The 72,089-nt window shown below is 35.1% G+C and overlaps 1 protein-coding gene across 1 annotated transcript; it reads right to left on the reverse strand.

The window, feature by feature from the left end:
* Positions 1-19,006: 19,006 nt before the first annotated feature.
* Positions 19,007-55,097, reverse strand: LOC149551671 (vacuolar-sorting receptor 1-like). The gene is made up of 6 exons (XM_089789725.1): positions 54,836-55,097; positions 52,716-53,052; positions 20,445-21,107; positions 19,949-20,037; positions 19,746-19,815; positions 19,007-19,659 (listed from the first exon to the last, which is right to left on the reverse strand). Exons 2-6 carry the CDS (start codon positions 53,023-53,025, stop codon positions 19,556-19,558), a joined length of 1,236 nt encoding a protein of 411 aa, XP_089645851.1. The 5' UTR covers positions 53,026-53,052; positions 54,836-55,097; the 3' UTR covers positions 19,007-19,555.
* Positions 55,098-72,089: the final 16,992 nt, after the last annotated feature.

Consider the following 72,089-nt stretch of genomic DNA (forward strand, 5'->3'; position numbering starts at 1 on the left):
ATGGGTCAAAGGGGGTCATTGGTAAACCTATGACCCCTTTCGACCCATATGAACAATTTTAATATGTCCCAAAGGATCCTAGGACCCTTGGGGACATATGTCATCATGTAATGGGTCGAACGGGGTCATAGGTCAATATATGACCCCCTTTAACCCATATGAATGATTCTAATATGTCCCTAAGGATCCTAGGACCCCTGGGGACATATGTTGTCATGTAATGGGTCGAAGATTCTAATATGTCCCTAGGGGTCCTAGGACCCCTAAGGATATATGTTGTCATTTAATGGGTCGAAGGGGGTCATAGGTCAACCTATGACCCCCTTTGACCCATATGAAACATTCTAATATGTCCCTAGGGTTCCTAGGACCCCTAGGTACATATGTTGTCATGTAATGGGTTAGAGGGGGTTATAGGTCAACCTATGACCCCCTTTTACCCATAAGAACAATTGTAATATGTCCCTAGGGGTCCTAGGACCCCTAGCTCTATATGTCATCATTTAATGGGTCGAAAGGGGGGTCATAGGTCAACCTATGACACCGTTTGACCCATATGAAGCATTATAATATGTCCCTAGGTGTCCTAGGACCCCTATGGACATATGTCATCATGTAATGTGTCAAAGAGGGTCATAAGTCAACCTATGACCCCCTTTGACCCATAAGAATGATTCTAATATATATGTCATTATCTAATGGTTCAAAGGGGGTCATAGGTCACCATATGAGCCCCATATGAGCCCCTTTGACTCATAAGAATAATTCTAATATGTCCCTAGAGGTCCTAGGACCCTTAGAGACATACATCATCATTTAATGGGTCAAAGGGGGTCATAGGTCAACCTATGACCCCCTTATATGAAGCATTCTAATATGTCCCTAGGTGTCCTAGGATCCCTAGGGACATATGTCATCATGTAATGTGTCGAAGGGGGTCATAGTTCACCCTATGACCCCCTTCAAACCATATGAAAGATTCTAATATGTTCCTAGGGGTCTTTGGACCCTTAAGGACATATGTCATCGTGGAATGTGTCGAAGGGGGTCATATGTCACCCTATGATCCCCTTCGACACATATGAATGTTTCTAATATGTCCCTAAGATTCTGAGGACCCCTAAGGACATATTTCATCATGGAATGTGTCGAAAGTGGTCATTGGTCACCCTATGACCCCCTTCGACCCATATGAATGATTCTAATATGTCCCTAAGGGTCCTAGGACCCCTAGGGACAAATGTCATCTTGTAATATGTCAACAGTGTTCATAGATCATCTTGTGACCCCCTTCGACCGATATAAACTATTCTAATATGTCTCTAGGGGTCCTAGGATCCCTTAGGGACATATGTCGTCATGGAATGTGTCGAAAGGGGTCATCGGTCATCTTGTGAGCCCTTTTGACCCATCTAAATTACTCCGCTAGAAATAATATAGTAAAAATAATAATAATATAGTATAACAATCATATATATATATATATATATAATTTATAGATTATAATAATAATAACATAATATATTATATGTTATAATTTACATATGATAATAATAATAATAATTTATTATAGATTATAATTTATATGTGATAATAATAATAATATGTATTAATAACATATATATAATATATTACGTTATTATATTTAATAAAAATATAGTAAAAATAATAATAATATATTATGATAATATATATTATATTTATAGATAATAATAATAATAATAACATAATATATTATTATATATTAATAGATTATATATTAAATCTTTAAATTACATTATATATATATATATATAATATAATATAATATTATTATATAATACATAGATTATATATTATTTTATATATAATAGTTATGTTATTATATTATATATTATATCTTTACATATTTCATAACTCAAATTAGTTATATCACTTACAATTTTTTTTTTTCTTCTAATTTTTGTGCCTTTCCCTCCAATTTTTATGTTGCTGATATCAGATATCGGATCTCATATCGGATATCCGATCTCAAATCAGATATCCGATAAGGCTTGGGCCTTACTTTCCAGGTTTGGTACCTGGATAGGTGAAAAATAGTCGAAGTGGATTTTGAAGCGCTTTTAGACATGTTCAAACTCTATTTTTTCACATTGCCACTTTTTGGCACACCATGATCCTGCACATACCCTACATTGGTTCATTGTTAAGGTATTCCACATGCAATTATTTATCCATGATGTAGCTATTATTATATCCTTATTTAATTAAAGAAATATGTTAGATTATGTTTATGCCTTGTTCCTCAGGATTTCCTTCCAGGGAATTACATTATCCATTTTAAGTCTTTCCTATGATCTCATTTGTTCTCTTTCATACCTCTTTCTTCTATTTTAGTGAGAGTGTGAATGTGGACTCACATCCATATTTGTGCATTCCCCATTTTAATGTGTATCCATTCTTTTATGCATTATAGGACTTTTCCTATCCATTTAATTTTGTACTCCTAATTTAATTGATATAAGCCCTTAAATATAGATTTGTCTTCTTTAATTATTTTGTTCAAGCATTATCTCTTGTGTACTTTTTCCCTATTATTAAGTGTAGCCTATTTCACATATTCCTCACTTATTATACCATAATTTAATGTACATTATTGGAATCCCCATAGACCATATTCACTCCTACTTAAAATTTGATCATTTTTTGCCTCATAAAGGGCAAATAAAACATATGCGATGACCCAAGTTGCCTCATACATTAGGAGGTATGCCTCATAGGCTAATTTGGGCTGCAACTTGAAGTGGAGAAAGATATTATTATTTTGGGTGGCCCAAAATTTTGAATCTTTGTTGGCCTCCTTTAGTTTTTGTTCCCCAAAATGGCCTTGAGAGGTATAAAAGAAATGTTGCCTTTCAAATTTTTGAGTTCCGTAAATCAATGAAGCCAAGAAACCCTATCAAGCATCCAAAGAATTGGAGAGTCAAGGACCATTATAACATGTCCAAGAATTCATCTATTCATGGAATTCTTATAAATGATCATGCCAGCATATCTTTTATGATGTCCTTTTAAGTCCTTTGTGTAGTCATGCCATGGCATCAACACTTGTGATCTAATTTCAAGAAGCACTTGCATTGTCATGGTATACAAAACTTATCAAGCTTTTTCCATTGACAATGTTCATCCTTTCCTTTTATGAAATTTCCATTCAATTTAAAATTAAATTATTATATAGGGGTTTCACTAAGGAAACCCATTTCTCCAAAAATTACCTATTTTGTGTGCATGTGATAGGAGATAGAATTCCAATTTTAGCTACAAGAAGGTCTAACAAGCTGTTATAAATCCTTGGTGTTTTTCATCAATTTTTGGAAGTAGAAGGGTGAATCCCACAAGCACAAATGACTCTAGTCATCCCCTACACTCTAGCTCATCTTTGACAGACATTTCAAGGTACAATTTTATGTACATATTAATATTTGTGTTAGATATTCAAATTTGGTTTTAGAACTCATTCATTCGGTCTATTATTTCCTCAACCATCATTTCTTCTTTGAATCTACCTGTCTCCATTTTATAGAATCAACAATCTTTATAGGGAAGGAAACCCCTCACACTCACTCAATGCTCAAGTCTTGATCTTAAGCCTGACAAGTTATTTTCCTTCCTAATTATTGATTGGGAAATAGGTCTAAGTTTCCTAGACTCTCCATACAAGCTAGTGGGCCTTAATTTTCAGCTTACAACAACATATTTACTTTGTCTCTATCTAAACATATATTCTGAATCACCTTTTAGCTTTTCAATTTTCTGTTCTATCTAGAAAATGGGGTTTATTGTTACAAATGGTTTGTCTAGGTACATTTGGAAATTGGAGATGAAGGATCTTATCACAAAAATAAACAACTTTGCAAACTATACCTATTAAGTCACAAGAAACTTTATCATACTGTACTCTTATACTACGAGAATTCTCTCAAGAAGCTTACATCTTCATGAGGTACAACTATGACAAAATATACACAATATCACTCTAATACCATGATAAATTAAATAAGAATGAACAAAAAGATAAAAATAACATTCAAAATAAACTTGCAATCTACTTAACAAAAGATTATAAACTATATAACTACAACAAAACAACATACTCATAATCATAAAATTGACTAAAATATAGAATTGGGTCTTATTTGATATCTAACTAGGATATTTATATTTCACAACAAGCTTTATCATTTCCTACTCCTATACTACAAGAATTGACTCAAAAAAAGCTTTCATGCTCTCACATCGAATCCTACTCTTAATATTATTATTGATAAAAGTAAATGAAAATAAATAGAAGCAAAATATCATTCAACAAAAAAATTACATTCTATTGAACAAAAACAAATGATTATATTATATGAACTTCAAAGAAACACCACTTTTATTGAATAAACAAAAAGCCAAGACTTATTTAATATCTATCTAAGATACCTATAAGATTCATATAGTAAACTTTATAGTTAATTACGCATGCATGTTTAATCTAGTTTTTCACTTCAACTAACATTGTTTAAATTTAATGAAATCACACTAGCACATACAGATATCCAATGTCATCTCCAACATAAAATCAATCTCTAATCCAATGAAACACCAGAATGACTTTTCTTATCTACAACTCCCAAAATTAACTCTCAAACAAACAAATTGGAGGCACCACTCTAGCACACATAAATATAGAATGAGTAATTATCTTCAACATTAATTAAACTTCTAACCCAATTCCAACTAGACACTTGAATGACCTTGTTTATTCAGATAGAATGAGTAATTTTTTTTGACATTAATTAAACTTCTGACCCAATTCCAACTATACACTTGAATGACCTTATTATTCACAGATAGTAAGCTTAACGTTTGAACTCCAAAACTGGAAACATCACAGTAGGTACAACCATCTCTCTGTAATTGAACACCTTCAACCAAAGGACACTTACAAACCCTTCCTTAGGAAGTATCCTACAAAAATGAAAGCTCATGTCCTTTAGCATGGATCTAAAAAAATAATAGAGCGCATTTGCAGAGGGAGGAAAAAAAATTCGCTTTTATCTAAGCAAAACAAAAGTCTTCTATACCTCACAGGCTGTTAGATCCACCATTGTTTAACAAACATTCATCTGTCTTCATGTCTGATTTCAAAAAACATTAAGATTACTTGACATAGTCAATAATTCATATCCTGTTGGAAGTATCAGGGTTCTGAGAGGGGGGGTGAATCAGAACACTATTAAATTATCCCAAAATTTGACTTCAATCATTTTTAATTCACAATTTACACCAGTGGAGAATCAAATTGTACTAAAACGTAAACATAATATCAACTCATAGAAAGAAGAGACATCAATTTTGTGCCGAGTGGAAAACCCTCGAAAATCCTCACAGTTTCGTCATAGGGAGAAAAACCACTCCATGAACTTGTATTCTTTATTGAATTCCAACTCTTTTACAATCAGCAGCTCCTACTACTCACGGTATTTAACCCTTTTATCAGTGTTGTAATTATAGCCTTATACACACATATAAATGCATATATATGACATTTATACATGCATACAAGTTTATAATAAGACTTTTAGTCTTTACAATCTGTTCTGAAATATATATCTTCTTTCTTCCTTTTTTCAACTCATTTTTTAAATTTACAAATGATCTCTATATTTATAGAGATGAAATTCGAAATTGATAAGTTACATAAACCTAATTGAACCAGTTAGGGTTGTTCAAAAACTTCTTTTGAAAATGTTGTTTAAGAAACTAACTTCAAAATAGTTTAGTTTCGAATTTGTCCAGTTTCACAAACTAACAGCCATTATAAGTTTCCAAACTGTGCATGAGTTATTTCCAGATTTGAAGACCCTCAAGAATTAAAAAAATTCTTTGCAAAAAACCATTTTAGAATCCAAAATGACCCCATTATAACCTACAACTATCAGTCGTATTCTTTTCAAAACTGAACAAGTAATATTTTGGTTTTGAAACCTTCAAGTGACTTCAAAAACTTTGAAGAATACCATTTTAAGATCAAAGAAAAACCCATTGTAAAAAAAATGAAAATATTTTTGCCTTTTAGCAATCAGAGTTTATCCAAAAAAATTATTCCTTTGAAACCCTTGTTCACAAATTGCTATCTTTAAGAGAGATGCCTGATTGTGCTTTTGTTTTGAAGTCATTTGCCAAACTTAAGACTGAAGACATTTCTTTATAACCCAGCCTTAAAAAAAATTTCATGCATTTCATTTTAAAACTTTTAAACCCCTGTCTAAACTGAAACTCATATCTTTGCCCCTTTTTAAGAATGACTGTATTCAAGAAGTCTCAAACCGAAATAGGAATAAATGACAAGAACTATATTGCAGCATACCTTTGCAGCAACATACCTAAAGTTGCTCATTTTATTACCTTTGTTATTTTGAAACCCTCATGCAGTTGAAGATATCTGTTTTACCTTAAGAATGCCTCTTTTGAAGATGAACCCATTTTTATCTCATTTTGTGCATGCACAGGAGAAGAAGAAATAATAAGACTTTATCAGCAAATACTTCACAATACAAAATCTGTGCTTTTTCAAGTTGAAAACCTTGAAGTTCCTAAACAAAAATCCATCATAGTCAAGAAGAATGTATCCAGTTCATAGCAGCAAACCTTTCTTTTACACAGTGGCAATCATTTCATAGTCGATGTCAAAGCATCACGCTAAAGTCAAGAAAAACATTTGCATTCAAAGACATGGATATACCCAGTTAGCAGAGATGGTATCAGTTTGTTAGAAAAAATCTTCACAAAGGAATCCACAGAGACTTTCACAAAAAACACCCACAACCAAAAATGCTTTTGATAAATGTTTCAAGTCTGCTTAACACTTGGCGGAAACATGCACAATATTATTAATGCCTTATACTGACTCATGTCAGTAATATATGACCTGTTGCCGCCAAAATAATGTTATTTTGTTTTACGTATATGCCATGTGATATGTTATGACTTACCACCTTTTGAATGTCGTCATGGTCAACAATCTCCCCCATTTTTGATGCAAAATTTTTCACCATCTCATATATATACAAGATGACTTTGAAAAAATAATTCCAACCTATATATACAAGATAATGAACAGAAATATAATTGATTTACCATGAAATGTTGATCCATATCATTGAAACCAACTAACCTGAATCAACCACAAACTGAGAAATCAAATCTGAAACCAAATCTATCAAATCTAAAACCAAATCTATGAAACCAAACCTCTGAACCAGCTAAAATCAATCTATGTGAAACCAAACCAATCAAACCAAATCTGAAACCAGAAACCAATCTGTGAAACCAAACCTCTGAACCAACTATGAACCAACTAAAAAATCCACCTGTGTGAAATGCTGATTAGATTACTCCCCCAAAATTTTTGTGTCAAAAATTAACCACCTGCATTTCATGAATGCTTTCTGTGAGAGGAGTAGAAACCTATCACAAAGTAGTGATTAGGAAGAGTGTTTATGCAAGAAGTGATTGAGAGAAAACTCCCAATCGTGTTCTCCACTATTCAAACAGTTCTCTTGGTAGTGCCTTTGTAAAAATATCAACCACCTATCCTTGAGTAGGCACATAAACCAATTTGAATTCATTATTTTGAACTTTATCTCTCAAGAAATGAAGTTTGATGGCTACGTGTTTTGTACGGGGGTGCATAACAGGGTTTTTGCTTAATTGAATAGCACTCATGTTATCACACATTATTGAAATAGGTTTTGAAACCTGAATGCCCAAATCAAATAACTGATAATCCATCCAAATTAATTGAGTACAACATGCTGTAGTTGCAACGTATTCAGATTCACAAGTGGATAGGGTTACACAATCCTGTTTCTTACTATGCCAAGCAACTAGACACTCACCAAGAAAGAAAGCTGCACCATTGGTGCTCTTTTTATCATCAGATCCACCCCAATCTGCATCAGTATAACCAACAAGAGTAAAGTCATTGCTGTGAGGATACCATAAACCATAATCAAGAGTGCCTTGAATGTATTTTAGTATTCTATGCACTGCGTTAAGATGTGATTGCTTTGAATCAGATTGAAATCTTGACACCATACATACAACTTGCATTATATTAGGTCTAGATGCAGTTAGATATAGCAAACTTCCAATCATAGATCTGTAAAGAGTCTGATTAACTGAAGGTGAATCATCATTCTTCATTAATTTACAACTAGTTTCCATAGGAGTGCTAACAGGTTTGCATTCTAACATATTGAATGTCTTCAACATTTCTTTGGCATATTTTGTTTGGGAAAGAAATAATCCACGTTCTAGTTGTGAGACTTGCAGACCAAGGAAAAAAGTGAGCACACCTAGCATTGACATCTCAAATTCAGATTCCATGATTTTAGAAAAATGTTTTGCTGAATCATCATTAGTAGACCCAAAAATGATGTCATCTACATAGATTTCTATAGCCAGAATGTCATCATTAATCACCTTGATATATAAAGTGTTGTTTGCCTTCCCACGAGAAAAAATATTTGAAATTAAATGCTTATCCAACCTAGAGTACCAAGCCCTAGGAGCTTGTTTTAAGCCATACAAAGCCTTTTTCAGTCGATAAACATAATCAGGATTGTCAGCTGATTCAAAACCTTCTGGCTGTTCCATATATACCTCCTCTTCAAGATACCCATTTAAGAAAGCTGTTTTAACATCCATCTGATAAACATTAAACTTTTTATGACTAGCATAAGCAAGAAATATTCTTATTGATTCCATCCTTGCAACTGGCACAAATGTTTCACCGAAATCAATGCCTTCTTGTTGAGCATAGCCTTTACAAACAAATCTAGCTTTATTTCTGATCACTTTACCTTCTTCATTCAGTTTATTATGAAATATCCACTTTCCACCTATGACATTTTTGTCACTAGGTCTGGGAACAAGTTCCCAAGTCTTATTTTTCTCTATTTGATTTATCTCTTCCTGCATAGCATTTTGCCAACAAGAATCTGATAAGGCTTCAACAACATTCTTTGGTTCAAAGTCAACTACTAAGCAAAATTATTCAGCAATATGTGCCCGTTCTCCTATTTTGGCTTTTCTTCTAATTAGAATTTCATTCTCTACATCTCCAATAACTTGAGACTCAGCTAGTTCATTTTCATCAGTTAGTTCATGTTTATCATTTTCAGTATGTTCATTATGTACTATTTCTGATTTCTGAAAAGATGAATCTTCATGGTCTTCTTGATCATTACAGCACACATAATTTTCATCAAATATGACATTGATAGCTTCCACTATTTTGTTTAGCCTTTTATTAAAGCATTTATATGCTTTGCTATGCGTGGAATACTCAAGAAAGATCCCTTCATCAGACCTTGAGTTAAAATTTTCTAAAGAATCATCGTTCTTTTTGATAAAGCATTTGTAGCCAAAAATCTTAAAATTCTTGACATTTGCTGTTTTACCATTCCATAATTAATATGGAGTGTAAGTAGTTCTAACTCTAATTTGTGCTCTGTTTAGAATGTAAACAACTATATGAACAGCTTCTTTCCAGAATTTATCAGGTAGTTTAGCTTCGTTTAACATGGTTCTGGCCATTTCCTTTACTGTTCTATTCTTTCTTTCAACAACACCATTTTGTTGTGGTGTCCTAGCAGTAGAGTATTTCCTTTTTATTCCATGCTTCTCACAATACTCAATGAATTCTTGAGAGATGAATTATCCTCCCCTATCTGATCTCAAACATTTTAATTTTTAATCAATTTCCCTTTCTATCATTTTCCTGAAAAGTTTGAAGCGTTCAAAAGCTTCTGATTTATGTTTCAAAAATGTTACCCAAACCATTCTTGAATAATTTTCTATAAATAGCATGAAATATTTTTCACCATTTAGAGAGGTTGTTTTAGTTGGACCACACAAATCAGTGTGCACTAATTCAAGTGGTCTATTTGACAAGTATTCTTTTGTTTTAAAAGAAACTCTTGTTTGTTTGCCTTTAACACACTCTTCACAAATATTTTCTGGTTTGATAATCTATGGTAGACCTCTAACCTTTTTATTCTTGCTGATTCTGGCAAGATTATCAAAGTTTTAATGTCCCAGTCTTTTGTGCCATAACCAATTTTCTTCTACTTGACTCATTAGACAAGTATTAACTAATGAAGTTTCTTGGACAGTTGAATCTATTAGGTTATAAAGATTACCATTTGTTCTCAACCCGCTGGCAATGACTCTATTCTTTCCATTTTTTATATAACAACCTTTTACATCAAAAGAAATAGAATATCCATTGTCACAGATCTGACTTACACTTAGTAAGTTATGTTTTAAATCTTCAACAAAGTACACATCATGAATTGGTGTATCTTTATTCAGAATTATTGAGCCTTTTCCAGTAATGTGAGCTCCTAAGTTATCACCAAATCGAACAAAACCTCCAACAAAGTTTTCTAGGATTTTAAATTTGTTCTTACACCCAGTCATGTGGTGTGAACAGCCACTATCCAATACCCACGTTGCAAGTTTTTGAGAGAATAGAGTTGTTTCAACAATTAAAGACTTTTCTATTGTCTTTAGTTGCTTCCATACTTGTTTTGGTCTCATATTCAGTTTACATTGATTTGCATAATGACCATAATGAAAGCATTTAAATCATCTAACCACCTTTCCTTTTCTTTGATTTATGCTATTTTCACAAAAGATAGCCTTGTGCCCAAAAATATTACAATTAAAACAATAACCATTGAACAAGAACTTTGTTTTCTGACTAGTAGATTCTTCTGATGAACTCTACAAGACTTTTAATTTTTTGTCTTTTTCCTCAAGCAAGAGTTTTTGATTTTCTATAATCAAATTTGCTTCCTTTAACTCTTCTTGAATTTTTTGATTTTCAATTTCTTGATTAGAAATCAAATTCTTTAGTCTTTTAAGTTCTTGCAATGATTTTAGAAGTTCTTCTTCTAGATCTACTTCTACATCTGAATCATATGATGATTCAGATTCACTGGGTTCATGTTTAGGGGTATGAACTATTTCAGCCATGAATAGCCTTTCCCCTTCTTCATCAGCATCACTGGAATATTATTTTGAATCTTCTTTAGAAAGAAGACTTTTCTTCTTATAATCCTTGAATCTTTTACTCTGATTCCAAGGCTTCTTTTTAGAAAACTTCTCAGTTTTCTCGTCACAATCATCAAGTTTGGCATTTGGGCACTTTGCAGCAAAGTGTCCTAATTGACCACAGTTGAAGCATTTTGGTTTGCCTTTATATTTATTTCTCATTCTTCTAACTAGTAATGCTTCTAAAGCATCTGTTAGATCTGATTCACTTTCATCATGTTTTTCAGCTTTAAAAGCTGATTCTTTTGATGAGGAACTAGCTTGATGGCTAATCCTCATTTCATATGCTGTTAATGTGCCTTGAAGTTGATGCAAGGTCATTTTTGAAAAACTCTTCTTTTCTTCTAAAGTGGATATTTTTGTTTCAAATTTAGGTAACACTGACCTAATGACCTTTGAGACTACATCATATTCTTCTATTTCTTCTCCTAGAACTTTTCTGGCATTTACGACTTCATCTACTCTTAAAAAGTAAGCAGCAATAGTTTCATCTTCATTCATTTTTAGATTGTCGAACTATGTTTTAAGAGTAATCAATTTAGATTCTTTTACTTTATCATCTCCTTGATATATTGTAGTGCCTACCCTCGTTCACATCTTCTCTGGACATATTATTGCTATTGTTATCAGACTTTGATGGACTAGTTTTATGTAGATGGATTAGTGGTATTGTTTTGACACTATCAGACATTATATTATGGATTCAGTTATCATGTGATGAGATCATTTAAACTTCACATTTCATGTATGTATGATGATCACTATATTGTTTTCAGTTAGTGCTAATGATTAGTTAGATGGTTGATTATCTTATGTGCTTTATTATGGATACTTACCCCATACTTGCATGTGTATGGTGTGCGTGTTTTCTTATTGTATGGCATTTTTGATGTGGTTAAGGAAGGGAGTCGTAGTCACCTGCTTAGTTGGGATCTACATGATGCACCACTTCCTGCCATTGCCTATTTAGCTTAGCACTATATATTTTGTATGTAGATGGATGGCTTTTCTGCAGGTTGCAGGTACCGGGTATCGACTTCCCTGAATTGCCAGGATGAGCGTACCCTATTATACTATCTCAATGATAAGAGAGGGGAGATAAATTCTCAAGTCCAAATCCCAAACCCTAAAACCATTTCTCCTAGTGAGTTAGGACAAGTATCTGAGTTGAGTACCCACTGAATGTATCAGATGACATATTTTGTAATTTTTAATCTTTTAGACTAATTTGGTATGAGTTGTTCTATGATGGGTTTTCATATTTTAACTAAGTTTTAATAAATAGATTTAATTAACAAATTAATTATTTGAGAGATTAAATATCATGATTTTGATATTTTGATTAAAGGAGAATTAATTGAGAGAAAAGAATTAAATTAAAAGAAAATTAGAAATTAAAATAAATAATAATTATAAAATATTAATTAATTAATAAACAAATATTAATAATAAAAGTTATAAAAATTAAAATAAAAGTTATGAAGATTAAAGTGGGAGTTATAAATATTTAAATGAAAATTAATTTAAAAGTTATTGGAGTTATAAGTTTGCATAGGAAATTATGCAGTTCCCTATTTTTCATGTGTCAACAACACGAGGGTTAGTGCATCAATTAAGCACATGGTGTCTACAACCCTAGGGCTTATCTAAAAGGTTGGAAATAGGTCCATGCTTAGTTGGCGATATCTTCCAGCTGATTCTAGAAGCATTCTAGGGTTATCTGAAAGCTCTTTATATTTGGGCATTCCTTAATAGCTTGGGATATAGCGGGGACATAGCGTGGAGAATAGTTGAGGCATTGGAGGATTCAGAAAAATTTTGAAGAAGGGAAGCTTGCTCTGCAGGTTGTCTAAGGATAAGCGAGTTTAGCATCAAAATTCGGGTAGATTCTTGTGATTTCATTAGGATACTTCTGCATCTTGCTTTCCCCTGTCTTCTTCATATTTTCCATATGTCTTCATGGTGCATTTTCAATTTGGGGCAATTAAGTTTTATTTAAGGATTCTATATGTTTAAATCTGAAAATAATATGGACTAGGGTTGCAATTTCATGGACAAACCCATTAGAATTAGTCATCAGAGAATTTTTAAAAGAACAAGATTCATAGAGAGGTTCTGAAAATGAAAGCTTGTATTTTTATAAACATACTGTGATTCTATATATTATATATATATATATATATATACATATATATATATATACATATATATATATATACATAACCCTTAATTATATATATATATACACACACATATGTATATATATAATATATATTCATATATATTCATAACCTTACTGTGGCAGAAATGTTTTAATAAACGATTCCACAACTTATGAAATCGCGTTGTGATTTTATGTTAAAATATATTAATGCATGCTTGGGTGGAGGCGGAATCGCACCCCGTACTCGTGTATTTAAGGGGCATGTGGTACCTACTGCGCAGTGTACCCGCGACTGCAATGGTCGCAGGGTACCCGCGGCAATAGTCACCACAGTGACAGCGGACGGCATAATCGATTCGGCTTTGTTCTATGGAAACTTTGTTAATCGATTTCTTTTATGAATCGAAATTAATAAAATTCGGTTCCGTTTTTTATAAAATGCAAAAATATTAAATATTATATTATATATGTACATATGTATATGTTTAAATATAAATATATATATATATATATATATATATGTATATATGTAATATATATATTAAAAGATTTATAAATTCATCTCTTTTTAATGATGAATAGTTTTGTAATTTTATAGTTTTAACTATTATGAATTAATAGTTTAAGATTATAAGATAAATGAAGCATATGAAAGTTAAGTTAGTGGATACGTCTTTTAAATGTTATGATTGGAAACTGAAGTTTAGAGGGAATTTTTAATCCATCCAAAAAAAAATTATACATGGAAAAACATAGGAAAATGTTCTTTCTCTAAACTTGGGATACAAAAACTGAGATTTTGCATATGAATTCAAATTTGAAAACTTAGCAAACCAAAACATGTGTTTACTTTGTGTATTAATTATGCTAATGTTTTAGGTTTTGGGTTGACTAGTGTTGACCGGTATAGGACGTCTACCAGAGGCTTGGGGGTTATGTGAATGTGATGTCTTGATGATGTTTTAATCTCGATCTTTATAATCCCAACCATGATTATGTGATGGAATGCTCTATGAATTGGTTGTGAATACTGATTGTTATAGTTAAGATTCTTATGTCGGGAACCCTTGACTTAACCATTATTTTGGTCATCGATCAGTTATCCTTGGATGTATTCTAGTCGCCATGATGGGACTAATATGTGGATTTATTATTGATGATGTCAGGATGTGACATGTTTTGACTCAACCATTTTGGAGTCTTCGATCAAGTATGATTTTGAGATATATTTTGGTTATTGAGAACCAATGGATATTTTGATTATCAGTGATACTTCAGTTGCCAATAGAGAGCTGTTGTGTTCATGATTTTCTATGGATGTTGCTCATGGTGATTTGATGCTTTTATGCATATTTAATGATTTTTAATCATGGATATTTGTTGATCCTTATTATGGTGATTTTGTGGACTTTCTTTATGTTTATGATACCATGAGCATTAGGGTAGGATATTTGCATGTAGTGACGGGAAGTGGCTTGCAATGGGGGCCGGGGCCCTAAGAGGCTGCCAGGGTAACTCATTGTAGGTTGCTTAATAAGTGATAACATTCACACACTTAATACTAACTGAATGAACCTAAAAAGATAAGAGTTTTGGTTCTCGCCCATGCCTTGAGTGCTTGTATAGGCTAGGATGGGAGTAGAGAGAACGCATGGTTGCGACCTTGCATTCCATAGTATGCCTTGTCAGTATGAAAGGATACTAGTGGCCACATGAGATCTGTATGGACCCGTGGAGTTTAGCTAACTGCCAGGGTAACTTGTACAAGATAAATGCGATGAAACTTTCCCGCTTGCATAGTAGGTTCCTACATGTCATTGTGTGCCTTTGGGAAGTAGATGTTTGTTTCGTGATTGGAACCTTTGAGTTAGTATACTTTTAGGATTCTTGGACTTTAGAGTCGTGTGCTATGTGGTTTTGATAACCTGTTTGGGACTTGAGATTATCTCCTCAGCACGGTGGGAGTGGACCACTTAGGTACCACGCGGTCAGGTGGTAGTGTATTTTCCACTCTTATCATTTGAGATTCATTGAGACTTTGTGGTTAATGCATCCTTCGTTATGGTGGATATGTATCCTTTCATTGATGATTAGCATATGTTAGATGATGATATCTTATGCTTTACTTTTTATGCTAGTAGGATGTTTAGGAGTGACATTCCTACTATGATAATACCGATGACCTCTTCGGTGCTTGGAATGTTACGCACGGAGGGATGGCTAGGATCCACGATGGTCTAATGATGCTATTAACGGTTGGGAGGAACCGTGCACTTAGTTTATTTATTTGATCTTTCTGATAGATGTAAATGGCTTTTATGATGATGTAAATGGCTCGAGTTTCTACATTGGGAACTCTGGGTATTTCGGAACAACTAGAACTTGAACTATTAGGTGTATTTCTTCAACTTGAAACTAGGTAAACTAAAAATGGAACTTGATCTGTGCTGGTATGTTTTCATACTTCAACACTTAGTTGTCAAAACTGAACTTAGTCTATTGTAACATGTGACTCTTGATTGTAATAGTACTCTGTACTGTTGCAGGATGGTATCTAGGACTAGGTCTTCTGTTAGAGGCCGAGGTAGGGGCCATGGAAGAGGCCGTGGTCGTGGCAGAATTGTCAACGCCCATGAGTCTGTCCATGAGGGATCGGTTCATATAGAGAGCAGGGAAGAGCACTCTAATAGGCAGTAGGAAGAGAGCCGTAGAGAGGACCAAGCTAAATCTGAAGAGGTTGGTTTGAGATAGTTGATGTAGACTATTCTAGAACATCTACCTCCTGTTCAAGAACAGCCTAAAGTGCATCAGACAGAACAAGAGCATAGACCCAGATCTAGAAGCCCTCGAAAGGATCATCGAAAGTCCATTGTGTCCACTCAGATGAAGGATCTTTCAAGATCCAAGGTTAAGCCTTTCAATGGGCAAGGGTCTGGTTATGTGGCCGAGCAGTGGCTTATTTCTCTCGACAGGATTTTTGCTATGCAAGACTTTGACAGCAATGTTAAGGCAAGATTTGCGATCACCAATTTAGAGAACTTTGGAGCCACTTGGTGGACAATTGAGGAGAAGAAACTAGGGATCGATATGAGCAGTGTCACTTGGGAACTATTTTTGGAGAGTTTTCAAGAATGATTCCTACCAGAGGAATGGAAATAGCAAAGGGCAGATGAATTTCATAATCTCAAGCAGTGCACTATGTCAGTGACTGAGTATGAGCATAAGTTTTATGAGCTCATGTCTTTTTCAGGATTCAGTGAAAATTCAGCTCAGTTGACACAACATTTTATTAGGGGTTTGAACAATCGTATTATTGGGGGTGTTAAAGTATTTGAGCCAAAAACCCTCAAAGATGCGGTACATCAAGAAATCCTTGTTGAGCAAAGCGTCAACCTTGGTCAAGGTGGTTTTGTAGGAGCGCCAGCAGTGTCAGGATCTAAAAGAAACTTTAATTCAGATGGCAACAAGAAGCCTTTCTCTTCTAAGGGAAAACAGTTTCACCAGCAGTCTCGGCAGATGCAACAACAGAAGGGATTTAATTCTTAGGCTCAAGGTGGTGGCAAAGGTTCTAACTTTAAGAACAATCGCAATGCTCAACGCAATAAACAAAATCAACCCAATCAGCCAGCTCAGAGTAGTCAGTCGTTTGTTAGCAAGAACAACCGACAACAATCAAATGTACCACCTATGGGTAGAGGGTCTGGCAGGAATACAAAATGTTTTTCATGTGGACAGATTGGTCATTATGCAGCTCAGTGTCCACAGCGAGCGCCTCAATTTTCTGGACCTAGGCCTACAGCATCAGAGTCTACAGTAGGTGATGCAGGCAGAGCTCATAGAGTGTTTGCAGCAGTTGATCACCATTAGGCGGATCATCAGGGTATAGTGGTTGAGACCACAGGTGCTATTCGAGGTATATCTCTTTCAGTATTATTTGATTCAGGAGCTACAGATTCATTTATTTCACCATCTATAGTTTCTAAGTGTAAGCTGGATGCGGTGAAGCAAGATCATGGTTGGCAAGTGGAACTAGCCTCAGGTATCAAGGTCTCCACGAATTCTGTAGATCATAAGTGTGGGCTTAGCTTAAGAAGCTTTGTTTTGGTAGTGGATCTTCAAGTCATACCCCTTGGTTCCTATGATGTGGTTTTAGGTATGAATTGGCTTGGAACTCATAAAGCCAGTATAGATTGTAGGAAGAAGATAATTATGTGCCAAGATGACCAAGGGAATGATGTAAGGATAGTTGGGGTACCAAGGCCTATATCTCTGCGGATGATTTCTGCTATGCAAATGAAGCGAAGTTTTCGTAAAGGATGTTAAATATTTTCTGTTATGGTAAATGATCTTGATGAGGAAGATCCTGTGAGGAAGACTTTAGATCACCCGATTTTGGAAGAGTACGCAGATGTTTTTCCAAGTGAGATTCCAGGCATGCCTCCAAAGAGGGATATCGACTTTAGCATTGATTTAGTTCTTGGAGCGGAACCTATTTCTAAAGCTCCTTACTGCATGACTACCCAGGAACTGAGAGAGTTACATCTCCAGTTAGAGGAACTTCTGGCCAAAGGGAGCATTCGACCTAGTGTATCACCATGGGGAGCTCCAGTGCTCTTTGTGAAGAAGAAAGACGGTTCTTTGCGCCTTTGTATCGATTATAGACAGTTGAACAAGGTGACTATTAAGAACAGGTATCCTTTGCCTAGGATTAATGATCTATTCGATCAGATCAAGGGGGCTACAGTTTTCTCCAAGATTGACCTTAAGTCAAGATACCACCAGCTTCGCATTAAGGAAGCTGACATTTACAAGACCGCTTTTCGAACTCGCTATGGCCATTATGAGTTCACAGTGGTACCTTTTGGGTTGACTAACGCTCCATCAGTATTCATGAGTTTGATGAATGGTGTATTTCGATCATATCTTGACAGATTCATAATTGTGTTTCTTGATGATATATTGATATATTCCAAGAATCAGAAGGAGCATGAGGAACACTTGCGGTTGGTATTGCAGTGTTTGAGAGACAACCAGCTTTATGGTAATGCAACCAAGTACGAATTCTTCAAATCAGAGATTCAATATTTAGGGTATGTTATCTCAGGTGATGGTATATCAGTGGATACTACAAAGATTCAGGCGATAATAGATTGGCCAACACTGACTAACGTGTCAGAGATTCGTAGTTTCATGGGTTTAGCTGGTTATTATCGTAGATTTGTCCAGAACTTCTCTAGGATAGCACATCCTATCACTTCTCTTTAGAGGAAAGGTAAGAAGTTTGTGTGGACAGAGAAATGTGAGGAAACATTTCAGAAGCTCAAGGAACTCTTAACGAGTGCACCCATTTTAGCAGTACCTGATCCAGAGGGAGATTTCATGGTGTGTACAGATGCTTCTCTTGAAGGTATTGGGGCAGTGTTGATGCAGAATGGACGAGTGATAGCGTATGAATCACGCAAGCTCAAGGATCATGAGTTAAATTATCCTACGCATGATCTTGAGTTAGCGGCAGTAGTTCATCTATTTTACCTTAAGAATGCCTCTTTTGAAGATGAACCAATTTTTATCTCATTTTGTGCATGCACAGGAGAAGAAGAAATAATAAGACTTTATCAGAAAATACTTCACAATACAAAATCTGTGCTTTTTCAAGTTGAAAACCTTGAAGTTCCAAAACAAAAATCCATCATAGTCAAGAAGAATGTATCCAGTTCATAGCAGCAAACCTTTCTTTTACACAGTGGCAATCATTTCATAGTCGATGTCAAAGCATCACGCTAAAGTCAAGAAAAACATTTGCATTCAAAGACATGGATATACCCAGTTAGCAGAGATGGTATCAGTTTGTTAGAAAAAATCTTCACAAAGGAATCCACAGAGACTTTCACAAAAAACACCCACAACCAAAAATGCTTTTGATAAATGTTTCAAGTCTGCTTAACACTTGGCGGAAACATGCACAATATTATTAATGCCTTATACTGACTCATGTCAGTAATATACGACCTGCTGCAGCCAAAACAATGTTATTTTGTTTTGCGTATATGCCATGTGATATGTTATGACTTACCACCTTTTAAATGTCGTCGTAATCAACATATCCATCTACCTACTTCATTCAAAAATTGTCTAGGCTATGCCACAAATATATAATTGCACTATGAAGTATCTCATCTTAGCCCAAACAGAGACTTTCAGACATTTGGAATTGCATAATCTCTACAGCCTTTCTCTACCCAGCTAATTAAACTGAATCTCACCATCATTGGAGCAGATTGCAAGTTTATTGGTTTCCTCAAAACCAGAACAAATTGCTTTCAAGACACTTCCTCTGTCAAGTGTTCCTGCAGTGAGAACATGTGAGCATCTCACAATTATACTTGTGTATATCCAAGAACAGAAATAGCATACTTAAAATAATAATTTCAACCTCTATATTGCTTGTCATTGATAAAAAGGCTGGGTATTATTGTGACAGCACCACGAGATCCCCATCCAATCTAAGAAATCCACAAAAAAAAGAGAAATTAGGAAAATAATTAATAGCCAATTTTGACAAATATTTCACAAATAATTGTACTCTTGCAACTGAATAGAACTTTTCACAACAAATAGATTAACTTGTAAACTAACCTGTGCATCTTGCTCAGCTTCCAGAACAAAGTTTTCTACATCTGCATTTGGATCTCCCATGCATTTTTCAATCTTCTTGCCATCCAAACCTGCCAAAAACCAGTTTATAACAATGAAGAGAACATCATCTAACCATTTTCTTAACACCTATTTCTATTAACGCCTATTTCTATTAAAACATTACTAGTAAGTTTACACGATCTATAAGAATTTTTCAGTTGTGTATCTGAAATCGATTGTGTAAAGATTTTTCATCAACATTTTTTATTATACTATATGATATATCATTAGAATGAAAGAGAAAAATAGAGTGAATATTGCATCTGATATCTTGAATGTGTCTCTTTCATCCTAATGATGAATCAAAAGTGTGATCCAAAACATTGATATAAGAATCTTTACACAATGATTTCAGAAGCACAACTGAAAATTCCATTAAAACAGTCATTCAAGACCTTCAGCTGATACAAATTGAAGGAAAACAGAAAATGGGTACCTAAAGATTTGATGATACTATCAGCAAAGTCTCTGATATATTTCTCCCCCGTCATATGACATCTAGTATTGAGATCAGTGACATAGTCCCACCAAACCCATGGTCTGTTATCTTCTTTTGCAACATGAAAGACACACAATTGTCTCAGATTTTCAATCACCACATCTTTCCCAGCAAAATCAGGTGCACAATATCTTCCATGATTAATACATTGAGCTTCGCACTGCCTGCTCAAAGTAAAGGCCTCAGGGCACCGCAAAGTGATATAGTGTGGGGTGAACTGTGTGTACCCATTTTTCTCAAGAATTTGAGCAACTCCTTTGAAATTCGTTAAGAACTTCATCTGCATTTCAGACGTCAATCCCCAGTTATGATTGTCATTTATCCACAACTCATACTCCACACGTTCATCTGTGGGTGGAACAAAATCTCTCCAGTACAAATTAATATTGACCATATTCCCCTTACCAATAGCATTTTTCAGTTTGTCACCTAAATACTTCTCGATGAATACAGAGGGAATAGTGATATACTGTTCATAAGCTGAACCACCTTCATGAGGCGAATCCATAGTTATCAAAGGTTCTTCCTTGTCATCAGCAACAAGGACAGCGGCTGCCCCAGCTTCCTGAGCATTCCAGGCTTTCAAAGCAAAATAGCAATCTGCAATGGAAGTGCAGAAGGCTCAATTCAGATAAAATAAATAGAATATTCAGTCTTAAAATCAAACAAAGAGAATAAAATGTAGCAGTTTACCATTTAAAATCAAACAAAAAGCATAAAATGCAGTGTCACATGATCAAGCATGTCAAAAGCATTGAAGATAGGGCTAAAAATACTTTCATACATCCAACAAATCTGTCTTTAAAGCAGTTTACGAGAATGCACCTTTAATGCACTTAGACTATTAACTATTAACACTATATATATATGAGATGTTAGTTTTTGTCCATTCCTAAATCTTATAGTGGACAAACTAACAAAACAAGAAAGAAAGAAAAAAGTTCTAGGTCTATTCATATGATGGGTACTTTATCTCATTTAATAATATCTATAAACATTTTACAATAAAAGAAAGTGGTACAATGTGTTAAATTTAATACTTATTTTTATCTTATATTTAATAACCATTTTTTTTTATCACCCAAGATCTCTCACATGAGAAACTCACAAGTTACGTTGTGTTGTAGGCTCTCGCCTAAAATAATATATAATATTTGATAATACACATAAATTTTATTTAAAATAGACATTTAAGATATATGTATATTAGTATATTGATATATTATTTACTTGTAAGTTATATTATTTATGTTACAATAATATTATTTAATAAATATGTTTATGTATAAATTTTTATTTATATCAAGTTTAAAATTATACTTATGTTTCTTAATTTATAATTATAATTTGGTTATTTTTAATTAGTTAAAATTCATAGATCTTTATTTAAACTATGACCATCAAATTCTTAATTTTATTAACAAATTAAAATATATCTCAAATTAACAAATCCAAATATTTTCTTTGTTGACTCATAATTATTTGAGTAGCTTCTTCATGGAAATAGAATAGAAAGAATGCATGTGATAGAAGGAAAGTAATATAACATATTAAGACCAATAAACTTGTCAATTAACTATCCATCCATTCTCCCTTCTAAAATAAGCTACAACTCAATTTTGTATTTATTAATAACTCTAATTTGAAAATTCTTGGCTTATCATTGCATCTACTTCATAATGGCCATCCTTAAAAATATGGTGAGTATGGTGGTCATGGTCAACATAGAAGAAATGGGCACAAATTCCCAACACCTCTCAATTTTTGTATACATATCCAAAATACATTTATAGGGAAAGTAAAGGACCTAAGATTTATCTATATTCAATTTACCTTGGTATCATAGGTATCACAATACATTGGCAAAAAGTATTTCCATACAACACAATAACTAGACATGTTCTTACACACAACCATTACATTAGTAGTACACTTAAAAATACCACAATCTTACCTTATCCCATGTCGTAGTATTGTTACTTTATACATCTAGTAAATGATTCTTGGCATAACAAAGTATTGTTCACACAAAATCTTGACCTTGTATCAACATTGACATAATAGTTTAAAAAATGTAATGCATGTAAAATAAAGGACTACTATATTGAGATGTGACAAACATCAACCACAAACTACTACACTAGTTAAATATTATTACATAATCACAAAATAACTAATATAATATTCTTCTCAAAACTCATCATATCATCATGATATTAGGTATTATAAGTCAATTTATGAACCTAACTTCCAAAAAGAGTGTTTCCATTATAATAATTTTACTTTGACCACCAATCATAATTATAAAATTAGATGCATGTAGATAAATATTGATATGTTTTTATTAAGGTAAGTGGGGCTTTTACATGATCCAAAGCCTATTATAAGAAAAACAACAAATTTATCTAGGAGGTAACCATAGTTAGGATTAGACAGCATTGAAACAAACTTAGGCACCTTCACATATTTCTTTCTTCTTTCTCCTGAAGTCCAACTAGGGTTATTGTCTTCAAAATCCAAAGACTCGGGTGAAGGGGAACATGAAACCCCTTCAAAAGCCCCAACTAAGGATACATCATAAATAGAAGATGGTGGCATAGTAGAAACACTATATGATCATAGCATCATCTTTAAGAACAATAGCATTATCAAAAGTAATAGATTTAGCCTAACTTGAAAAATATCAAAGAAACATCAAGAGGGTCATAATATTACAAACATGGTCATTAGAAATAATAAATTTATTGGTTTCAATAAATTTAGTCCAACAATAAAAAACTAGAGAAATAACAAAATTAATCTTAATGCCAACGTGATTTGAAGTGGAAAAGTGAAATTGAAATGGAGTCAAAGCAAGAGTGGAGGGCTCAAAGGCCTCTAAATCACTTTATTCATATAGGAATATTGTAATATTACTCATTTAGAGGATTAGTCCACCAATAACAAGTGGAATTATGAGAGCCACAAGAAATACCAAAGATCAAAAGCTTTAGAAAAAAATATATCTATTCAAAAAATGAATGCCCTCACAATCAACTAATTAGGTCCAAGGATGGTCATTCACCTATAAAAAATTTCAGTTGGGATATATTTAGACAAATTAATATATACTAGGATATAAGGAAAGAAGGTATAGGAGAAGTTAGAATTATCACCATCACCCATAGAAAATGACAAAAGGCATTTCTAATCATTTCATAGGAATATTTACACCCAAATTGTAAGGGGAGATCCAATTGTATTAAACCAACGGGACACTTCAATTGATTCCTTAAGAGGGTTAAAAGAGAAAGATAGATGATGAAACAAGAGAGGGAGGATGTGAGCCCTATAAAATATCACCAACCTCGAGAAAAACATTTGTGTCATCAAAATAAATAAAAAGAAAACAACAAATAAACCTCTAATAATTGAATAGATCTTCATCTTATTATACACTAGAGGGAACCAATTGTAAAGATTTAGTGATTTAAATCAAGTAGTGATGGACTTCATAAACAAAACAAGAAGATTGTTTCATTATCATGGGAAAATAATTCATTATCTATAACTTCCTAGTCCAAAACCACCATGGAAGAGATAAGGAACCATGAAAGAGGAACATAACTATAAACACGGGTATTAGCTCGAGAGGAGGTCATAAATATTTTACTCAATAGATTAGCATAGGTTTGTTGATGGGAGATGGAGGAGGTCTACATGGATTATCAAGCTGGCAATAGGAACATGAGAGAGGGTTTAACATATGACAAGAACCACAGTGACCTAATATGCAAAAAGAGGGTGAGTAGGAAAAAAATAATGATTTTTTTGTACAAAATTATTTAAATTTATCTAGTAAATATAGAAGTGACTATAAAACATACCCTTAAGAAAATATCTCAAAATTCTTTAAAACCTTGTATAACATTGACTACAAGAGTTATTTTACTCTATAGTTGAATCTACTATAGAAAAAAAAAGCACCCACAAATTTTTAGATGTAGGGATTAAATATTGGCATTCCCACCTTAACATTGTAAAGGAATATGTGTTGTTAAAATCACAATATACTTGTAATGTATAATATAATATGTAGTTATGGTGTGTCTGGTAAATTTGTGGATGTGTACATCACACACCTTAGATACTCTTAGGCATCTTGTATGTTATATGGAATATAGAATAGAAAATATATAGCCTATATATAATATACATTCAGATGTATCAAGGCATTGAAATTTTTTGAGCTTTAATTTTAATAAAGTTGAATGATGAAGAAAATTAAACTACTTGATACATCTTGGCATATTTTATATAAAGGTTATATACTTGCTAGTAGCAAACAAGATGTGCATAAACATTGAGTAAATTATTCTTATTAGGGTTGTGATTAGGGTTAGCATTAAAGGTTAAGGTTTATATCATTGTTACAATTTATATCATGTCATGGTTAGCATTAGGTTTAAAGTTTTTTTAAGGTTCATTATTAAAATTGAGGTAAGTGCTAGGGTTTGGATTAGGTTTTAGGACATAGGATAGAGTACTGATTATAAATTTAGAGTCTTGATAAGTCTTAGGGTTTAGGTAATGGTTAGGATTAAGGTTTAGCATTTAGTGTTAATATTGTGGTTTGAGAAAGGGTCTACATCATGGTTAGTATTGTCATTAGGTTTTTTCTAGTTAGGTTTAGGACTAGGATTAGGATTTGGGATCTATGGTTAGGATTATCATTAGAGTTAGTGTTTACATCATGATAAATATTATGGTTAGGGTTAGATTTGAATATCTAGGTCATGGTTAGGTTTACTATTGTAAATATGGGTCATGATTTGGTGTTGATAATTATGATCATTACGATTAGTGTTTACGTCATAAGTAATATTATGATTACAAGGTTTTTATTAGGGTAAGGATTAGGGTTATTAATTAGGGTTAAGGATGAGGATCATTATTAGGAATGAGGTTAACATCATACTAAATATTTAGGTGGAGTTAGGTTTTAGGATTAGGATATGAATTAGGATTTCAAAGTAGGATTATGGCTATGTTTTGGGTTTATATCATGGTTAGAGTTAGGGTTATGGATATGGTTTTTATTGTGGTAAGAGTTTAGGGTTAGGAAAAGGGTTTAGCCTTGTACTATGGTTCTAGGATTAGGTTTGGTTTAAGGTTTGGATTATGGTATTATTAAGGGTTAGGATTATGATTTAGGATAAGGGGTTACATGATGGTTGGTATTTTCATTAAGATAAAAATTTAGGGTTATGTTAAGATTAAACTATAGGGTTTTAGATGAGGATAATCCTTAGGGTTAAGGTTTACATCATGATTAATACTATGGTCATAGTTTGGGTTTTGATTAGATTTTGGGTTGATAGTGAGCATTAAGATTAGGTTTGGGACTTTGAGATTTGGATTAAATACTTTTAAGGTTAGTGTTAGGGTTTGTTTCATTATTAAATTATTATTGTTAGGTTTAGGATCAGGCTTTAGTAATTAGTATTAATTTTAGTACATATAGGATAAGGATTAAGATTATAGTTTGGATTATGGTTTTCCTTAGGCTTTACATTATGGTTGAAACTACAGTTAAGGTTTAAATTAGGATAATTGTTTATTGTTATAGTTGGGAAAAGGATTTAGATTTATTTCATGATTAGGGATAGGGTTGAGGTTAAGACTTTTAGGTTCTGATCTTGTCTAAGATTATGATTATGGTAAGGGTTAGGGTTTAGTGTTTGAGTTATGGTTATAAATAAGGATTAGGATTAATGGGGTTGGGGTTTATATCATGGTTAGTGTTATGGAACTATTATTTGGATTTTGACTAGGGTATTTAGAATTTGGGTTTAGGGTTTAGGACAAGTATTATGATCAGGGTTATGGTTTACATTTGATTAGTATTATTGTTAGTGTTATAGTTTAGGTTTGGGATGATGATTTGGGATTTAAAATTGAAATCATGCTTAAGTTGAGGATTTGTGCCTTGGTTGAAATTATTTTTCGGTGGGGGATTTCATTAGGTTTAGGGTTTAGGCTTATATCATGGTAAGGGTTGGGGTTAGGTTTAGGGTTTTTATTATGGTCTTGATTAGGATTAGATTATGGTTAGGGTTAGGTTTTTGTGTAAATAAATTAGGGTTATTATTATATTTTAGGGTTTAGTAATAGGATTATAATAAGGTTTATGATTATGATTATCATTGCAATTATGGTTAGGGTTAGTATTATGGTGAGGGTTAGCGTAATGATTATGATTAGGATTAGGATTCAAGGTTAGATTTTTTTATTAAGATTAAGGTGTAGGAATAAGATTATACTAAGACCAGGTTTTATATCATAGTTAGTATTATGCTCATGGTTAGGATGTAATGTCTAGGTTAGGATTTAGGATTAAGGATAACATTATAAATTAGGTTTTATGATTTGGATTAAAAATAGGATTAGGATTTATTTCATCATTAGTATTATAATTATTATTCCAATTAGGGTTAGGTAAGGCTTTAGATTTAGGTTTTAGTTTTACAATTAGGATTATGATTAGGGTTTAATTCCATGATAAGTATTCAAGGTTTTGAATTAAAATTATAGTTAGAATTAGGTTTATAACTTAGTTACATAATTATTGTTAGGGTTTGGGTTTTGATTAGGGTTATAACTTAGGGTTAAGGTTAGGATAAGGATTTAGCTTTATATCATGGGAAGAGTTAGGGTTCAGTTTAGGGTTTTTCATGGTGGGCCACAAGAATAAGATAATAATAATTTGAGTCTTATTATCTATCCTTACAAAAATTTCTCTCAAAGTTGTAAGATTGATAATTTTTCGCTATCTTGAAAAGGTTATATCAATGAGATTCATAAATAAAAATAAACACTATTTTGATATCAAAATAAAATAAAGGTTCTGGAATAGAGACCAATGTAATTTCACTATTAACATTCATAAGCAGTTGTGAAATAGTGACTAGTATTATTTTGTAAACAACTATAAACCAAAGTTGTGGTTTGTGAAAGGGATGTATTGTGCATTCCCAAGTTGTAGGGTGGTATGAAATGATGCACAAGAATAAGTAGCACTCAAACAATATGGAGGTTATTTAGGAAAATCATTTTGCATGTAATCATTGTTATTTCAAAGAGGACGCTATTAATGTAATACCACTATAGGCAAAAAATCAAAAAAAATTCTCACCAGGTTAGCTTGTTAACACATGAAGAGTTTTGGGATAGCTAAGGAAGATTTGCGAAACTAGTGAGTGAACTTCTCCCAATTCTCTTTTGTTTTATTTTAAAAATATAGTCATGCATAGGAAGAAGAAGAAGTAATTGTAGAAGATAAATTCATCCTCCCTCCCCAATATACACTATTGAAGGCATTGTCATAGCCTTAGGATGTCGGGACTAAGGGTTTATTTCCAAATTGTAAGTGAACTTGTGCTGATGTTGACATATCCATTCATGGTAGGTCACTATTTTGGTCTTTTTACTCTAAGAAAGATGAGAAGATTCCAATATCTAACCCTTGTCAATTAGATATGGCTAAACTCATAGATACTAATGTATTTGTTGACATTGAATCAATTGATTCTCTAGCAAAGAACTATAGGCCAAAAATGCAAATTGTAAGAAAGGTTGATCAGAATAATATTTTATATATATGTACACAAATGATTTGGGAATTATTTGGGCTTAATATCTAGATAATCTAATCCCCAATTAACAAGGATAAATTCCATGTAGAGTATGAACACTTAGGTAAGAGCATGGGCATGGAGGAAGTTTTTTCTTTATGAATAGAGAGGACATAAATAACATGACTCAAATACAAGGTAGGGATCCTTTCCCCACTACCAGCTTTACATGGTTCTTAAAAAGGTCTTACTAGGGTTGGGAAAAGGTGTCAGGTGAAGACCATAAAACTAAGATGCCTATTAATATAATGCATTTAGGTATGAGGACCTAGAATGTTCATTTGTCTCATGAATATGATATAAGCTTAGAGTTGGAAAGGGTTTTGAATGGTGAGCTAATTGAGTGGAAAAAGATGAATATAATTAAGGCATTATTCCTTATTGTATCATATGTTGTTGTTCCAAAATAGTATTTATTTTTGTAATTATTTGAAGATCACAATTATGGATCATAAAGGCAACAAGCTCCCAATACAACTATGGCAGCAAGTGTGGGATAAGCATAGAAGGGATGCCAACTATGTTGTGTTCTATAATAGACCTTTATAGTTTGGGTTCTTAGAGCCATGCGAGAATAGGTGGTAAGGATTCATTCCTCAGTTAAGAAAATTATAAGGAAAAAAGAAACTAATCCAAAGGAAGACTAAATACTCATAATTTTTCTGATTGGATTTGCAAAATTGGTTTTACTATATTCAAAGTTTATGGATGTATACAGACACCACACAAATTGTTAGTTTTTGTATTAGGGAGAATTGCATTTTTAGAGTTTTCATGGAAGTTATTTTGGTTAGAGGGGGAGATTATTTCTCCAAGAAGAAAGGGAACCTTTTTTCCTAATATTACTAGGTCAGGAGGCTTTGTTGTAGGCCTAGGGACTTTGGAACATGTATAGAAGTATTTTAACTCTTATCACATGGACAGGGCAAAGGCCAATAATTATGACCCTGAGGGCCATATTGAATCTTAGGTGAAGGAGTACACTCACTCTTTTGATTTGGAAGAATATATAATAAGAAACCATGAAAACCTTACTCATATTATGCAGAGGCTTGGTAAAGTAAAAACTCTTGTAGAATTTGAGAAGGATAAAATTCAGAGGGGCTTGTCTAGATTTCATGATGATGAAATCCTCATATGGGAATTGTGTATTAGAGACTTTGATAAGTTGAAAGGGAATTTTTTTGCAATTAAGGAAGTAAAATATAAGCTCCCTCCTAATAGGGCAAGAAACCTAATCATTAATCATTTAGATTTAGAATCACCTCCCACAAAGGTCTCTAATATTGAAATGCAGCCTCTTCTTGTCCCATATGATGTATCTGAAGGGATGGGAGGTACTAAAGAATTTTTTTCCACAAAGAGAGACATAAAGATAGGTGAGGAGGCAAATCCTTCTTCCCTTGCTTCCATATTCCAAGAGGAGGTTCATGATTACTAGGCCAAAATGAAGGAGGATGTTGAAGAGTACTTGATGGGTTTAGGGGATGAGAGAGAGGCCATGGCCACTAGGTTTACCAAATATCATGACTTCATACACTCCTAGGAGTTTAAGGATTTATGGATACAAATGGAGCTGAAGGAGTTTGAGGAATATGAATAAATCAAGTGTGTGGGAGTGGAATAGTCTGAGCATGAAGAAATAATAAATTAGATGTTTAAGGAGTTCAACCTTGACAACATTGATTGTACCATTTGAGGAAGAAAGAGTGAAATACTCTTCTAGTCCCTAGTATAACTCTCAAAGAGACTTTCCTTTTGAACTAGGTGAGAAATCAAGATGATACTTCCTTTGTTGTGAAGTTTGAAACTACGAAGAAGATTGTTAGTTTAGGTTATAACCTGGAGACTCAGACCTTGGCTATGTGGGTGAGCTTTAAGGATCTCACAAACCAAAAATGCTAAAATTTCCTAGAGATGTTGAAGGAAATTCCATTGTTCATAAAGTGGGAGAAACAGGCCCACTTATTTCTACTAATGAATTGATATTTCAATCTATATTTATGTTGATCTTAGATTGGTTTTGATAATTGAGTGTCAACACACTTAAATCACTTTAATAAGTTCATGTCGAACTATTAATGCATGCCAAGTATAATATGTAAATACTAGACCATGCCGAGTTGCAATGAGTGCCAAGTCACTCATGTGCCGAGTGACTCAAGAGTCGAGTAGATAGACCATGCCAAGCAGGTCAAGTGTTGAGTGAACGGTTGATGTCGAGCAATTCAAGTGCTAAGCCAGAAACAAAATTACAGTATGTGTCGAGCACCACTAACTTCAAGTGTTGAGTAACACAGATTTGTCGTACTTGTTTGTAATTGCACAAACAACTATGTAAACTATTTCCTAGCTGACTTAAGGACAGACTTTGATTCTTTGAGATAGGGATGAATCTATTTGTAGAATCCCTATGTATTTACATGCATCCAATCAAAAAATAGGAAGGATTAAACAACAATATGGATGAATCTTAGTTGTAGATTCATACCTAACCCTAAGTCTCCTAGTCTTCTTAAGGAGGAAAAAACCCTAAAACTAAATATGAGTGTGTAAGGGATTGAAGGAGAAGTTTGCATGCACAAACAAAGCATTCATGGAGACTTAGAAGTTATTGAGAAGGAATGTATTGTAGAATCAGTTAGAGAAGAGCAGAGGATAGAGAGAAGGATACAACATTGAGAGATCTAATCATGAAGGATCAAATTGGATAGTGTTTAGAGTTGATCTATTATCAGGAAAGCAAGTGCGACATTTTGATAGGTGATTTCAATTAAATCTCCTAGGAAGAGTAGTCTTAACAGGTTGTAGTAAATCCTTTAACAAGGTGACATTCCAAGTGAGTGATCAGAAGTCCTTTAACCAGGCACACTTCTAACAGGGTGTTGAAATCCTCTAACAAGGTGGGACTTAACTATCTTTGTAAGCCTTTAACAAGGCAGGCCTTTCACAGGGCAGATCATGATTCATGGTCAAACCACTGTAACCTTAATTGGATACACTTTACAATTGCAGTAGTGAAGATTTGTGGGTGTCATCCCCACCCCAATTTTACCTTCTCCTTTGGAGGGTTTCTGGGTAATCATATTTGGTGTCAAAGTGTGTGTGTTTAATTGCTTACATGTTTTAGATGCATTTACTTTACATGTTATTTCGGTTTATCTATTGGATGCATAAAATGGATGTGAGGTGAAAAATTTATGGGCTTATGTTTAAGTTGCTGATTCACCCCCCACCTCTCAGAAGTTTACTTCTTTCCCACTTGTAATTCCAACAATTTAATAGAGATTAGGTGAAGAGATTAAAGGATGAACTAAAAATCTCTATCGATCAACAAGTGGAGATAAACAAGGTGATAATTGAGTTGTATATCAAGTTAGTTGATAAGGAAAAAGAGATTTAAAAAAAAATGAAACAAGACTTGAGCAAGCCCTTGTTGTTTATCAAATTGTTAAGAAGTCATCTATTAAAAAGAAACAAAGAATCCAAAGTATGTAGAGACTGATCCCAATGGAAATTTTAAATAGGAACTCTCTAAATTATTACTCTCTACCTTGGAGAAAATTTTATCATTTAGATCAAAAATTTTAATAGGGAAATGTAAAGATGTATACCAAGGGTATTGTCTATTGAGTGAAATATTGAGTGGGTTTAAGAAACACAAACCTATGTTATAGAACATGACAAAGAGATGGAGACCATCCTCATTTGAGATCACTTGAATATGTGGCATTATCCAAAGAGACATTTCTTGTGTGGCGATCAAAGAAACAAAAAAGATTATGAATTCACTATTTGATGATTTGGAGTACATTGTAAAAGAAGAGGCAAGGGCAGAATAGAAGTTTTCAACCTTTGGTATGATGAATCACTAGACAATTCTAATTTTTGGGGACCTTGAAGGTTCAATGAAAAGTTATGAAGAATAGACAATAGAATATCATAACATGACTCCACAAATCATGAGCCATTTAAATTAGGATAGGGTATTTTTTGTTGATAAATTCAATATCTTGTTGGATCAAGTAATCACATTAGAAAGCATAATCTCCAAATTTATAGTTGAATCTCAGGCTATTACAGGTAATAGGAGGGAGCATCTTCTCATTATGCAGGTTATATATTGTAGTATCAATGACCATCTTTTGTGAAAAATTGGATTGGATAAAGGAGTATCTAGGATCAACAATTGGTAGTGCTAAAGGAAAAGATTAAATATTCTATGTTATTGTCTCTTAGAGCTATGTGTTTTTTTTGCTTGTTATGTTTTGTTTGTATTGAAAATTTATCTTCTTTCAGTTAGCTAGGATTAAGTGAATATGAAAAGTCATGAATGTAAATAGTTAGAAGCTTGGCACTTCCCTTTTGGAGGGAAACCATAATTGTGTGCTATTAATTAGTGATAACCAAAAGTGGCATGACTTTATGATGTACTTGCTTCTTTTGACATTAATAAAAGCTATCTAGTTTTCTTGTCCAATTTAAGATTTAATCTGCTTTCCTGAATTAATTTCTCTACTATAATCAATTCATGAATTGGTTGTTATCTTTAATAATTATGTGTTTATTTGAAGTGATGGTTTGAACAAATAGAGGATGAAATCAAAGTATTTTCCTTTTATCTTTATCTAATTGGTTCCTTATCAAGGATTAAATTTAATTAGTCAAATTTATGCTACAGATTTAGTTTATCCACATTGACAAGATTATATAATTGATGATGCTAGTTGATCTTTTTAGTGGTATTATCTTTCAAAGAGAAACATAAGGAATTTATTGTATGTGACTCTTGGCCTAATTAGATAAGGGACTAAACTATTAACTTTGAAAGGAGTGAGGGTTATATGAAAATGATCAACAGCTTTTATTTTATTTTTTAGTAGGGGGTAAGGAGTTAAGTAGTTCCATAGAGAAATGGGAAGTTATTTTTGTATTCTAGGACTTGCTACCACAGTGTTAAAATATCTTAGAGAACTTTAATTGAATATATGCTATAAAAATCTCAATCTCAAGATGGAATTAGAGAGTGAGTACACCCGCCCAAGTCTTGCAGAGCCTAAAGAGCAAGGAATTACAGTCATATTATTATTAATTATATCATTTGGCCATGTCAAGTTGGGAAGTATTGAAAATAAATTCTAGTGAGTTCTATTCCTTTTGAATCTGTTGATTTGTGATCCAACAAATTGGCAACTCTATTGGGGATCAATTTTGATCATTTTGATCATCTTTGAGAGAGGTGATAACTCTAAATTGTAGATTTCTTCATGAATGACCACAAAATCATTTTTGAAAAGATAAAAGTGGATTCTATGCATATAAGGTATAAATTCTTAGTAGTCTCCGATCATATAAATGGAAGGTCTCAATTTGATAAAAGATCATTTCAATACATAGAGCTTCCTCTATCAAGAAGAAATAAAGGCCTTGTCCAAATGAATCTATTCCTTCTTAATCAAGGTGAAAGAGCACCTTTTCCTAATCAGAGGGAAGGAGAGTTTCAAGAATAATTCGATGAATAACCAAGAAGTTTAGGGTGTAGTTGCTTTCCAAAAGGTGTTCCCCCTCCCAGTTTGAGATATGCATCCTCTTCAAGTTCCCAGAAGTCCTAGGCTTCTCAAGGAATTTTTTTTGGCATATTTAAAGATTTTAATAAAAAAGCATGTGACTAATTCTCATAATTACAAAGGATTAAAGATAATATTTTGCAACTACCTAGACATTGCCACGAGCTCATTGACCAATTAGATAATTTGGCTTTTCAATATCAACATGATACTTACTATTTGAATTTCACAAGGGGAGTCATGAATGCTAACAAGTATAGGCCTTTTAACTTTACCAAAATTTTATTTTATTTTTTAAAATTTTGGAGGGCGGGGGGGTTCATGACATTTTAGTTCATTGGAGAAAATATTTGGCTAAGTTCATAGGATCTAGTTGTGAGACTAGGGAAAGTCATGTTAAAGCCTTTGAATATGTTATGAAAAATAATTAAGTCTCTCATGAGGATGTTTATATGAATCTCTTTGTTCAATATTTGGCTGAAGATGCAAGGGAATAGTTCAAAGTGTTGCTTGATTCTTCAATTGACAATTGGGTTGAGATGAATGGGAAATTTTTGGAGTAATTTGGTGATCACAATCACCCATCCTTTTTTCTTTATGAGGTTACTAGTGTGAAAAATGGATAAAATGAATTAGTGACTTCAAGTTCAACAAGAGATTTAACAAATTGTTATATTAAATTATCCCATAAATGAAGCCTCCAGATGAATGTTGTTTAGTCTTTTACATTGATGCCTTTGATAGAAAAACTAACTATGAGCTTAGATCAAGAAGTACTATAAGGTTGCAAGATACATTTAATATTGCTATGACAATTGAGAGAGAAATCCTATAAGAGAGATCGGTAAGAGGGATGACACCAAAACAACACAACCCTCAAGCTCACAAATAGGTTGAAGAATAATATGGGTTGGATAAAGAAATGAATATGTAGCAAGGTTTGACATTAAAAGTGGGAAAATATGATAGGCCTAGGAGTGAAAAACCTTATTTCCATAGACCCAAATTGCATGACATGGTCTATAATAAGTCATGGAAAGATGGCAAGCCATAAATCTCAAAGAAAAATATGGATAAGCTAGATCCTTTGAATAAACAGATGAATCATATGGTTAACAATAGTCCATGGTGTATATCATGTAATCCACCCCATTCATCTTCACAGTGTGTGGTGGAACAAATATTGGAAAGGGAATTCTCAAAAAAGCAAGAATTTGATCACAAAAAAATAGTTAATGTAGGGTACCAAATGATTATGATTCTTTAGAAGATGGACATGAAGTTGTTATAGATTATAATAGTAGTTTGAAGAATCATTTGATGATGAAGTGGCCTATGAAAGAGGATGTCATTTGACTAAGGAAGAAAAAAGGGATCTTACTATAGCATCAGTGTATTAGGATACAAGAAACTATCACTTGATGAATAGGGTGGTTAATAATGAACAAGAAAGGCTTGCAGCAATTTTAAAGTGAAGAAAATTGCCAAAAGGTGGAAACAATGATATTTCTATCTCAAAACCTATAGATAATAAAGGCTAAGGTGAAATAAAGATGACTACAGTAGTCAAGATCCTAAATAAGAATGAAATTTTAAATGAATATATAGTAAAAAATGCACCTATGTCTAACTTTGACATCACTAATGCTCTCTTACAAGTGAAAGTATCATCTTCGCTGCTTGAAATGATGAGATTCCCACATTATAAATAGAGTGCAATGAAGTTAATTAGTAGTGGTCATGTGAAATCAAAAGGGGTTGATATTAATGTGAATGATAAGGTAATACTAAAAGTCTATATTGGCACAATGTTGACCAAGCATCCTACTCAGGTAGATCCATTTTACATGACCCTCCTAGAAAATAATAAACTGGTAAGAAATTACATGATTGACTCTCGAGAAGCCATAAAATTATGCCACAAGATGTTATGAAAGAGTTGAATTTGGATGTTGATACTACACATAGCCAATGCTATGCCATGGACAATAGATCAGTTGTTGTAGTTGGTGTAATGAGAGATTTAGAATTCAAGATTGTTGAATGTCTTGAGGAAACATATAAATAACTTGCATATTTTTCATTGATGTTCCTCCAAACTATGGTACTCTTTTTTCCAGACAATGGACTAGAATGGTTGGAGGACACATGCATCTTGATTTTTTGTATGCCACTATCCCTATGAATGGGAAGCAAGTTAGGTTAAATAGGAAACTTACATATTCATCCATCACTAAAATTATTGATCCAAAAATATTGACATATTTCTATTCAGATATGGATAATTTCATTATCCAAGTCTCTCAACTTGAAGTATTTAACATGGATCCAATCAAGGTCCAACTAGAGAAGACTAAAGAAAAAACTTGGAAAATGTTTTTTGTTGGAGCTTGCAACAAGGAAGAAAATGGAGTAGGGGTTGTGTTAATATCTTCCATAGGTAAAACATATAAATATTCCTTCTTGTTAACTTTCTTTTGTACAAATAATGTGGCAAAGTATAAGGAATGGTTGTTAGGAATAAACATAAACATAAAGTATGGGACAAAGGTTCTCAGTGTGTTCAAGGATTAAGAGTTGATCATATCTCAAATTAGATCAAGATATACTACTAGAAATGCAAGCTTAAAACAATAAAGAAATCAAGTTTGAAATATAGTTGAATATTTTGATTCTTTTTCTATTGATTGGGTAGACATGTCATAGAACATTATGGTGGATTTTCTTGCAATGTGGCACTTAAAGTTGATGATGCTACCCTTGAAGGCATATATGAAATTGAGGTGAAAACCAAGCCCTTGATCCCTAAAAATATTTGTAGTTGGTAGGTTTTTAAAGATGATTAGGATATGTTGAGGTTCCTCCAATGTGAAGATCAAAACTAGAATCAAGAGATAGACTTCAATGCCTATATAGACATTGAGGATGGGAAATAAACTTTGTTTGGATAATATATTATACAATTAAAGACTAATAAAATTCCAAGAGGTTTAGTTTTTCTTGAAATAAAATTTGATAAGGATGATAAGGTGAATAAGAAACATCCCCTTGATGTGGAGAGTGAAGTTGAAAAAGTAGATCTTGGTTTTGATGATTCTCCAAGAGAAGTATTCACTGGAAAAAAGTTGACACCAAAAATATGATTAGATCTGATAACACTTTTAAAGTATAGACATTAGTTTTCATGGTCTTATGATGAATTAAAAGCATATAGGGATGATGTTTTCAAACATGAAATTCCTCTCAAGCTAGGTTCCAAGCCTTTACACCAGAGACAAGACCCTACTAACCCAACATTAACTCCCAAGATGAGAGAATAATCGATGAAACTTAGTGTTGGTGGTATTATCAAGCCAATCAGGCATTCCACTTAGGTATCAAACTTGGTAGTACCAATTAGAAAGAAGAATCGTGATATTAGACTATGCGTTGATTTCAAGAATTTTAATATTTCAGAACTTAAATACAACTATGCATTTCCTAATACAGAAGCCTTGTTGCATAGGGTGGCAGGAAGTGAGTTACTTTCAATGATGGATGGATTTTAGGGTAATTAGGTCAAAGTAAAGGAGAGTCATAAGTTCAAAATAGCATTCACTACTCCTTGGGGTACATATGTCTATGCAAGGATGTCATTCAGATTGACAAATGCAAGGGCTACTTTCCAAAGAGAAATGGAAGTGCCATTTGAAGATTTGATAAATGTAATCATGGTTGTTTACCAAGATGACCTCTTCGCATATTCAAATAAAGAAGAGGATCATTGTAATCACTTGGGACAAATTTTTATGTCAGTCTTAGAATATGACATATCTCTTAATCCAAAGAAATGTCACTTTAGGGTTACCTAGGGTAAACTATTGGGAGACATTGTGTCAAAGGATGGGATAAGGATTGATCATGAAAGGATATAAGCTATTGATAAAATCTATGTTCCTAAAATAGTGAAATCAATTCAATTATTATTTGGAAAGATCAAGTTTATAAGAAAGTTTATATCCAATTTCGTTGAGATAGTTAAGCTTATTCCAAAAATATTGAAAAAGAGGGAACCATTGAATTAGACAAAAAAGGCTATTGATGATTTTTTGAGTATTAGGAGGGCAATTAAAGAGGCTCCAATTTTAAAATCTCCTAATTTTACTAAACCTTTCCAAACATTCTTATTTTCTTCATATCCTACCTGCATTGTAGTTGTAAATTGATAGAAGAATGATGGACATGAGAAACCCATTTCATTTTCCAGTAAAATATTACAACATGCAAAACTTAAAAATGATATCATATAAAAGAAGGCTTATGCATTGGTGAAAGTTGTGAAATCTTTTAGACCTTAATTGGTAGGGGCTGAAGTGATTTCCTATGTTCCAAATGTTGTTGTTAAGGAGATTTTTAGACAATATGAAGTAACTAGAAAGAGGTGCAAGTGGAAAAATCATGTGCAAGAATTCAATATTAATATCAGTATCACTAAAGTGGTGAAGGTTCATTGATTAGAAAAGTTCATGAAAGAGTTTAATCTAGAGGAAAGAAAAGTAACTTGTGTTGATTTAAGAAATATGGTTACCAACAATGAAAGAGTTCCCTAATACAAGGATATAAAGTGTATTATTTGAAGTATATGAAATGCCAAGATAGGGTGAGTGATAGTTAAAAACGGTCACTAAAATTATTAACTTCCAACTATGTTTTGATCTAGGGAGATTTATATTAGATAAATTTTTAAAGAATGTTACTTTTTGTTTGGATCGATATCAGATTGAAAAGGTATTAAAGGAAATGCATGATGGTGTGTGAGTGGGGGAGATTTTTTTAGCTAAGACAACTACTCAAAATATTTAGAGAGTAGGGTATCATCATTGTTTTAGGATAATTTCAAATATGTTAAAAAAGGTGAGCCTTGCCATAAGTTTTGTGGTAAGTTAAAATATCAAGGAGTAGTACCACTTAGGCCTATACAGACTAAGGAGTCTTTTTTGATGTGGGGTTGAGATTTTTTTGGTGAGATCCATGACAAGTCAAGTGGAAATAATTTTTGGACCATGTTGGCTACATATTACTTCACTAAGTGGGTTGAGGCTATACCTACTAGTAACTCAAATAGCAAGAAAATGATTAAGCTCTTGATAGAGAATATTCTGAGTAGATTGGGGATGCCATCCAAATTATTTATTAATAATAGGATGTACTTCAAGTCCAAAGAATTTATAAATTTTTGTGGTAGTTATGAAATCACTATGTCTTATTCTTCCCCTTATCATCCACGAGGAAATGGACAAGAAGAATCAAGAAACAAGAATTTACTAAATATTATCAAGAGAATACTTTCTAACAATAAAAGTTTATAGGATTCAAAATTACAACAAGTTATATGGGTGGATAGGTTCATTGTGAAGAATTCAACTAAGAATTCTCCTTTTGAAATTGTGTATAGGAAACAAACAATACTAGCTCTAATTTTTCTTTTCCAGTACATAAGTTTTTAATTTATGAGAATATTGAGGATGTTGATTTCATGGAGGAAAGGTTAGAGTAGTTAGAAGAATTGAATGAGAGTAGGAGGAGGGCTCAGAAACAAAACTAAAAAGAACCAAAAACAATATAAGAAGTTATATGATAAAATTTCCATGGACACAACATTTAAACAAGGAGAATGGGTGCTCAAATGGAGTGCAAGAGACCAGGATAAATGAAAGCAAAAAAATTTGACTCTTTGTGGGATGGTACAGATGTGATTATTGGAAAAGCTAGTAAAAACTCCTATTACTTGGAGAAGCTTAGGAAAATTCTAGGAGCTTCCAATCCATGACTAGTTCCTCAAGCATTTTTTTAATAAAAGAATAAGATCTTCCAAAATGTACCATAGTTTCATGCAATTTTTGTTTGTCTTTTTGTGTTCTTGTTGTAGAGTCACTGGTGGCATGGTGAAAATAAGATAATAATCATTTTATTCTTATCCTCTACCCTTTCAAAAAATTCTCTCAAAGTTTTAAGATTGATATTTTTTCACTATCTTGCAAAGGTGCTTTCAATGGGATTCCAACATATTAATCAATGTCATTTCTCTATTAGCATAAAATAAAGGTTCTAAAATAGTGACCTATGTTATTTCTCTACCATCATTCATAAGGGGTTGTGAAACAATGACTAGCGCTATCTCACAAACCAATATAAAAAAAGGTTGTGATCTAGTGAAATGGGTGTATTTTGCATTCCAAGGTTTTAGAGTGGTAAAAAATAATGATGTACATTGATAAGTAACAATCAAAAAAGGTGGTGCTCAACTAGGAAACTCATTTTGCATGTAGGCACTATCATTTCAAAGTGGAAGCTATTAATGGGATACCATTTTAGGAAAAAATAAATTGGAAAGCATTCTCAGTAGGTTAACTTGTTGGTGCATGAAGAGCTTTCAGATAGCTAAGAAATCTATATGAAACTAGTTAGTGAACTTCTCCTAGTTTTACTTTGGTTTATTTTAATAATACAATCATGCCTAGGAAGAATAAATATGTAATTGTAGGAGACAAAGTCATCCACCCTCCACAATATACATTTTTGAAGACATTGCCATACTCTCAAGATATTTGGGACTACGGGTTTATTTGCATATTGTAAGAAAACTTGTGGTGATGTCAACATACCCATTCATGGTAGGTCTCTATTTTGGTCTTTCTAATCTAATAAATATGAGAAGGTTCCAATATCTAACCCTTTGGGGTTGGATATGGTTGAATTTGTACTTCCTAATGTATTTATTGATATTGAGTTGATTCGTGCCCTAGCAAAGAACTATATGCCACAAATGAGAACTTTGAGAAAGGTTGATGGGATACCTCTTCCATGTATAAGTAGATAGATGATTCAAGAATATTTTAGGATTAATATCCTAGTAATCTCTAGAGTTGACAGGGAGGAATTATGTGTATATTACAAGTGCTGAGCTAAGAGTATTAGCTTGAAAGAAGTTTTTCTCTTTACAAATAGAGAGGATGGAAATAAGATGACTTGGTTGCAGAGTAAGGCTCCTTTCCATATTACCATCTTCATATATTTCTTTCAAAGGACTTAATGAAGTTGGGGATAAGTGCAAATCGAAGACCATAAAATTAAGATGCCTATTGATGTGATGTATTTAGCTATGAGGACCTAGAGTGTTCATCTGTCTCATGAATATGATATAGCCTAAGAGTTGGAAAGGGTTTTGAATGGTAAGCTAATTGAGTGGAAAAATATGAATAGATGGAGGCACTATTCCTTATTATGTCATATGATGTTCTCCCAAAATAGTATTTTTTTCCATAAGTCTTTGAAGCTCATGACTGTGGATGGTAGAGGTAGCAATATCATACTACAACTATGGTGTCTAGTGTGGGATAAACATAGTAGGGATGTCAACTATGATAAATTTCATGAAAGGATTATAGTTTGGGTTCTTAGAGCCATGGGAGAATATGTGGTAAGGATTTCTCCCTCAATTAATAAAATTATAAGGCCAAAGAAAACTAAGCCAAAGGAGGACTTTACTCATAATTTTTCTGATTGAATTTGCAAAAGTGATTTTACAATATTTAGAGTGTATGGGTGTAGGATAGAAACACACAAATTGCCAACTTTTTTGTAGAAGAGAATTAAAATTTTAGAGCTTATGTGGAAGTTGTTGAGGTTGGAGAGGAAGATCATTTCTCCAAGAAGAAAGTGTACCTTTTTTCCTAATGTTACTAAATTTGGAGGCTTTGTTGTAGGTTTTGGGACTTTGGAATAGGCACAGGAGTATTTGAAAACTTATCATATGGATGATGCAAAGGCTGAGAATTATGACTTTGAGGGCCATATCAAATCTTGGGTGAAGGAGTACATTCACTCTTTTAATTTAGAAGAATCTATAATAAGAAACCATGAGATCCTTACTCAAATTGTGCGGAGGCTTAGTAAAGTACAACTCTTGTAGAATTGGAAAAGGATAGAATTCAGACGGGCTTGCCTAAATTCATGGTGATGAGAAAGATGAAATCCCCATATGGGAATTGTGTATTAGAGACTTTGATAAGTCAAAAGGGAAATTTGTCACAACTAAGGAAGTAGAATCTAAGGCCCCCTCCCAAGAGGGTAAGAAAGTTAATCATTATTGATTCAGATTCAAACTCACCTCCCACAAAGGTCTCTAAGATTGAAATGCAACCTCCTATCATCCCATATGACATGTCTGAAGGGATGGGATATACTAAAGAGATTGCTTCCATATTGAGAGACATGAAGTAAGATGAGGAGGTAAATCCTTCTTCACCTACTTCCATATTCCAAGAGGAGGTTTGTGGTTACAAAGCCCAAATGCAGGAGGATGTTGAATAGTACCCTCTAGTTTAGGATATGAGAAAGAGTTCATGGCCACCAAGTTTAATAAATATGATGAATGCATACACTCCAAGGAGTTTAAGGATTTTTGGATGCAAATGAAGATGAAGGAGTTTGAGGAACAAAAATAAACCAAGTTTATGTGAGTGGAGTAGTTTGAACATGAAGAAATAATAAATCATATGTTTTAGGAGTTAAAGCATGACAATGTTAATTGTGTTGTTGAGGAAGCAAAGGAAATATTGAGAAAGATTGACTTACTCTTGGTCTCCAATCTAACTCTCAAAGAGACTTTCCCTTTGAACCAAGGGAGAAAACGAGATGATCCTTCCTTTGTTGTTGATTTTGACACTAAGGAGAAGATTTTTGGTTGAGGGTATAACCTCAAAACTCAGACCTTGGTTTCCTTGGTGAGCTTTAAAGGAGATCACAAACCAAAAATGTTAAAATTTTCTAGAGATTTTGAAGGAACTATTAGTGTTCAGGCATTAGGAAACACAAGCCCACTTATTTGTGCTAATGAATTGATGTTTCAATCCATGTTTAATAAAGATCGAGTGAAGAGGTTAAAAGATGAACTCAAAATCTCTATTGATAGACAAGTGGAGATAAATAAGGTGATAAATGAGTTGTATATCAAGCTTTTTGACAAGGGAAAAGAGATACAAAGATAAAAGGAAATAAGACCCAAGAAAGTTCTTTTTTTCTTATCAAACTATTAAAAAACCATCTATTGACAAGTAGTAAAAGACTCCATAGGATGTAGAGATGCACTCAATGCAAAGTTTAAATATAAATTCTCTACATAATTATTCTCTACCTTGAAACATATTTATCATTTAGAGTAAAATTTGTAATAGGAAAATGTGAAGATGTATACTAACGGTAATGTCTATTAAGTGAAATGTTGAGTGGTTTTAAGAAACATAAACTTGTGTTACAAAACATGGAAAAGAGATGGAGACCATCCTCATTTGAGATCAATTGAATATATATAAAATTATCCAAAGAGATGTTCATGAACCTGTGTAGATCAAATAAATGAAGAAGATTATGGATTCATTATTTGATGAGTTAGTGTGCATTGTATGAGAAGAGGAAAGGGAAAAATAGAATTTGTATGATGTTTTTGATACTATCAAGCACTCAAAAATTCCAAACTTTCATGGATCTTGAAGACCAAATGAAAATTTATGAAGAATGGAGGATAGAATACCAAAACATGACTCCACAAATCATCGTCCATTTAAAAGAGGATATGGTCTTTTCTGTTGATAAATTTAATGTCTTATTGGATTGAGTAATCACATTGGAAAGCATATTCTCCAAATTTATAGTTAAATCTCAGACACAAGTGATAGTTGGAGGGATCATCTTCTCATTATACCTGAAATATTGCAGTATTGGTGGCCATCTTTTGTGGAAATTTTGGATTTGGTAAAGGAGTATTTGGAATCAATAATTGTCAATGCTAAAGGATGAAATTGAGTATTCTATATTATTGTCTCTTGTAGCTTTGTGTTTTGTTTTCTTGTTATGTTTTTTTCGTATTCAAATTTTGTCTACTTTTAGTTAGTTAGATTAAGTCAATATGAAAAGTCTTGAATGCAAATGGTTAGAAGCTTGTCACTTCCCTTTTGGAGGGAAACCAGAACCATGTTCTATGAATTAGTGATAACCAAAAGTGGCATGAATCTATGATGTTCTTTCTTCTTTTGACATTAATTAAAGCCATCTAGTTTTCTTGTTCAATTTGAAATTTAATCTTCTTTTCAAAATATGTTTCTTTGTTATAATCAATTCACAAATTGGTTGTTATCTTTAATACTTGTATGGTATTTAAAGTTTTGTAATGTTGATTTGAAAAAATTGGGCATAAAAGAAAAGTGTTATCCTTTTATCATTTATCTAATTAGTTCCTTGTCAAGGATTAAATTCAGTTGGACATTTATTTATACTAAAGATTCAGTTTATCCACATTAAACATATTAGATAATTGGTTATGCCAGTTATTAGTTTTCATGGTATTTTCTTTCAAAGAGGAACATAAGGAATTCAGTACAAGTGGCTCTCAACCCAATTGGATAAGGGACTAGTCTATTGATGTTGAAAGGAGTGAGTAGTATTTCAAACTAATCAACACCTTTTATTTTCTTTTGTTTAGTAAAGGGTTAAGGAGTTAAGTAGTTTCATAGAGTAGTAGGAATTTTTATATTCTAGGAATTTTTACCTATGTCCTACCGAGCCTGAAGAGAAGGGAATTACAATCATATTGTGGTTTAACTATGGCAGTTAGGAATATCAAGTTGGAAGGCCTTGAAAATAAAGTCTAGAAAGCAATTTTCCTTTTCCAATCTATTAATTTGTGATCCAAAATATCCTAAAGACCTTTTGAGGATAAGGATTAAGGTTTAGTATTTTGCTTAGTTTAGCATTACATTTAGGGTTTAGCATCAAGATTATAGTTAAGGTTAGGGTTTAGATCATTATTAGTATAATGGTTAGGATTAGGAATTCATTAAGGGTTAATTTTATGAGTGGGTTCAAGGTTAGGATTAATGATAGGATTATGATTAGTATTGTGGTTAAGGTAAGGGTTTACATCATGTTTATTATTATGTTCAAATATTTTTGATTAGGGTAGGTTTAGGATTAAGATTATAATTAGGCTGTAGGACTATGATCATTTTTATGACTAGGTTTCATATCATGTTTAATATTATGATTAGGGTTATAATTGAATATTTGGGTCATGATTTGGGGTTAGGGATATGCTTAGGAATCAGGGTTTAAGATTTTGATAATAGTTAGGATTAGGATTTGGGTTATGGTTATGGTTTGTTAGCGATATAGATAGGCTTGATGTTTAGATATGTGGTTATAGTTATGATTATATAATTATGATTAAGGTTTAGATTGTGTTTAGTATTGGTTTTTTAGAGTACTTAGGGCTTAGGGTTTAAGATTATTTCCCTAAATGGTTTGATCCCTTTTTAAAATGTTTGGAATAATGTTATCATATTGAATGAAATTTTATAAATAGAAACTATGATCATTTTTATGACTAGGTTTCATATCATGTTTAATATTATGATTAGGGTTATAATTGAATATCTGGGTCATGGTTTGGGGTTAGGGATATGATTAGGAATTAGGGTTGGATTAGGATTTGGGTTATGGTTATGGTTTGTTAGCGATATAGATAGGTCTGATGTTTAGATATGTGGTTATAGTTATGATTATATAATTATGATTAAGGTTTCTAGATTGTGTTTAGTATTGGTTTTTTAGAGTACTTAGGGCTTAGGGTTTAAGATTATTTCCCTAAATGGTTTGATCCCTTTTAAAAATGTCTAGAATAATGTTATCATATTAAATGAAATTTTATAAATAGAAACTTTGTTTACAGAATATCAATTTATTTGTAAATATAATTATTATATGCAATCTAGAGTATATTATGGTGTTGGTTTTAATTTTAAATCTCAATTTTCATGAAAAATACATAATTTTACATAAAATATTTTGTTTCTATTAGTGAACTCATTATTTATATCCTTCCATGTTGTCTAATTAATTTAACTATGTTATGTTTATATCTTCCAACCTAAGCAATATTAACTATCACCATATTAGATGAAACAATATGGGTAGATATTTTCAAAAAAGGAAGTGAACATGAAGAATATTTTATGTCAATCAGATTTTCAATATATATAATTTTTGTCTCTCATTTGAGAAGAGTGTGAAGTGCAATAGTCTTAAGACTTATTTCTTTTTCTCAAGATTGTCTCTCCATTTACTTCAGAGACTTAATGCAATATACATGTGTTGTTGTATTCTATCTACATAAGAGTTAATAAAACAAATTTCTTTTACTTTTTTCTATAGATGAAGGCATTATGATTAATCATGTAATTTTGGTATTATGTGTTTATTGCACTTATACAATTGTCTAATTTAGTGAGGCTACAAGGAGGAAGTATCAAATTAGAGCATTGTCAGAAGATGTTTTAGTAATTAATAATAAAAAAGAGGGAGACATAATCATAGAGGGAGATTGAGGGGGTAATTATTGGTATAAGAAATATGGAAGAAAAAATGTTGGTCCCTTCTTATATGACTCCTTGTGGAAGTTCTGGAGAAGGCTCAATGCTCATTTCCTAATCTCTTTCTTGGTAACAATGAAGAATGTGTCATAGCGTTTTTAATAGAAAAAAATTATGAAACTTTTTTTAAAATTATTTTTTATAAGTATTAGAAAATACTTATAGATAAAGTGAAATATTTTGTATTTTCAATATTCTTTAAATGTTTTTGTTTACTTAAAATTGGGTATTATGGGTTAGGGTGGAAGAGTTTTTTTGCTCTGCTAGGGTTTCTTGCTTCATGTGAACTTCCAATTTTTTCGTGTATAGCTCTTCGTTTGAGCTTTCTTTCTATAGCCACCACTTGTCACACCACATTTACTGCAAGAGCTTTTAGGCTAGGATATAATGGCTCCGACCAGTGGTGAACCAGTTGTTTTTTGTGTTCATGCTACTGCTTTAGATTGCCATGGTGCTGCCACAGAAAAAATGCCCTCGCAAGTTTGTCCTGAAGGTTTTTCATGAGGTAATCTTGACATTATCCTTCTTTTGCAAGAATTTGATGTTGCATGTGAGTGGTTAGAACAACATACTTTGATAGGTTATTTTGTGGCTAGGACTCCTCCTGAAGCTATGCTTTGAGAATGGATTAACAAGTGTTGGACTCCTCATGGAGTCCGCCTTGACATTGTGCAAAACCTTACCAAAGGTTTTTTTATTATTTTACTTTGCTAACCCGTCGCAAGTAGATGCGGTCTTAAACAATAGACCTTGGTCTGTGCATTCTTCTTTGCTTGTTTTTCAAAAATGGTCATGAGACTTCACAGTCTTAGATGATAAAAAGCTTAGGGTTCTTGTGTGGGTCGAGTTCCCAAGTTTACCCCTGCCATGCTAGCCTTTCATTGAGTCCATTGCCAAGGCCCTTGGCAAAGTTGTCACCAAGGAGCTTGAGAAATTTTTTAATGCTCGCCCACAGCGATGTGTGTGCATTGAGGTTGATCTTTCCAAGGATCTTAAGGATTATGTGGAAATCCAGATTGGGGCTCAAACCTTCTCCCAAAAGGTGCTTTACTTGAACCTCCTCAACACCTGTTATAGGTCCCAATCCACGAAACAAAAGATCATGGATTGTCCTTTGGCGATGCCTAGGGTCAAGCCCACACCTAAATAAGTGCCTATCAAATAGGCCAAAGGGAAACAAGAAGAATGGGTTACTGTTGGGCACAAGGGCAAGGCTACCTCGACTCCCTTACCTCCCAAGAAATCCTATGCAATAGTCACCGCGGTTCCTCCTATCCCCATAAGAGCATCAACTCCAAGCACCATAGGGACACAAGTGGCTTCCACAACACCTATTTTAGGGGTTTCATAGGTTTCAAATCCTAGTGGTACATAGGGGATAAAGGTGGCCTCTAGGGCTTCTGCCTTGGCTAGGGTTCGTACTCCTCTTGCTGCTTCTTCTATTGCGCCACTAGCGATGCGACATTCTTGCAGTCCTCCTGGACATGTGGAGATACCAGAGGTGAAACAATAGGCTATAATTTCAAAGGATTTTTCATCTAACTTCAACCTAGTTTCTACCTTCTTACAGAATAGCTACTCCTCTCTTGAGGACGAGGATGATATGGAAGAGTTTTCATGAACTTCCTATCATGGAATGTGCGAGGTCTCACAGACCTCCCCCAAAAGTACTATGTCTAGGATGCCCATCATAGACTTGGTGATTTAGATTTTCTCTATCTACAAGAAGTTAAGATTTTTGGTTTCATACTTTCTTTGGTGTGCCACATCATTTGGCAGGATGACATTATGTGTTCCTCTCAGCACGAAGCTAGCCGAGGTGGTGTAGTTACTCTCTTGTCACCTTGCCTTCATTCTGCTATTATTTCGCATGGCTCTGACCACATGCATAGAATTATCTAGCTTTTGCTTTCCATTAACAATCATTATTTTGGAGTCATTAATGTTTATGCTTCCAATCATGCTTTGGAAAGAGCCTAGATGTGGGCTTGGCTAGCTGACAATTTGCCTCTAGCTACTTGGGTCATGTGTGGGGACTTTAATATGGTTGAAGTGGCCTTTGACAAAGATGGCATTCTGCCTTTTCACTGGATAGTTGGGGAAAGAGAAGCCTGGTACTACATGTGCAATAAATTGGGCCTTTTTGATCCCAATACCAACTGTCGCCAGGACAATGGGGTTTGGAACACTTGGTCCAACTTTTGAGCTGGCTTTGACCACATTTAAAATGTCTCGATTATGCTATGATCATTGCGCATTTTTTTTTCTATTTTTCTAAGGATCGAGATTTACCTGTTATTCCCTTGGCAGATGTGACGTTATTTGACCATTATCCCATTTATTTTGTCATTTCTTGGCAAATAGTTGTCCCGAAGGTGGCCAAGTCTTAGTTCTTCCTCAACACGTCTATGCTAATGCATGCTTCCACCATCTCTCACATCCTACGTGTCTAGAATTTGGAGCCACATCCACATTCTCAAATGGGATGGATTCACTGGTGGAATGATGCCATTACCAGAACTGCTCGGTTCCTTCGCATCTATGGGCGTTAGTTGGAAATATTCAAAAAATGGTCATATGAAGCCAACACCCTTGCTCTCAAAAAAGCCTCTAAGGCTATCACCCTCAATCCCTTTGATGTGGATTTACAAATTCAGCTTGCTAAGCTTTTCCATGACAAGAAAATTGCTCATAACTATGTGGCTCAAGGAGCCCAAATCAAGGCCCATCTCCACTGGTTGGAGGTTGGTGATAAAGCCTTGAAGGAGTTCTTTCAGGTTCTTTGAGCTGGTCATACCAATGTTGGGATTAAAAAGATCAAGCAAGGAACTGTTGTTCTATCTAGTCTCCTCGACATCCTACACACATTTGTTCATCACTATGAGAACGTGTTTGCTTTGCAGAGAAATTCGCTTGCTTAGGAAGAAGCTCTTAGAAAGTGTATCTCTGTTACTCCAAATTGCCTTGCAATTGAGCAACATGCTTTCTGAGAGACACTTCTTTCCCTCTAAGACCTTGAAGAGGTGATCTATTCCATGGCTAATGACAAGTCCCCTGGGTGTGATGGGTTTCCCTGTGAATTTTACAAACACCTTTGGGAGCATATAGGTCCTGATCTGCACAAAGTTTATCTTGAAGCCTATCATTCTAAAAGCTTAGGAACCATTATAAATAAAGGAAATATCAAATTCATACCTAAAGTCGGTGATCCATAGGACATATGCAATTAGAGACCCATTACCCTTCTGAATGTGTCTTATAAGATTATTGCCAAGGCTCTCTCTCTCAAAATCAAGCACATGTTGCCTTTAATTGTGCGGCCTAAGAAAATTGGCTTCATTAAATCCAAGTATATTCTTGACAACATCATTGTTGTTTGGGAAGGCATGGAATGGGCTCATAAGTCAAATCAGAAGGCTATCTTTCTTAAGATAGATTTTGCTAAAGCCTATGATCACATTGAATGGCCCTTCATCTTGGCTATGCTCTAGGCTCTGGGTTTTGGTCCCAATTTCTTTCAATTTGTGGAGATGCTCTTTGGAGATGCTAATGCTTGCATTACCATCAATAATTCACAATCAGAGGCTTTTGGACTCTTTTTTTCAATCAGGCAAGGTTGCCCCTTAGCTCTAGTGCTTTATGTCCTTGCTGTTGAAGGTTTTGGCTACTTGCTAGCTCATTCTATGTCTTCAGGACTGGTTTGTGGCATTTCCTTACTTGAATCATCCTCCCAGTTAATCAATGGACACTTTGTTGATGATTCCTTTCTTACTCTTTTAGAGGACGAAGAAAACATCAATAATGCTTTAAGTTGCCTAGACATCTTTTGTCAAGCCTCTGGATCTACCATTCAATGGCATAAAACACTCTTCTTCCGCTAGTCATTTTTGCTAGCTCCACCTTGGCTCAGCTAGTTTGAGTTGAAATGGGTTACGCATGGGGAAATTTTCTGCTTTCTTGGTATTCCTTTTTCTTTCCAGGCTTCACTTGTGGAACTTTGGAATGCTATGCTGGCCAAGATTAGCAAAAAGATTGATTATTGGATCACAAATCCGCTCTCCCTTGCGGGGAAATTCCAAATTTGCTCGAAGATTCTGGCAGCCACTCATGTTTACTATTCCTCCTGTTGGGCTCCCTCCAAAGCTTCATATCTAAAGCTAGAAAGATTGCTCATGGATTTTCTGTAGGCCTCTAGTTCTAATCATCATGGCTTTCACAAAGTTGCCTAGGAATTTTGTTGCCTCCCAAAAGAATCTAGTGGTCTTGGCCTGCTTTCCACTAAAAAACAAGGCCTTGCTCTCTGTGCAAAATGGATTATTTGTGCTATTTTTAGAGATGAAGCCTATAAGATTCTAGTTTGGCATTGCATTTCTTTTGACTTTCCTGAAAACAGGCCTACGTGGAAGGGGATTGGTTTCCAAACCCTTCTCATTATGCGTGAGCCAGTGGCCATACAGGGCTCATTTGTCATCAAGAGCATATGGAAGGCTTGGGAAGTTATTAAGCCTTAGCTTCATTGGGCTGGAGATGAGTTCCGCAATGGCCTCTCCTTGAATCATTAGAACATTTGGTGGTCTCCCCTGTTTGCCATTCAGGGTACTACTCTTGCCAAGACTCAAGGTGCCAATGCTCTATGTCTTTTCAAACGTGGCATCAGAAATCCCAAGGCCTCTTCTCAAGGGTCACCATGAGTTTCAGGACCTGGGAAGATATGCAAGTATAGTACCACCTTATCCATTCAGATTGGCAAACCTTTGACCTTCTGGTCTCTTCCATCCCTGTTCACTTAGTTCACAAAGTGGGGATTCAGTCTGTTCAACCTTGGTGGCATGATTGGAAGTGGTATCCTGTCACTCCATTTTCCAATTACAAGCCTAATTTGGGATATAGATGGCTTTTGCCCCATCTTTCGATGGTGGACACACTCAACTAGAGATGACATTTTCATTCTTCTCTTTCTCAATGGAGAAAACGCTTTGATACCATTTGGCATGCTATAACTGAACCCAAGATTGTTCATTTTTCTTGGTGCTTGGCCTTCCAAGGTCTTCCCCTTGGGCCTCGACTCAAACACATTGGAGTTCCTGATCCCAGATGCCCCTTTTGTGGACAACCAGAGTCTTTCTTGCATATTTTTTGGTTTTGTAAGCTTGCTCAAAATTATTGGCACTGGATTCATGATTTTTTCAAGCCATTCAGGCCTGAACCCTTTTCTTGGCACATGATTTTGCTGGGTGATTCCTTCAGAATTCCTCAGAAGTTCACCTAGATTTGGCATACCTTCAGGATGAAATTTTTTTTTTTGAATGGAAAGATAGGAATGTTGTTCTTTTCACACATAGTTTTTTGGATGTTAACATTGCTATGTACACTAAGACATGCATTTGTAACAATGTAATTATGTAGATTCAGGTGCAAGCTAACAAAGTTTCCCTTGAGGTAGCTCATTTGCAGGAGCTACTAAACCACTGGGGCAATGCTCCCTGCACTATTGCCAGAGTTCCTCCTAATGCCTCGGTAGATACCTCAACGCCTCATGGCCGTCGTTCGCGGTGCCATTCCTCTGGCCACCACTCATACACCCCATGCTCCTAGGCTTCCCACCACCTCTCTCCCAGTGGTGGTGATGGCGGATGGAGGCGCTACTCAGCTTCCACACCCCATGGTGACTCTAGTTGGTCCCTGACTCCTCCTCCTAGTTCTCGTCGAGCGCATTCTGGGAAGTGGCCTCGCCTAGACTTGGTGATTTCTCCTCTGCGGCCAGAGGTTAAAGATGCGAAGGCTGCCACTGATCCTCTGGCTACTATTGCTACTGATGATGGCTGGACTATTCCCAGCCTGCCCCCCAATCCCACATATGGTTAGAGTTCTCCTGATAAAGATGATCCACCACCCTTGGCTGGCACTGCTTTGACAGCCTGAGGTTTCTTTATATGTTTTTTTGATGAATAGTTTCCGTTTCCGGTTGTGACCGTGTTTTTAGTCCGGCTTCGATCATGTGAACTCATTCACGAGGTGATATGTATCCCCCAACCCTTTTTTGTGATTGTAATCTTAATATAATTTTTTAATAGAAAAGGACTATTCATCAAAAAAAAAAATCTTTAAATAAAGTGTTTTTATATTAAATAGGTCTATTTTATAATTTTTAAAAAAATTTATGAATGTTATTTATCTGATTTATTTGAAGTAAAATATTACACCTTCAAAACGCAAGTATAGTTATTTAAAAATATCAATTAGATTGGTCAACATCCACCGGAATACTAAAATCTTAAAAATTAGAATTAAAACATTAATAACCTTACAATCTTGTTTATATTTAATAATAAAGCAATTTCAAAATTATAGAATTTGAAGTCTCCATTAAAAAAATTAAAAAATTAAAGTAATACACTTTTTTTTTAAAAAGATGGAATGAATGCATTTGCCCCATAGCCCATCATATAAAAGCGAAAAACTTAAAACACAAAACAGTGGTGAGCAAGGAGGCTGGAAACTTACCTCCACGGTCGACCAGAAGAATAGTAGGGAATTCTCCAGGGCGGAATTGAATGCTGCCATCAAAATCCAGGCAGCCCTTACGATTCTGTTGAATATAAGCTACAGTCCCCATTACAGCTCCGGCATGCCGAGGAATACCAAAATTGGCTACAGCAGAGTCATAGGCGCCCCTAATGTAATACGGCAAAGTTACCCTTAAATTTTTCTTCTCCAACACATATTCCCCTTTGGCAGAGCCGGACTTCCAAGCCATTATCAACATCGTCATCGCCAATATTCCATAGATTCTGCCTCCCAATTTTCTTGCCATTGCCGTCTTTGCCGGAGAAAGCCCTGTCTAAAACATAGGATTATCAGATTATCAGATCAAGAATTTAACTTTTCTATAATCTATAAGAATTATCAATACTGTTTTTAATATTGATTGTGTTAAAAAAAATTATCATGTCCGATCACATTCTTTGATCAATTGATCAATTGTTTTAGCTGTTATTTTAATGATAAATCATCAGAACGTGATCTAAATTATTTGTTTCAATACCAGAAACATTATTGATTAGATTGTCAGATCGTTTAAAACATATTACTGTAACCTACCAAATCAGAATATCAGATCGTTTAAAACTTGGCTCAGTCCTTGCGTCTCGAACCATGGACCTTATCTTTTAACTCGAAATACAAACAAATTACAGGAAAATGAGTTTTGCAAACTGAAAAGTAGTAGCTTTAAACCCCAAAGTTAATAAAAATGACAGGAATTAAATTTGGAAAGATAAAAACGGTAGCTTTAAACTACGATCGGCTGAAGCCCTGTGCCGGCAAAAGATGAGAAGGAATTTAATTAACAAAAGATCTTCACACAGAACATTTTCAACAAGTTCGAAGTTTTTATACAGCTGCCTTTGTCGATTTTACACCTGAACTGCCGATCGGAGGAAATAGATAAGTTTTTCTACGTTGGCGTTCTTTTGACAAATTATTTTCAGGTGGATTCTGAATTCGTGGCATTGAAGCGAAAATATACGAAGAAAAGGTCAATTCGTTGCTTAAGACTAAAATTTGCTAGCAAGCAGTAAAGGCTAGGATTTCTTGACTCCTAGCTGTAAATTTCAGTCTTGTCACTGAAACCTACCAATTTAGGCCATCAGATCGTTTAAACTTGGCTATGTCCTTGCGTTTCGAGCCTTAAACCTTACCTTTAGACTGCGCGTAAAAAAACTAACAGAAATTTGAATTGGAAAACGAAAAATAGTTTGAATTCCAAATATAATTATAAAAACAGAAAAATAGAGCTTGAAAGCAAGAAACGGTAGCTCTAAATACCGCTCGGCTGAAACCCTCTATTCACAAAAAGTTATAAAGAATATAACAAATTAAAAGATCTTCACGAAGAGAATGTTTACAAGGTTGAAATATTTATACCGTTAGCATTATCTTTCTCCACCTCCTAAGTTGCCAATCAGAGAAAATAGATCGTTTTCTACATTGGCGGACTCTCAACAAATTATTTCCAGATGCACTCTGAATTTGTGGCAGTAAAGCGAAATAGAAGATCAAATCATTTCTTAAAGGCTAAAATATGTTAGCAAGCAGAGAAGGCTAGAATTCCTTGTCTACTAGCTGTAATTTTCAGTCTTATCATATCAGATGTTTAAACTTGGCTAAGTTCTTGCGTTTCGAACCCTGTATCTTACGCCTAAACTCCAAGTACAAAAATATTTACAGAAAATTGAATTTTGGAAAACGAAAAGCAGTAAATTCAAAACCCCATAGGCTGAAACCCTGGATCTGCAAATGGTAAGAAAGAATTTAACAGAGTAGATTTAATTATGGAAATGCGTTTAAGCTGGATTAGTAATGGGATGGGAGCATCACCTAGATTCAATGAGTGCTAAGTGTTCCATTTATTCTCATAAGAGATGGATTGAATCACTACTCACGAAATATAGGTCAGTGAGTTTGACTCAAAAACTAATTATATTCTGAAAGCAATATCACAATTTAAACAATATCACAATTCAACTTTCTGTGGAAATTATCTCCCACTTATCAAGAAATTAACAGATAAAAGATCTTCTCAAATAAAAATTTTAACAGAGGTGAGAATTTTTTTAAGTTACCTCTGTCGATTTTGCAGCTGAGGTGCTAATGAAAGTAAAGATCGATATCAAATCACCGTTTAAAGCCTAAAATTTGTTAGCAGACACAAGATTTCCATGGACGTAGCTTTATCTGTAAATCTTTCTGGTTATGTTTATTTTTGTGGTAGGATTTAAGGATTTCAACAACATTCTCAAGTATCTGAATTGTGATAACTGGACGAATATGCTGCTAATATTTTTATTTTTAAAATGAAACAGACATGTCCAAGAATTCTTCGAACGATATTTTCAAGGATTTCTAAATTATTGTGGGAATTTTTAAAATTTTGCTAATATCAATTATGTTCAAGTTTATCTTTGTTTATGAAACTACTCGTTATGAGTTTTGTCAAAGGCTTTAATATATTGATGTATCCATTATATTTTATAAAAGAATTTTTAAAGATTTAAACGATATTTCTAAGGCTTTAACAATTATTGTTGAATATTTAAATTTTTAATTGGTAAGGAAACTGTTGGTTGTTAGTTTTGTCAAGGCTAGAGTACTAATGTATCTATTATATATTATAATAATTTTAAAATTTTTTAATGATATTTCTAAGGATTTGACAATTATTATTGTCAAGGTGGAAATACTTATGTATCTATTATATTCAATCTGTTATATTAAAAATTCATATTGTCTTATACTTAGTATAAATAAAATTTAATAATTTTAAAATTATTATATGTGAATGATAAAATTAGTTTTTGTTTTTTTTAATTGTGTATATGCTAGGTTGTTTGGATTTTGTTTTGGTTGGATATTTTTGAGAAGAATTTTAACATTTTAATTGTTTTTCAATGAGTATTCACAATTTTTTATTAGTACATCCATGTTTTTCTACTAATGAGTACTTTCTTTTAGTAGTTTGTCAAAATAGATGGTGCAAAGTTCTATTATATTAGGGTCATTTTTGTGATTCTTGCAAGTCATTTTGTTTCCATTTTTAGATTGGTCAAAACACTATCCATCTTAAAATGTCTACATGTTATTACCAAATAATATACCCTAGCTAAGTATAGACCCAACTTACTAGTGAAACATTGGAAGATCTTTCAAACTGTGGGCTTTGATTAAAGAAGTTGACCTCTCGAGAATGTTGACTCCCTTGGTACCCACCTAAACTACTCCTTGTTGGGAAAAGGGAAGAGAAAAATGCTTCAATATCAGTACTATGGAGTGATGCTATAATGCCCCACTAGGGAACCCAAAAGAAGTTAACCTAAAGTATTACTAAGTTTGACAAACATTTTTTTTAAAGATAACACACACAATAGTAATATAATAGCCGAAACAATAACATACACTCAAATATCAACAACACATAATCAGGTTGTAACTCTTAAGGATCCCATGATGACGAATCACATTTAATTTTAATTAACACTAAATCCAATATATAATAAATCCACATCAAAGAATAATGTACAAGTATGATTCCATTTAAATAATATAAAGTTATCTCGAATGCCACTTGGTAATAATCATAATGCGCCTTCATCCACTGTACAGGTCACAGGGTATGAAGGGCTGAAAGAATATACATCATAAAAATAGATTACAACATCTCACAAGACTCACGAAAATAAGTATAATACAATAGGTATAACCATCCATCATAGTACACAAGAATAGAATGAAAGAGATGCATAATAAGGATCTCCAACCACAACAATCAAAATATCGGATCTCAATGGTACAAGAAAAAACACTACCACCTAACCTCGTGGTAACCCAAAAAGGTCCATTCCCATCGTGTTGAGGAGATAATCTCAAGTCTCAAATAGGATAACAGATGCAAAAGTCAAATCCAACATCTAAGTCAAGGAAAACCTAAAAGCAATCTGACTCAAAGGTACCAAGACACAAAAGACATCTAAACCCAGAGGCAACAATGACAAGTAGAGAAAATTACTATGCATGTGGGCAAGTGTCATCGCACAAGCCAACTTTAAGCTTACTTGGCTAGTCTTTTAATCCTCCAGCCCCCTATTGACTCCATACGACACTAGTATCCTTTTGTACTAACAAGGCATACTAATGAGTCAGCTCTAAGGTTACTTGACTAGTCTTTTAATCCTCTGGCACCCTAGTGAATTTTTGTGGTACCAATATCTTATTATATCATTTTAAACCCATTTAATGAAATGTTATCACTTATTAAAATAATCTACAATGGGTTCCTACTAGCCTCTTTAGGGCCTTGGCCTCCATTGCAAGCCACTTCTCAACATGACATACATATAACCTATCCTAAGCTCAATGAAGCAAAAAGATCTCAAAAGACCACATACCATACATTAGTTCTTAAACAAGCAACTAACAAGCATTAAAATATCACTAATCAAAATTGCACATTCCACCACTACAGTCATCCTAATAGGACTGATCAGAAATCAAGTACACATAAACCAATCCACGTCATAACATGACATCACCAAGAACAAATCATACAAACACCTTAGTCCTATACAAGCAACTAAAAAGCAATCCAAATACAACTGATCGAAGACTCAAAGGTTATATTAGATAGGTCACACCATTCACCTCAGTTTCACACAAGAACACTGGAAAATGATAAAAATCAATAGATCAAAACACCTCATAGAGCATACAAGACACATTACCATGGTTGACTATAAAAGATCATGATCAAAATATCATCATGACATCACTAAGTTTGACAAACATTTTTTTTAAAGATAACATATACAACAGTAATAGAATAGCCGAAACAATAACATACATTCAAATATCAACAACACATAATCAAGTTGCAACTCTTAAGGGTCCCATGACAATGAATCACATTTAATTTTAATTAACATGAAATCCAATATATAATAAATCCACATCAAAGAATAATATACCAGTATGGCTCCATTTAAATAATATACATCATAAAAATAGATTATAACATCTCATAAGATTTGTGAAAACAAGTATAATACAACAGGTATAACCATCCATCATAGTACACAAGAATAGAATGAAAGAGATGCAGAATAATGATCTCTAGTGACAATAATTGAACTATCAGATCTCAATGATACAAGAAAAAATACTACCACCCAACCTCGTGGTAACCCAAAAAGGTCCACTCCCACCACGTTGAGAAGATAATCTCAAGTCCCAAATAGGATAATAGATGCAAAAGTCAAATCCAACATCTAAGTCAAGGAAAACCTAAAAGCAACCTAACTCAAAGGTACCAAGACATAAAAGACATCTAAACCCAGAGGAAATAATGACAAGTAGGGAAACTACTATGCATGTGGGCAAGTGTCATCACATAAGCCAACTCTAAGGTTACCTAGCTAGTCTTTTAATCCTCCGCCCCCCTAGTGACTCTATATGACACTAGTATCCTTTCGTACTGACAAGGCATACTAACGAGTCAGCTCTAAGGTTACTCGACTAGTCTTTTACTCCTCCGGTCCCCTAGTGACTTTCTATGGTACCAATATCTTATTATATCATTTTAAACCCATTTAATGAAATGTTATCACTTATTAAAATAACCTATAATGGGTTCCTGTCAGCCTCTTTAGGGCCTTAGCCTCCATTGCAAGCCACTTCTCAACATGACATACATATAACTTATCCTAAGCTTAGTAAAGAAAAAAGATCTCAAAAGACCACATACCATACATCAGTTCTTAAACAAGCAACTGACAAGCATTGAAATATCACTAATCAAAATCACACATTCCACCACTACAATCATCCTAATAGGACTGATCAAAAATCAAGTACACATAAACCAATCCACGTCATAACATGAAATCACCAAGAACAAATCATACAAACACCTTAGTCCTATACAAGAAATTGAAAAGCAATCCAAATACAACTAATTGAAGACTCAAAGGTTATATTAGATGGTCACACCATTCACCTTAGTTTCACACAAGAACACTGGAAAATAATAACAATCAATAGATCAAAACACCTCATAGAGCATATAAGACACATTACCATGGTTGAGTATAAAAGATCATGATCAAAACATCATCATGACATCACAAAACAAAACTCCCAAGCCTCTAGTAAACATCTTGATTTGGTAAAAGTACTAAGTCAACCTGATACCCAACAATAAATTCACACGTCATAAAAAGAGTACATACAAAAGTAACTTTCACAAAATATTAGGTTTAGAAAACACAACTATTTAATTTTCATTAAAGGTTTTCAAGTTTTCATTTTCATTTTTAAAATATATTACAGTTCATTATGTTTGTGATCTCAAACAGGGTTTGAGTTTCCATTTCTCTAGTTACTAGATTTACTAAGGTTTCTGAGTTCACTAGTATTCCAGACAATTTAACAATTCATATATAGTTGTTTAATCATTATTTAATAATAAAATTCGTTATCAAAACACCAGAATTCAATATACAAGTAGGTTACAGTTTTCGTCTTCTCAAAGTATTATATTTTGATAAGGTTTTCAAAACACAAGAATGTTCGATGTACAAATAAGGTTCTAGTTTTCATTCTTCCAAAGTGTTGATTTGCTAATGTTTTCGAATTCACAAGAATAATAGATTCAGAAATCATATTATTAGTTAATTAAATATTACCTTGAACTCTCAACCAAGACCTAGTTTTACCGATTTCCCTCTATTCATAATTCACAATAAACTTGCACACATACATTTTAATAATAAATTAATTGAAACCTTTAATTAAATATTATTAAAATTTAAATCGATAATCATAACATTATTAATAAATAATAATTATTTATTTATCAATAAATGACTTATATTAATTTATTAATAAAAATAATTATTAAACTAATAATAATAATTAATAATATTATTATTAAATAACATTTAATAATTTAACTGGGTCAAAGTTGGAAAGTTGGTGCAAGCCAGTGACATTAAAAAAGGCATTATCCTGGGAGACTTCAACTCTCCGCTGGAGGACAAGGAGAAGATGGGAGGATTGCCCCCGGATTGGGAAAGCAAGCAAGATCTTTCCAATTTCATCAATGACCTGGCCCTAATGGATTTGGAGCTCTCGAGGGGTACCTTTACCTTGTCTAACAAGAGAGCTGGTCAGGACTACATTCAGGTCAGATTGGACAGAGCTTTAATCTCCCCGGATTGGTTGCACTCTTTTAGCTATAGATTATCTCTGCTTCCTAGAGTTGGTTCTGACCACTCTCCCATTTCTCTTTCGGTGTCCCCTCTTGAGCCTAGGAGAAACTGCCCTTTTAGGTTCAAGAAAATGTGGACCACTCACCCAAACCTTTTGGATAATGTCAAAAGATGGTGGGGGATTGGTGTTGATGGCTCAGCCATGTTCAGAGTCACCAGAAAGCTCAAAAATGTGAAGAGGATGGTAAAAATTTGGAACAAGTCTAATTTTGGCCATATATTCCATGACAAGGAGGAGTTGTCAGACAATCTATCTATCATCCAATATAGTATTCAAAAGGAAGGATATAATGAGAGTAATAGGGAGCCTGAGTTGTTGATCCTATCTGATCTTCATAACATCATCAACAGGGAGGAAAAGTTTTGGAGGCAAAAATCTCAAATCTCTTGGCTTAAGGATGGAGACTGGAACACAAAGTTCTTTCATCTCTCCACCCTAAAACATAGGGCTAACAACAGAGTCTCTGGAATCAGGAAGGGGTAGGTGGTGTTGTCTGAAGATCAGTTATCTCGGCTGAAGCAATCTCTTTCTTCTCTTCTCTTCTCTCTGAGGACCCCCTGCTTTCCAAGGTGGATCAAGAGGATATCATCTCTTGTATTCCTCAGATTATTCAACCCCACCATAATAAACTTCTCTATGCTATTCCTAATGCATTGGAAGTTAGAGAGGCCCTTTTCTCCCTACCTGGTGATAATTGGTGTCTACCACCTCTCTTGTTGTTCTGATAAATGGAGCCCCCTCTGAGTTCTTTAAACCTTCTAGAGGTCTCAGGCAGGGAGACCCCCTATCACCTATCCTCTTCATTATTTTAGCTGATTGCATTGGGAGGCTTATTGAACGTAAAAAGTCTAATGGAATTATTATAGGGATTAAGCCTTCTTTGAGAAATGACCCCTTCACTCACCAACAATTTTTGGACAACACTATTGTGGGGGGGGGGGGGGGGGGGGGGGGGGAAGCTTCTGTGAAAGAAGCTAAGACTTTGAAAGAGGTTCTTGATAGTTACTCTAGAGGGACTGGTCAGCTGATTAACTGGAACAAAAGCTCAACCTTCTTTGTTAACACCCCTAAAGTAAGACAAAGGAAAATTGCCAGAATCCTTGGTTGTGGGGTGGGCTCTCTCCCTTCATCCTATCTAGGACTCCCCTTGGGCTCCTCTCCCCCTGACTCTTTCTAGAATGGTATTCTAGACAGATTCAACAAGAAGATGGTTGGATGGAAAGGTACCTCTCTTAGCTAGGCTAGGAAATATCTTCTAGTCAAATCCACTCTTCAGAACCTTCCCATTTATGCTCTGAGCCTTTTTGGAATTCCTGTAAAATTTGCAGAGAAAATGGAGAAAAGCCAAAGAAACTTTCTATGGACCGGACTGGAAGGAAAGAAAAGGTACCCTCTTGTTTCCTAGGAGAAGGTCTGCCTCCCCAAGAGGTATGGAGGTCTGGGCATCAGAAAGCTTACCCATCTCAATAAGGCACTTCTTGCAAAACAAATCTAGCGTATCTTCAATAACACTTGTGAATGGAGAGACATTCTGAAAAATAAATACCTCAGAAGACCCTCTCTTCATTTTACTTTATTCAATGAGGACATCCCTAAAGGGTTGACTATTTGGAATGGTATCCTGAAGGCCAGGGACTTGGCTAAGTCTAGGGTCTCTTGGAAACTAGGCAATGGGGAGGATATTTAGTTTTGGTCTGACAGGTGGTTATGTCAAGGCCCACTTTCTAGCAACCCAATTTTTAAGAGATGGGTGCAAGAATGCACAAAGCTATATGGATTTAAAGTAAGAAATTATAGGGTTGGTCAGGAATGGAGAGACCTTTCCGTCATTTCTGAGGACTTGAAACCAATTATGACTATGCTTAACGCTTTGATCACTAATAATAATAAGGATGAGATGGTTTGGAGGGATAATCCCAATGAAAGTTATTCTGTTGCTTCTAGCTACAACTCTCTCTGGGGTTTAAAGGAGAAACCCCCTTGGGCAGATGCCTGGCTCTCGGGCCTCACTCCTAAGATCAACATATTTTATTGGCTGGCCCTTCAGAACAAAATTCTAATGCAAGATAACCTCATGAAGAGAGGCCATGTTATTCCCAACACATGCCTGCTCTGTAAAAACCAGTCTGAGTCAGGAAATCATATCTTCATTCAATATGACTTTGCTAGAGAGGTGTGGAATTCTCTTAATCAGGAAATGGAGATTCTCTGGTGCTGGCTGGATAACCTCATCGACTTTTTCATTCATTGGAAAAGCCTCTGTAAAATTGCAAGCCGGCAGGATAATTATGCCTGGTTTTTGCCTCACTTCTGCTGGAGTATCTGGAAGGAAAGGAACAACAGAATTTTTAGGGACAAAGAGGAGCCGGCTATAATTCTGGGAAGGAAGATTTTGAAAAATATAAAAGAAAACCTTCAAGTAATGAAGGAGGGGGAAGTTGATATAGGGGACAGGAAGATGGTCAAAGAAAAAGATAGGGATCCCAAAAGACAGGATGCCAGATGGATTCTACCCCCGGAAGGATGGTCAAAAGCCAACTTCGATGGCGCTTCTAAGGGAAACCCTGGCCCCTCTGGAAGTGGTAGAATTATAAGAAACAATTTTGGGGAGGGGATTGCGGCCTTTTCTCTCCCTCTTGGAACCCAGACCAACCATTTGGCTGAAGCTAGAGCTGCGTGCAGTGTGGTTAAGCTGGCTTTTGAAGCTGGAGTTTCCAAACTTTGGCTTGAAGGGGACTCCAAAAACATAATTAACAATATTAATGGTATCTCCCCTCCCTCATGGTCGATTGCAAATATAATTAATGAGACACGTGCCACCCTCACAAAATTTGAGAAGGTCCACGTCACTCATGCGTTTAGAGAGGCAAACCCAGTTGCTGACTGGTTCGCTAACAAAGGGGTGGGAGTAGACAAAGAGATGATCTGGCATTCTAGAAAAGATATTTCGATGGAGGCTAAGTCACTAATCGAGCTGGAAAAAATTTGCGAAAGTATGGGTCAATCTAACTATAATCATGTTTAATAAAGAAAGAATGGATGTTGGTACAAGCAATAATATGTTTCTTGGTTTTCATATTCTCAAGGGATTTTCTCCGTCTTTTCGACACATTTGGAGGATCGTTATCATTTTCACTCGCTATTGTATCAGAGAGGTGAACGATCACGAACCCAATAATAGAAACAGAGCCAAAATCTTGGTTGGAAAAAATTTGCAGAGATTGGGGCTCATGAGAATTGTTGAAGAAAAAATAGACGTCATGACTGGAGAACGGAATAGAAGTTGAAGAATATGGGCAAAGTCTGGAAAAAATTGGAAAAGGGCAGAGTTGTGAATTTTTTTGAGAAACTCCATGGTTTTGACCCTAAGGTCACCAACAGCATGGTGAACTCGTGGAACAACGGCAAGGTCAAGGTGAATGGGGTTTCCTTCCAAATCATAGAGGAGGTGGTTGCGGAGGTCATTGGTGTAGACACCTAAATTTGATTACACTACTTTGGTAATCTAATTTAGCCATCTCTAAAGGCATCATTAATTAAATTCTTATTTAATTAATCCTTTGTCATCCCCTAGTTGATTAATTTAATTAATCATCTATAGTCCTAATTGATAAATCAAATAATCTATTATTTATCAATTAAATCCTTTTCTCCTATCTAATTCCAAAAATCCCCATTTATTAAATAAATCTATTTGATAAATGAAATCCTCAAATTCAAAAACCCCTAACCTATCTCTAATCCTCCATTTAGCCTAATCCACCCCATCCACCCATACTAACCAAGCTTAGCCACTAACTCACCCACCCTCATTAATGCCATCCACTTGCACATCTCTAACATCCCTAATCTAATCCTAAACCCAAGCCTAATCCACCCCCTAATGTTGTCACATTCCTTAAACAAGTTTAAGACTTTCCTAATCCAAACCAAAGTCTCCCCTCAAAAAAACTCAACCACTAAGTCATGAGTGCTCTTACAAAACATAAAAGACTCTTACAAGCCCACTCATGACTCTTACATCCATCTTCCACACTCTTCCCTCTTCCACACTCATTTCTCTTACACCTCTCTTACATACTCAACCCCACTCATCATGCCCTTAACCAACCCTTTACCCTACTCTCTGACACTCATCCTCCTTGTGACAAGTGTCACTTTTCCATTGGTGCTAAACAAGCACAATCCATGTGCTCCCCTTTGAGTGCATCTTAGCCCTCCTTAACCATCTCCCCATCCTTGCATCTAAGCCCTCCATCCCTCAACCCCTTAGCCTATAAATTGAATCCCATCCCAAGCCATTTCATCAACAATCTTTGAGCTAAAGTTACCATGCTATTTTGAGAACCAAAGCCATCAACCATACCCTTATAATGCCAAATTGAGAGCTCACAAAGCTACCAATTTGCCATTACCCATCTCCATTGAAGCATCTTTTGAGCATCTTGAGCATACATCCATAGCAAAAGGACACATCTACAGAATCAAGAAAGCATGGAGTGTTTTCTCTTGTGAGGTTTGCACTTCTTATTTTCTTTCTTAGTCTAAGCATATATGTGAATTTAGTTTTTGGTTTGTGAATGTTTACTTCATTTGTTAATGTTCTTTGCATACTGATTCTGGTTCTACATTTTGGCACGCCCGGTGGGACCCCACTATGGGTCATTTAATCATCTATTTTCATCTATATGTCATTTTTCTAACCATCTAATGTTTGCTGTTTTTTGAGTGTGTTGTGAGGGTGTTTTGCTTGTTTTTGCAAGTTAAAGAACGCACTTAGGAAGAAGAAATACCATCTAAAAAAAAAAAAAATCGCATTTTTCAGCTTTTTTTGGCGCGGTTTTGGCGTCTGCAACCTGTTCTGTCTGCGAAAATCGACTTCTGCGAAAATCCGCATCTGCAAAAATTGACATCTGCGAAAATCTGCGTCTGCGAAAATCGACGTCTGCGAAAATCCGCGTCTGTGAAAATCAACATCTCTGCTTGTCACCTGGGTTTTGTGCTGCAAATCTATTTTGTCCTCTTCATATTTTGGCACCTCTGTAGTTCAGCATCTTCGTATTTTAAGCATTTTTACGCGTAGAAAAAACAACAAAAAAAGTTAAATTTTTTTTTCCCATAGTTAAGCTCTCATTTTTGAAGATTTTGGCTAACTAACTAAATTGCTTTTTTTTGTCTCATTACAGGTTGGAGCACATATGGAACCACTAACCATGCTTCTTGCAGGTTTTCATGTTGTTAAAAAATGAACTTGAATGTTTAACCATTTGTCTTTGAATGCATGTTGCTAAAAAAAAAAATGAACTTGAATGGTTAAACACATTTTTCATTGAATGAATGTTGCTCAAAAACACACTTTTGAATGTCATGGATTAAAATCAACTTTCTTTGGAATGCATGCTTAAAACAAAAAAATTCAATCTTGAATGCCAAGGATCAATTAACCATTACAAATCTCTTTTTCACATGCAATCTAGGTAAAGTTGGATTTTTGGACATTTAAGAAACTTTGTTAAGTTAAAATACAAATTTACAAAAATCAATTTGAGTAGTTCTTTGGACTCACCTCTTTTCTAATCACCCATCAAATATTAACCATTGGTTGCAATCTCAGCGCCATTTATGGGGATGGGTCTACTTGAAAAAGGTGTTAAATGTTCCACAATCTAACTCACTCACTTGGTCTTTGAACGTTTGCTTTAACTTTATCAAAATTCTTAAATGGTCAAAACTCTAGATTAAATCGATCACACTTCAAGTTTGGGCACTAAAATTGAACAACAACTGACGTGGAGAGCCTCCGAGCGCGCGCTTGAAATCGAATCTCACACACTTTTGTTTTGGGCTTAAAACAAAGTCACACTCAATCTTGAATGCCTTAAAGAAAATTAATCGATACTTGACGTAGAGGGCCTCCGGGCGCGCGAGTTTGCTTTTGTTGACCCTAACTCTTCTTATTGTGTGCATTCTTCGATCGATTTACTTTTATTGGCACTTCAAGTTGGAATTGAACATTGTCTCTTAAACATGAGTGCTTGCAAAGTCTAGATTAGCACACATAAGAGTCAGTTGGTAAAAGAACAAGCATGTTTTTTAGCCCAAGGTCATCCGAGTCTTCTCTCCCCTTGTTGTCTTTCGAGGCCATCTTGGGTGCATAAGATTAGGATCCAAAACCTTGTTACTTTTTTAGGAGGTCTGCTTGGGATTTCATCACCCCTTGGACGACCTCAACTCCAACGTTCCGGCGGAGTATAAGAATCGGGAGGTGAATCGAAAGACACCTCTCTTGGGATCAAGATTTTGTCATTCGGGCTAAGCCTCAAGGAACTTTATACCCTTGAGAAGTGAAAGAGGAGAAGTGGGTTACCGCTCCTCTCGGCTGTGTGACATCCTTTTGGTCTCATCTACGGATTTGGGCCTCACGTACCTTGCGTATATCGAGGACTCCCTAGCTAAACCAATTGTCTGCCTTGCAGAAAACCATCTAGGATGTTAATGTGTTTGGAGTGACTGATCGAAACATTTGTAGAACATACACACTCCTTGGCGCAAGTACCACATTCTGAGAACCACAAACTTCTATCTGGGTGTTCCTATCTATTGCTTGTTTTTATTTTACTTGTTGAATGAATGTTTGCCAAACTTGGTCAATCCTAGCTTAGGGCACACTTAGCGTAGTCACTGCCTATTTTGGAATTTGAACAAGTTGAAGCAAAACAACTGAGATTTTTCCCAAAGCCAAGCAGATTCAGGAATTTATGTCGGAACAACCCAAACCCAAACAGAAGTTTCACAAGGTCAAACTCAAGCCATCTCTAGCATACCAAGAACTTTCAGCCAAGAGAAAAGCAATAACACCAAGCCCACGAATTTCCAAAATCCACAAAGCAGAGGACAAAGCTACCGACGAAGCACTTCAAGAGGCCTGGTTAGAGCGCACCATCAAATTTAGCCAACATCCAGGAGTTAATCCTGCTTATGCCTTACCAACTAGGCATGATTTCTATGATTAGACACCCTTGTTTCTCCACATCTTCTTGGATAAGCTTCACTCTAGAGTCATCTTTGTAGAAAAGCCAGCCATCTTAGGTTATCCCCTTAAGCATTATTAGCTCATCCATCTCATTTAGAATCATACCATCTAGCCAGTAATCGAAATTCTGCATATCTAAGCTTTCAAAATTGTTGTCACCTTGCTAAAAGTTTGCCATTCCTAAAATCTTCCAAATCCACCAATCTTGCCAAGGTTATCCCTTTGACATAGCTTTGTCTAGGGTAATCTAGCTTTGTCACTTGTTATCCCTCATCACCTTGAGCTAAAGGTTGGGATTCACAAGTGGTCAATCTCGTGTTCTTCCTAAAGGATCATCAGTCTATCCTTAAGTTGACACAATCACCACCAAGCTTCCACATAGGAAAGTAGACCTTTTGTACTTTGACAACATATCTTTGAAGTTAGAATCCCCAACCCAATCCTCCTTAGGTTTTGTCATATAGCTTTGCATCAACCTAGGAAATTATTTGCATAGAAAAGCCTTCCCCCTTTTGCATCCATCAGCATTATTGCATCTCATCCCTAGGAGCATTTTTTCATGCCACCTGTCACTCGCTTAGCCAAGAAGAAAGAAACAATGGAGCCCTATCATTTAGATCAAATAGCCTCACCCCCCTTGAGCACTCAGCCATCCTTCAGCCCAGAGCCAGCTATGCCATCACCTACTGACATTGAAGCTTTCATGAACAACCAGGTAATGCAGTATTGGTAAACGCCATTATAGACAAAAACAAAGAGACAATCATGGCTAATTTTCGAAGGGACAATGTAGGAACCTTTGACTTTGGAAGACCCCCTCCATTATCAGATCCATCTCACCCATTTTTTGGGCAGCTACCACCACCCATAGGCTCTTATGATCCAAATTATCCTCAATATATTCCAAAAGAAGAGCCTCCAGCCAATCCATATGACCCAACAGACCCAAACATACCATCATCCACCCAAGTTGAAATCTCCATGCCGCAAACCAACCCAGCCACCACCACTCCATCCTTGGTTCATACCTCTCCACTCCAAACCCCCTTTACCCAAAACATCTCACCGTTCACCCCCTTCACTATTGCTACTGCTCCCACACCTAGCCTTCCAAATCCACCCATCTCCCAAATCAGTGCTAGCATCTTTGGCCAACCTCAACAATATACAACAGGGATGCCACCCATGGGGCCAAGTAATCAATCTTTTATCACCCCCAGCTTGTTCACCACAGCCCAAAGCACAATCCCATCATTTCCATTAGGTCTTGGGAGCTCAATACCACCAGCCACAAATCCACAAGCTACTACCTTCACTCCAAAAAGCTATCAAAACCCACAAGCTACTGCCAATCTTCTACCAAGCTCCCAAGTGACCCTAGCTCCCACCACCACTCTACCAAACTTCCAAATCCAGCCACAAAGCTATCAAACCCCATTAGTTCCATTCCCAAGCTTTCAATTCCCACCACCTCCACCACCAACTAATCCATTACCTCCACTTACCAACTACTTTTCAATGCCACTTCTAGGAGGTAATCCACCACCCCAGCCAACCACCAATTATTTGCAGATGCCATCCCAAATGGGGGCACAACCCACATATATTGGTCAAACCCCACAAGCCCTCCGATCCTTTCCCCAAGCCTCACAACCATCTTATACCTTACCTCCACAAAGCAATCCATTTAACCCACAGCCAGCTTATGTTCCTCAATCCCAACCTCAAATCCCATATCAACAGCAAGCCTCGTAGCACATGCAGCAATATGCGCCACCTCCCCCTCAACAACCCGTCATCCACCATGCAGCTACCCAAACAATGTACAATCCCTATCAGCAAATCCCTCATAACCATCCATATTCAATGGCCCCATCCAGCACATACCTACCTCAAGGCACTCCTACATTGGGGGCACCCCAACCATCACCTATCAATTCAGAGTGGGAGCAAATGAAGACAGCCCTGAAAGCCATCCAAGAAGGGAATGATCCAAAGACATTCAAGTTTGAGAATGTGTGTCCTTACCCATTTGACAGAGCCATTACCACAACACCATTTCCCAAACACTTTGAGATACCTAAATTTGACAAATTCAGAGGAAAAGGAGACCCTGTCACACATATCAAAGAATTTTACATGCATTGCCAGGACGTGGCATACAATGATGTCTTCCTCTTGCGCCTTTTTCCCAAAAGCTTGGCTGGACCAGCTCTTGAATGGCTTTATAGAATCCCCTATGGCACAATTAAGAACTTTGCTGAATTATCTGAGGCATTTGTAGCCCAATATGCCCATCTTGTTGAAACAAAGCTATCAATAGTTGATCTTGTCCACACCAAGCAAAAAGGTGGAGAAAGCCTTGCCGAATACTTGCAAAGATTGCAAACCCTTACCACCCGCATATCCTGCACCTTGCTAGAACGCAATGTGGTGAAAATTTTTATTGATAATGCACATCCCAGCTTGGCTCACCACATGACCATGAACTATTTGCAGACCTATAAGGATATCAAAGAGAAAGGAATGATCCTTGAGCAAGGACTCATCAAAGATGGTGTGGTAAAGATTTACAAAGAGGCCAACCAAAATCAATCACATTCCAATGACAAGTCTAGGTATTGGAACAAAAACAAGCATGTTGCAACAGATGGGGTTACTGACACCAGACATGTGAATATCATTGGTCCTTCTCGAAACCAGTCTAACCCACCATATCAAACAAACAACCAACAAGCTACCAATTACCAACAACGAAATAACCAAAGCTATCAAAACCACAATACAAGACCCAACTTTCAAGGGTCTAACAATCAAGCTAATGCCATCAATGTAGCTGCAGGGCAAAAGCCCAGATTCCAACCTGCACCTAGAAACTATACACCCCTTGGTGAGCCATTGGATGTTATTTTTGAGAAATTGGCTAAGGAAAACCTTATCAAATTTCCTCCTACCCAGCAAATTGATCCAAGCCAATCCAAAGCTGCATGGTACAAGGACAATGAGTATTGCAAGTTCCATAGGGTAAATGGTCACACCACCCTCAGATGCATGAAACTGAAAGACTATGTGCAAGACCTCATTGATCAGAAGGAAATCACTGTTGGTGCCCAAAACTCTCCCAATGCAGGCTTACAAATTTATCAAAATGCTTTTCCTCCACACAACAACCAAAATCTTGGAAAAGCACCTATCCAAAACAACACCAACAACCACCAGCCAAACCAATAGCATGGGAAGAACAATGACCACACTTCATCCTATATAGACTATGGTAGCCTTATAGGTTGTATATCTGAGAAAAAGCCTTCAGTCAATGTTATCAATATCTGAGGACCAGACAATGAGTGTGCGGTCACCACTCGAAGAGCGCGATTTAACATCGCAGGCCCACCAGTTTCATCAACACCATCAGCTCCATCAAAAAGCCGGTACAATATCTTGGAACACCTTGGGAACATGCCAGCCCAAATATCCATTTTAGACCTTCTCCGCACTAGTCCTGTGTACAAAGACATCCTTGACAGTGCTCTCATAAAATCCCGTGTCCCTTCTGATATCAATGCTACTATTTTTCGTAATCTTGTTGGACACCTTTCATCCTCATGTGCCCTATCTTTCAAACCCACCGAAATACCCGCGGTTGAGCCAGATCACACCCTTCCACTTCGCATAGCCATCATGGTATCCAATTTTGCCGTGAAAAGAGTAATGATAGATAATGGATCAGCCTTGAACATTTGCACCCTAAAATTCATAAAACAAGCTGGGTATACTGAGGCAGATATGATCAGTGAGGTTATCACCATCAAAGCTTATGACAACTTGGAAAGGACCACAGAAGGGACTATTTTGCTACCAATCAAGGTTGGGCCAGTCATTCAAGAGATAGTTTGCCATGTTGTTGATCTAAACCTACCATTTAACATCCTCCTCGGTCGCCCATGGATTCATGCTATGAAGGCCGTTCCTTCCACCTACCATCAGTGCATCAAATTTATGCATCAAGGCACTGAGGTAACCATCCATGCCGATCCAGAACCCTTTGCTTACTGCAATGCAGTTGAAGCTTCATATACAAACCATTGCCCTGGAATAGACATCGGCACAGCCATCGCCAGCTCATCCCACACTTGTAATGACACAGAAACCATCCTTGCCTCCACCCTATCTACTGTAAAGATCAACAACAAAGGATGTGGAGAATATAGTCTATCAGATGCATTTGCTGTCGGAGCAATCCCACTTGATCCACATACCCATGGATGGCCAACATATCACAAAGCTAAGGAGATTCCACCTCCTCGATACAAACAGTTTGGCCCAACCACCTTTGTGTCCTCAAAAACCCCTCTTCATGAGGAGCTCACTCCAGATATCAACAATTGGCTACATAAGGATGCACCTCCAAGAAATCAAGCGCGCCTTGATCACTTCAGCCAGAAGTATCCCCAACAACATAAGCTTGTCACTGAAAAATGGAACTATCAAGGAGGTGGACTAGGACCAGAAGAAAGGGGCATGCAATGTCCCATCGAAGCACATGATTGGGAGATAAAGTCAGGTCTTGGCTTTGGCATACCCACAACTGGGGGCACCAACGAGAATGGTCACGCTTTTTCGAACATCCACCGCGACTTTGTCGAAATCGAAGACATTCCTAAGGAAGTTGAAAAGAGAGCCTACGACGATATCCCAGACCAAATCTTCCTAGGAGACTCTGTTCTCCGAGAACTATCCATCCATCTCATTGACCTACCACTTGCTCATCCACAACTCATAGATTGGGACCAACCAAGTGTCATACATATTGATGAGTTCGCATCAGAGGAAGCGCTTCTAAGATTCATGGGAGCTGAAACTCCTCATAAGAAGACAAAGCCAGATTCTGCCTACATCTACAAGCTAGATCCCAAGGGGTATTTTGGAGAAAATCCCCAACCTAGTTTTGATACACCCAAAACTGGAACTAAGGTAAATCTGGGACTAGCTAAGGCAGCGAAGAGAACCCCTCAGCAAGAAAA

This window comes from Cupressus sempervirens, chromosome 6 (assembly GCF_028749045.1).
Source record: "Cupressus sempervirens isolate cs-2001-9-10 chromosome 6, ASM2874904v1, whole genome shotgun sequence".
Classification (NCBI taxonomy): domain Eukaryota; kingdom Viridiplantae; phylum Streptophyta; class Pinopsida; order Cupressales; family Cupressaceae; genus Cupressus; species Cupressus sempervirens.

Excerpts from the sequence above, each read along its gene's own strand:
- LOC149551671 (XM_089789725.1), bottom strand. The coding sequence starts at position 53,025 with ATGGCAAGAAAATTGGGAGGCAGAATCTATGGAATATTGGCGATGACG. Across the intron at positions 19,816-19,948 it reads AAGCTGAGCAAGATGCACAG|ATTGGATGGGGATCTCGTGG; the intron begins GTTAGTTTACAA and ends TGGATTTCTTAG. Across the intron at positions 19,660-19,745 it reads CAATGACAAGCAATATAGAG|GAACACTTGACAGAGGAAGT; the intron begins GTTGAAATTATT and ends TTCTCACTGCAG.